We start from the raw sequence: 72089 nt of genomic DNA on the forward strand, positions 1-72089 counted from the left end.
AAAAATTTATTTATTTGGCAGAGAGAGCATGCACAAGCAGGGAGGAGTGGGGAAAGGAGAAGCAGGCTCCCCGCTGAGCAGGGAGCCTGATGCAGGGCTCAATCCCAGGACCCTGGGATTATAACCTGAGCCGAAGGCAGATGCTTCACTGACTGAGCCACCCAGGGCCCCCTTTCATGCATTCCTTTTAAAACTGGATTTTTGTTTTTGTTTTTGTTTTTGTTTTTTTAGACAGTAGTGCCCCTTTTCAAAAATCTATTGAAAAATTTGGGGAGAGTAAAATGTCAGTAATGATTAGGCCAATCTCTGCCAATTGTTAATCTTGTTCTTGTGCTCCTGACACTTTACCAGCACATATAATCAACTGTTTATTTTTAAGAACTTCATCTTATTAAAGATCAGAATTTATTCAAGCTTCAGACTTGGAAAACACAGATTTTATTAATGGAGTTGAAAATGCTAAAATTAGGGGCGCCTGGGTGGCACAGCGGTTAAGCGTCTGCCTTCGGCTCAGGGCGTGATCCTGGCGTTATGGGATCGACCCACGTCAGGCTCCTCTGCTGTGAGCTTGCTTCTTCCTCTCCCACTCCCCCTGCTTGTGTTCCCTCTCTCGCTGGCTGTCTCTATCTCTGTCAAATAAATAAATAAAATCTTTAAAAAAAAAAAAAAAAAAGAAAATGCTAAAATTAAAGAAGTATAGACATAACTTCTGTTTTATTTATATTTATTTCTGTGATTACATGTAAGTAGGATATATAAATAAGAAAAATTTTTTTGGAGCTCTTAAACAAACACACAAAACTAGCACTGACAGATGTGTAGGAGGATGACCCCAAAACTATGGCATGAATTCTGACCTCACAAGAGTTACCAGTGTAATGGAGAAAACAAAAGTGACACACATGAAGCAAGTAGTACTTCAATCTAAACTTTTATTTTAGGGTTCTTCAGTGCCAAGTGATATTAACCCAGCTCAAATTAGCATGAGAAAAATAGCAAAATCATCCTCTCACAGGGGTGGCTTCTGAAATGTAGAGGTGGAGCCAACTGTAGGAATCTCACAGAATTGTGAGATTTTAATAGCTAAAGGGCCCATTCTCTGTTTTTCAACTGTGGTCTGACGTTCAGTTTGTCTGCTGGCTTATTCTCTTAGGTTTCTCCATACACTCTAGAAGAGGATATCTGCCCATAGATATATGACCACTAGCATTGCTGAGGTCATAGCCTGTGGCTCGTGATCCACAAGGAAAGAGGAAGCTGCTCTTCCATCGCAATTCTTTTTTTTAAGATTTTATTTATTTATTTATTTTATTTTAGAGAGAGAACATGCACCTGTGCATTTGCTTGGGGGGGTACGCGGGGGACACAGAGGGGGAGGGAAAATGTGGGGGAAGGATCTCCAACACGCAGAGCCCCACACTGGTCTCGATCTCACGACCCTGGGATCATGACCTGAGCCAAAACCAAGACTCAGAAACTTAACCAACTAAGCCACCCATATACCCCATCCACCTCCATTCTTTTTTTTTTTTTTTTTTTTTTTTTTTTTTATTCTACAGAGATAGAGACAGCCAGCGAGAAAGGGAACACAAGCAGGGGGAGTGGGAGAGGAAGAAGCAGGCTCACAGCAGAAGAGCCTGATGTGGGGCTCGATCCCATAACGCTGGGATCACGCCCTGAGCCGAAGGCAGACGCTTAACCGCTGTGCCACCCAGGCGCCCCCATCCACCTCCATTCTTAAGGACTCTGATTTGCCTATTTGGGTCATATGCTCACCCCTTGGACCAATACTGGGTCTAGGGTGATGCATTACTATTTTTTTACCTCTGCACCCCATTGTGGCCATGAGAGATAGAATTGTGTAATTGGCAGAGTCACTAGCAACAAAAAGGATAAGAAGACGTACCCTATAGGAAAGAGAGGTGAGGGTGATACAACAAAACTTAGATGAAAAGATACTGAAGGAAAAAAAACAATAGATATCCACTAAATACATTTACTAACACTCTACTATTCTATACCATCAGTGGATGTAGTAGACAGAATAATGGGCCCCCCCCAAAGATGTGTTAAAAGATAAACTAAGGCCTGTTTAAAATTTTAAGAATTTATTTGAACAAAAAATCGATTCCTATCAGGCAGTACCAAACCAGAAGTGGTTAGGAACAGGCCACTGGCAGGAGCTTAGGAAGAGATTTCATAGAAAAATGGTGGAAGCAAAGTAAGGAAGATACTGATTGGCTATGGCTTAAAGCCTAGTTAGCTGTTGTGATTTTATTGTCCTGGGGTTCTGACCTTGTAAACTTGAGGAATTCACAGGCGTAGATTGTGGTTTGCTTTATAGAGGCCATCACAGCATTGGAGCCATCCCAGTCAAATGGCCTCCTTGTTTAATTAATTTAACAAATATTCACTTCCCAAACCCCAGAATTTATGAATATAGTATGTTACATAGCAAGGAAAGATTCAATTTACAGACGGAATTAAATTTGCTAATCCCAGAATATTAAAATAAGATGTTCCTGGATTACTGAGGTGCACCCAATGTAATCACAAAGGTCCTGATATGTGGAAAATTGTGACAGAGGAGTCAGAGTCAGAGAGAAAGTGTCAGTGGTAGAGGACGAGAGCCAAGGAAGACTGGCAGCTTCTAGAAGCTGGAAAAGGAACAGACATGGATTCTCTCGTACAAGAGCACAGACCCGCTAACACCTTGATTCTACCCAGTAAGACCCCTTTTGGACTTCCGACCTTCATACTATAAGATAACAAATTTCTGTTGTTTTAAGCCACAGTGTGTGGTAATTTGTTCCAGCAGCGATAGGAACCTATGACAGTGCTGCAGGCTTTAGAGTCACATAGGCCCGAATCTAAGTCTGTCCTCTACCACTCATCTGTGTGATTTCAGTAAAAGTGGCCTTCCTGAACAACAGCTTTCTATCCTGTAAAAATGAGGCTCTTCATATTTGCCTTCTTTACTAAAGGTTAAATGAGATCACATATGTATAGCCCATAGCAAAGTTCCTGAACATGGTAAGTACTCGGTAAATACTGGTTCCTATTATAACCAGCAAGATAGTCAATCCTCAAAAGAAGTCTATTAGTGGTCTTTGTCATACATTGTCTCCATTTTAAAGATGAGAAAACTAAAGTTCAAGAGGTGTCTGGGTGGCTCAGTCGGTTGAGGGTCTGACTCTTGATTTCGGTTCAGGTCATGACCTCAGGGTTGTGAGATGGAGCCCCACATTGGGCTCTGCATTCAGGGGGAGTCTGCTTGGGATTCTCCCTCTCCCTCTCCCCCTGCTCCTCTCCCCCGGCCCCTGCTCTCTCTCTCTGTCTCAAATAAATAAATAAATAAATAAATAAATAAATAAATAAATAAATAAATGTTACAAAGAAGAAAACTGAAGTTCAAGAATGTTCAGCAATATCAAACTCTGTTTTTAATTTACAGTTTGCAGTCTAATTTCAGGGAACTCCAGAGGGATTCAGAACTCCCAGAGTATGTGCTGAAATCCTTCTCAGCTGCCTTGTGCTAACTGAATGTTCTACTTGTACTCCAGGCTATTCAAGAATATGAGTGATTGTGTGTGGGTTTGTCTGTGTGTTTTGGTGCAGCGGTGGGGGCAGTAGGAGATAGCAGTAGTAATGAATGGGCAACATAAGCAAAGATGCAGAGCTGGGAATAAACCATGATCACTGATCCTAGAGTCATAGTAGGTTTTAGATCTTAAAACAGATTACACAAATTCTTAGCCTTTGGGCCAAACCTGGCCTACCCACATATTTAAAACCAAACAAAGAAATCAAAATGAACTATGTTGAAAACTGAGTCAGAATGTATTAGATAGGTTTTAGGTGTTGCAGTTTGTCACTGTCCCCAAATTCTTCTTTTCATTTCACCTGGCCAATTTGTACATATATCTAAAACCTGCAAGACACAGGTTTCAACTTTTGGCTTAAAGAGACCTTACAGAGTCCTTTATTTAAAATGAGACCTAAGTAGTTTAAGTGTCTGGCTTATAGAAACATGGCTAGATTATGGTAGTCATGACTTTTGATCAAGTGGGGAGAATTATTAAGCCATCGGACAGGCAGATGAGGCCAAATTATGTAAGGTTTGGATATGTTCTTTTCTTTTTTTAAAAAAGATATCTATTTCAGAGAGGGAGACAGAGTGAGAGAGAGAGAGCAGGGAAGGGTGCAATGGGAGAGGGAGAAGCAGATTCCCCACTGGGAGGGACCCTGGGATCATGATCTGAGCTGATGGCAGATGCCCAAGGGACTGAGCCACCCAGGCGCCCTGGATATGATCTTAAGTATTGCAAAAAACCTGTGTTTTGGGATGGTGGTTTGGCAACGCAATGCAGGCTCAAGGCAGATGATAACAGGATACATACACATATAGTAGGAAAACAGCTAGACATATTCCTATTAAGATAAATAGTTTAAGACAGTGAGCAGTCATGGTGGTGCACCACGAATGAGTTACAGGTGTATAGAGAAACTGATCCTCATAGCTCTAGGGAAAACTGGGTAGCCCTGAGCCTGGAAGATCCCCTGAGCTGATTAACACTGTGATGACAACCTTATTTGATTGTCAGGTATTCTACAAATACTGCATACCAATAACTACCATTGTTAGATTCCTATTTTTTTTTTCACATTTAACATCTCAGCAATTCCCTTGCACATTGCATCCGATGGCTTCTTACGGTGACAGGTAGCCAGGCAGAGTTGTGACTCAATTGTTTTTTCAAGTGCATGCATGAACTTGGTTATAGCTGATCAACACTTCTATTGATTTAGGGGTATTGTTTGTATACTATGTTTAACTGCCACTTAAAATGTCTTTAAAAAGATGATACTTTATTTGGCATAACAAAAAGTTACTAGGTATGGAAATAGAACAGTGGGTGTAAACTTGCATCAGTAGGGCAAATATGGGTTATTGGATTAATGACCAAAAATCCTTGTTTTCTCACAAAACAACCAAATAATCTATAGTTCCTTTAAAAAGTGGACAGCCTTGAGTAGATAAAACAAAAAGGCATCTTACTCCAGTTCAAGGTTGGATAAATTACCAAATCCCTCAGAATATAAGAAAGAAATTTACAAGGATGAGAGAGCAGGTTTTGAGACACAAGTACTTTTGTTAAGATATCAAACATCGCTCTGTCAGAAACATCCTGCTGTTTTTGAATAGAAGCTGTCGAATTTTCATCAGTGGCTGAGAAAATGAAACTATGAGTTTAGTCAAGTAGGAAATGGTGATAAACCTTGATACTCTTTGACAACCATCAAAATCAGTCTGTTGGTGTTAAAGTCAATAAAAGGGCATGGATTATATTATATTGTTTATCTGTATGTTTCACGTGGGGGAAAAGGTTGTAAAGCACAGGAATAGATAATAAATGCTACAGAAGCATTAAGAAATAATTTTAGGATGGATCAAAGGTGAAAAGATGTGAAGTTATAGCCAATAACAACTTGAAAAATGTCCAAACTCATTCATCATCAATGAAAATAAAATGAGATACCCTGACATCCACTAAGTTCTAGGATTTTTCTCTCTTATAGTCTCTCTCTCAAGCTCTTCACTTACCTCCTTTATTTTTTTTATCCCCTCCTTTTCATCCTCTCTCTCTCTCCTTCCTTTCCTGCCTTCTCGAACCCTCCTCACACTCTTCTCTCATGAAGAGAGGTGTAATAATGATTTTCTGTTGCTTGTCCTCCTGCTGACTTGGATGTCCTTGGGGCTCAGTCTCCAATCTAAGTGGTTTGTCAATGGTGAGAATTTTTTCTGAATAGACAGCTCAGAGGAATTCTCACACCTACCGTTGCAACAACACTTTTTAGCTTCCTCCAATCCCCAGCTTATCTTCTAAGTACCCTTCCCTGGCTTGTCAACATCTTCACTGCTCCTGCTTCTTTCCTGCTTAGAAAAGAATTCTAAATCTGCTGTGGGAAATCTAGGTTGAAGTCCCATTCTGCCACTTGTGCAATCTTGGGAAACAACTTACACTCTCCAAGCCATAGCTACCGTGTTTGTAATATGGCGACATCCGTATCTCACCTGCCTATTTGACTGACTGTGGTGAGGATCCAACGAACATATGAGAAATGCTAAAGTTTCTATTAAGAGTAAAGGTTGAATCAAATCTGAATATATATTACTTCTTCATTGCTAAAATAACATCTCTTAGTTAACATAAACAGTTCATTAACAAATTCAAGTTGCATTACCATATACATTTTTTAAATTTCTGGGGGTAAAACTTCACATTTTTATTTGGCTTTTAGAATTTAGGGCAAGTGTATCAATTACCTGGTTATTCCTTTTAATTTGATTATTTGAAGTTTTGGCAGGTATAGCAATGAGCTGTTGCTATGTAAAAACAAACTAATGACCCCCTCCCCAACACATACAAATTCCCAACGTCATACTACAAGCAAACATTTATTTAGCTTACAATTCTCAGGGGTTAGCAATGGTGTTGGCCAGTCTAGCCTGGGCTCAGGTGAGGTAGTTCTGCTGTGCTCCAGGTGTCTTTTACTGTGTGTCTGGGACCAGCAGGCTAGCCCAAGCACATTCTTCTCAAGGTGATGGTAGAACAAGGCAGCAAGCAGAAACACGAGCTTGTTAAGGCCTAGACTTGGAACAGGCACACCATTATTTCTGCCCTACTTTATTGACCAGAACAAGTCACATGGCTGAACTCAGTGTCAAGGAGTGGGGAAATATACAGTTGATTCTCATTATTTGTGCTAGGTATGGTCTATAAAGTCACCATGAATACTGCATTACTAAACACAGAACCATTGTTCCCAGGGGAAATACAGGTTTGGTTCCTATGAGCTTCTGATCACATTTTTGTCAACAGATCAATAGATAACCTCATGTAATGTGTTTCTGTTTGAGACCCCTCATATTATATTGTTGAATCATTAACATTAAACTTCTGGCCAAAAATACCAGTACTCATGCTTGAGGACTGTATCTGATACATGCATTTTCTGGGTAAGACACATCACAGCCTTCTTGTGTTTGGGAACACTGGAAAGAACATCTGCACAAAGCCTGGAGCATTTGTACACTGGGATCATCAACAAAAAGTGCAAAACTGCAAAAAAATGTGGCATGGAATAAATTGCAAAAAGAACACTTGTTTTCTAGTACGAGATCTGAAACAAGAAGGCAAAAAATTGCCTGCTCAACCTCAACTGGGAACTCAATCTTTTTGCCACTGTGCACGTCTGCAAATGACTGTGGAAGTGACATGAGTATTAATTTGGGGGTTACAAATAATGTTAACAAGTAGGCAAATTCAAAACGCAGAATCCATGAAAAATCGAGGATCAACAATGCTTTGCCCCTTAACGGGAAAAAACTTCAAAGTTATATGGCAAAAGAGGTAGGCAAAGGGAGGGTTAAAAAAAATTGAGGCCAATAATGCAGAATATTGAGCTCCATCTCTGACTTACTGAATCAAAATCTGCATTTCAGATTCCCCAGATGTTTGTATACACATTCAAGTTTGAAAAATACTGCCTTCAATATGATGATGGGTACATTCATGCCAGAGTGTGGAAGTTAAATCCTACAAATTAGGGGCCTACTACATAATATTTTTATGAGTCTGAAAGTTTGGGAGCATACTGGGACAGCCTCTCTAAGGTGAAGAATAACTTACTTCATCTTGCAATTCCTATTAATAGGGAAGAGGCAGAGGACTTGGGCCTTTTTGGCTTTTTGAGAGCAGCATATGCCACACTTGAAAATATAGCTGCAACACATTTATTGGGCAACATGGATGGCTGCCAGTTTGAGTGGTTCCCTGAGGAAGACAGTGCTCTACAGCAAGTCCATGCTGAAATGCAAGCTGCTTGCTGTTTGGCCCTATGTCTCAGCAGATCCAATGGTACTAGAGAAGTCCACGGTCTGTAAGGATGCTATGTGGAGTCTTAGGTAATCCTAACAAGAGAATCACAGTGCAGAACCTCAGGGTCCTGGAGCAAGGCCATTTGCTGACAGCCTGTCATTTGAAAAGCAGCCCCTGGCATGCAACTGAAAGCCTGGCCATACAGCTCAGTATTATGCAACTATGGTTGCTTATCATAAGCTGGACATTTCAGATTTACCAAGTCACTCTTGGGTAGGTATAACAGCAATCTATCAGATAGATAAGGAGAGAAAGGAGTCAAAGGATTGGAAATTCCTTGGAGGTCAAAAGAGCGACCAGTTGGAAAGTCCTCAAGAAAGGGAACTCAGCATAATGAAATTATCTTTTTCTCACTTCTAAATGCTCCTCTCCTGGAATGTCCTCTACTGGGTGCAGAGTAGCAATATGGCCTGGACCCCAGGTCAAATCTCTGGAGTTATCATTGACAATTCCTGCTCATCAAAGGGATACCTCCTTAAAACAGTTTCTCTTTAATCTGTGCCTACCTCTCCATCTCCATGGTTATTGCCTTAATTCTCTCATCCTTCCACTCTTACAAATATCCTACATTATTAACAAATTATGTTTCAGCATATCTGATGATTCTATTCACTCAAGTATTTATCGAGCATCTACTATGTATCAGACCCTGGGCTAGGCTTTAGGGAAACAATGTGAAGAGTTAAAAAAGACACTCCTGTAGGCCTCAAGGGATTTATAGTCTGGTGGAGGAGAGAGATGAACTTCTGTGTAAAATCCTTACGTGGTTCCCTGCTGTTTTCAGAACGAAGCCCAGATATCTTGATGGGCTTGTCCCTTCTAACCCCTTCAGCATCACCTCTAACCTCAGCGCTTCCATCTTTCCGGCTCCACAGCCACAATACACACTTTCCCTTCTTCAGAGCATCTTCTCTGCGTGGCTAATGTCTACTACGTTTTAAGGGTTCACTCCAGCTGTACACCTTCTGCTGGAAGCCCCTGGACACACCTCCCCCCCGCCTTTAGCTGCACATTTCTGCAGTTCTACACCTCATACTACCACTATCACATATGTATCACTTCATTAGGATTGATTTTTCATTCTTCTGTCCACCTCTTCTCTATGGTGAGTGCAAAGTCTGATTCATAATCGATGCTTGACATTTTTTTTCAGATGTAACTGAATAGGTATATAGGCACCGCCCCCCCCCAACTCTGCAACAGCAGATGAGGCCAACATATCACCTCTGCACGTGACCAATGAGCTTTTGGGACATGACTCCTGGGCATCCCTGGCCTTCAGTACTCCTGATGTGTGGGTGGCAATGCCGTCTTCCCTCTCAGGCGCCCCCTAGCGCCTCCAGATGAAGCTGCAGGAATGGGAGGACGCGGGCGAACATGCGGTCCCAGGCCCCGCATGGCGCATGCGTAGCGCGCGAGCGCCTGGCTCAGATAGGAACAGTCCAAGTGAGAGGGGAGCTGGTAGTGGATTCAGATTCTTTTTCCTTGTGCAGTAGGGAGGTGGCTTCTCTTCTCCTCTCAGATTGTATCTTAATTTGTAAGACGTGAGTGTGGCTCTGCAGAGAGCAAGAAAGGGACCAAAGTGTTGTTAAGTCCTCTTCGTTCTTCAGCTCCCCTCCCGGGGTGGGGGCGGAGGGTTAGACGGTCCCAGGTCAAGAAGCGCGGGGGCGGAAGCGGCGGCGGCTGCTGCGACGGCGGCTGCTGTCAGACCTGGAGCGGGGCCGGACGGAGCGGCAATGGAGGGTCAGCGCTGGCTGCCGCTGGAGGCCAATCCCGAGGTGAGCGCGGCTCGGATCTCGGCCTGAGGCCGCGGGCAGGGTTCGAGGGAGCGGGCTGCCGCGGCTAGTCCCGAGCAGTTTGTTTCTATAAATTGTGTTCTCTGTTTCGTTTTCAGGTCACCAACCAGGTGAGTGAGGTGTCTGTCGCTCGGGACCCCGGAGCCCTCCCTGCCCGCCTCGCCTGCATCTCTACGCTGACTAGGAACCTGGAATTAGATTCAGTGAGGGCCCCTCTTGCTCTGCCTCAGACGGGTGTTCCCCCTTTACGGCCGTATGCCTCCCACCTGGCTCCTGGAGATGCTCCCAGCTGTCTCAGCCCCTCCTCTGGTCCCATTGCCCCGTCATCACGTTTCCTGGGGTCTCCGGCTCTGAGGCTTGTGGCACGTTGACCCTGTATTCCCATACCTCTTCCGTCTTCGTTTTGCCTCCTGCTAGTGCCGATTCCATAATTTCCCAACCCTTGTACCTTCTGGGTGACTAATTTGTCTACACTACCTGACTCCAAGCTTTGTAAACTCGCCCACCCAGTCCTTGTAATTTCATCCACCGCCTGCACTATGAAATCATCTTCCAATCATCTTCTCTTGCTCCATCAAGTCACTTCTCTTCCCCACCACGCCCCCTTTCTCTTCCAGTCCCTTAAAACTGGAATTTAGTTTTGCTTTGGTACCATAGCTCAGTAATAGGGACCCACGCCATTCTTTGCCCACCTACAAACACTTTAAGGTTCCTCCGGGTGTGGAAGGTTCAAGTTTGGGGAAGGGAAAAGGGAACATCTCCCAGCCACTCTATTAAAATAAGTGCTACCAGGTATAAACTTTTGATTTGCTCAGGTGTATTTTGTCTTAACCTGTTTTTCATTCTCAACAGCTCATTGACTTTTTATTGCCCTCTTCTTTTATCATACAATATATTTCCCCCCGCCCCCCATAGTCTTCCTTTTCATCACCAAGGAATAATGATTCATCACATACTTAATTGATTTTTGGTTTTCAAAGCTTGTAGAAAATTCCTTATATACTGAAAGTAGATAGAAATGCTTTATCTTAATGTTGACAGAAAATCCTTCATCGTATGCAGTTTATTTTATGTTTTCGGAATGACTCCGAACTCTTGTCTCTTTAGTAACCTAAAAGTGTACAAAACTGAAAACCGGCATATATCTTTTACATTACTCTTTAGGTGGTATTCCCTGTCCATTATCATGTCCATTTTCTTTTGTTTTACCCCTTTGAAATTTGCTGTTCATTTTTTCCTTAAAACATTTTGACCCTTTTGTAAAAACAGAAAAAAAATCTTTGGGCTGAAAAAATTCAGTGTTTGGAACTAATGATTTAGTGCCATAGGAAAGAGGTATTTTGCTCTCAAACTTAATCCAAAAGGATTTTTACACCTTTCGTGAAAAATCAATTTACCATATATGTAGACGCTATTCTTTTCCATTCATCTATGTGTGTGTTCTTTTCCCAAAACACACTGTTTTGCTTACTGTAGTTTTGTAGTAAATCTTGAAATCGAATGGTATGGATCCTCCCACTTTGTTCATTTTGAAATTGTTTTAGGTTATTTTAGTTCCTTTGCCTTAGCATATAAATTTTAGAATCAGCTTGTCAAGTTCTACCAAAAAATCGTGATTTTGGTGGTGAATGTGTGTCTAAATATATCGATTTAATTTGGGGAAAATTAACATCTTAAACGTACTGAGTCTTGTAATCCATTAAGATGGTATATCTCATCATTTACTTGGCTCTTCTTTGATTTCATTCAACAGTGTTTTGTAGTTTTAGCATTTAGGTCTTGCACGTATTTTGCTAGATTTATACCTAAATGTTTAATGATTTTTGGTACTATTGTAAGTGATACTGTTTTAAAATTTTAATTTCTAATTGTCCATTGATATGTATAGAAATACATTTTTATATGTTGACTTGTATCCTACTACCTTGCTAAATTCACTTATTCTGGGGGCTTTTTTTGTGGATGTTTTGGGACTTTCTATATAGACCATCATATTCTCTCTACTGGTTGGGACCTTCAATACAAAGTTGAATAGAATGGAGAGAGAGGACATCTTTATCTTGTACCAGACCTTGGGTGGAAAACATTTGATTTTTCATCAATAGGTATATTAATTGTAGGGTTTCAGTAAATACTTTTTCTCAGATAAAGAAGTTTCCTCTTTTTCCTAGTTTGCTGAGAGTTTTTATCATGAATCGGTGTTCAGTTTTCTCAAATGACTTTCTACATCCCTTGAAATGATTATTTAGGGAAGAAATAATACCAATTCTATGTAAACATGGAAGAGGAGGGACACTTACCAATTCATTTTAATGGCCAGCATTACCAGACAACCCATAATATGAGTAACTGCAGACAAGTATTCCTCATGAGATCTAAAAATCTTCAACAAAATGTTAGCAAATAGAATGTAGCAATGTGTAAAAGGGATGATAGTTCGTGACTAAGAGCAGTTTATGCAGGTATCGCAAAGTTAGTTCATTCAAAAGTCAATTAGTGTAGTTAACCATATCAACAGACCAATGAACAAAACTGTTTTTAGATGATATTGTTATTTGTTATTAAGATATAAACTTATTTAACTGTGATGTGATCCAGCTGCTATTGGACTTTTCCGAGGTAATCTTAATAAACTATAAAACTCATTCACTAAAAAAACCCCCCAAAACAAAAAATGTACTTTTTCACATTAATTAAATAATACTACTTATATAACACAATATAAATAATAATACCTTTTATAATGCCAGGTATCTGAGAAGGAGCTGGTTATTCTTTGGTGACTAAAGTATTCATGGTTTTCTGCTTTTCATTTCAGTGGGAATATAGACAATAAACAAGTAAGCAAACAATTAGCAATTGTTTTAAGTGCAATGAAAAAAATAGGGTACTGTGATTGAGACTATCAGGAGAAACATAATAGGTTGGATGGTGACAGGAGGCCATTCTGAGGTGACATAAACAGGGAAAGGTTGTTATTTAGTGTATGATTGTATATTTCTGGCTCGCTTTGGCATGGTTCAATTTTAAACTTACTAAAGAAGTTACATGCTTTTAGGGGAGAATGGGCAAATATCTAAGAAGTGGTTAATTTTAACCAAAATTTTCGTGGTTGTTTCTTTATTCTCTATGTATTAGTGACAAAACTGAGGGTAGAAAATGAATAGAAATTTAATAACTGACTTAGAATTTGGAGAATTAATAAATTAAACCACAGATAAACCCCAGCAGTATCTATCCAACACTATTTCCTCGTTGTAATGGAATCTTAGGCCTTTTACTTGTTACAGTTTCATAGTTGCATATGTTATTATTGTGCTCTTAGTTTGAGCAAATACTGTTTTATGTTCTAATGATGCCTAGTTTGTAGAAGAATGATCGATCCATATTTGCTATATGGACATCATTATTAACTATCAGACATCAACTACTAACCATGTGTCTCAGTGGATGTGGTAAACAATGATTTTTCTATTGATTAATATGCTGTCAGTCCCTTCTAAGGATATTTTGTCATGTTGCAGGTAGGACTTACCTGGAATAAAATCAGTTAAGTGATAGAAAAAAATTATCCTCATTTAACTACTATTCTCCTACTTCTGCATCTAGCAATTACTACTAATATAAATTAGTGGTAATATCAAGCAAGTACTAAATAAGTATAATTTCTGTTACAATCTAAATCATTAACACGTTAGTATGGAGTCTATTGCTGCCATGAGCAGGCTATTAAAGACAAGAGAAAGTGACTTTAGAACAAATTTGAAAGGAAAGTGAATATTATTTTCTATTTTCTTAAATTTATAAAATTAGAATTTTTGTTATTTGTCACCTAAAGAAGGAGAAGGAATTCATTATAAATTAGGGGCAGAGGGTACAGTTTTTCAGGTAGAGAAATCTAGTTTGTGTACAAAAACCTGGAGGGAAGAGATGGTTATAGGCCCTTTGAGAACGCAAGGAGTTCTTTGTAGCTAAAGTTAGAGAACAAGGTACAAAAAAAGAGACTTCAGATAATGAAAAAAGGAGGCTAGAAAAGTCAATAGGGCTGAGAGCATCCTGTAGCTCTGCTTGTGGGTTCTGGCAGTGTGAGCTTGAAAAATCATGTAAACTCTCAGACTTTGTTTTCTCACTGGTAAAGGATATAATAAAAGCTACTTTGCCAGTTGCAATAAAGGTGAAATACATTAAAGCTTTTAGTGTGGTTTCTGATACATGATACTTAAAAAAAATATTTACAAATAATTTTAAATTTATTCGGTGGAAAAATTTATCATTGGACCATAGAATAAAAAAGATAAGTGGCCTAAGGATCTTTTATGGGAACGTATTCTTTTTTTTTTTTTTTTTAAGATTTCATTTATTTATTTGAGAGAGAGAGAGAGAGGACACAGGAGCAAGGGGAGGGGCAGAGTGAGAGAGACAAGCAGACTGCCCTTGAGCAGGGAGCTGGACACAGTGTTCCATCCCAGGACCCTGAGATCATGACCTGAGCTGAAGTCAGACACTTAACTGACTGAACCACCCAGGCTCCCCTAAGGACACATAATCTAGTTTACTCATTTTTCTTGACTGGCCAAAATTTTAGTGGCATTGTGAAAGTTTAGTGAGCTAATCAGTCAGAATTTTGTTACTATCCAATGTCTAGAAAAGCCAAAAGACTGGTATTAGAGATTATAAGTCCGTTTATCCTGCTTGATGCAAACTGGATGCTTCTTATTGTGCAGAGATGGCTTTGCGAATGCATTTATAGAATACTCTGTGGGTAGTCTGGAGAGATTTTTGTGGAATAGTTTTAAGATTGTTATTTTGAGTTTTCTCCCAGTTTTGTAAATTTAACTAAAAAGCATATGTGTGTCAGTTCTATAGTTTTTGTAACTTACAAACTATATATACCTATTGTAAAAATAACACATTTTTTTAAAAACTGGAAAATAAAAGTTGAGTTCACACCACCCAAGCTAACTGCAGTCAGTATTTTAGAGTATTTCCATCCAATCTTTCTCTATTTGCATAGGATAATTTTAAACACAGGTTTTGTTTTTGTTTTCATGATCAATGTAGGACAGCTTCATGATTTAAAAAACAAAGTGAGAGGTAAAAGTTGAAGGCCTTCCTCACCCTTTCTTCACTTCCCAGAGGTAGTTACTATTAATAGCTACTTTTGTTCTTTTTATTTATATGATGACTCCCTGTGTGAGTCCACAGAAATCTGATCAGAGGATGCAACTAACGTACTTGATAGATATTGAATTTTTTAAATCAATCTCATTTGATTAGCAATATGAGTAAAAAGTTAAAAAGCGTAATTCCAGTTAAAATTTAGCTATTTTATATTAATTTAGTCATTCATTCCTCAGTTTGTTATTTATCAGTCTCAGTACAGTTGCTGCCTTGGATCTTGGTACTTTTCATACGTATTAGCTTTGGCTGCTATGGAGTCAGTTTACAACAAGGGCCCTCTACGTCACAGTAACTGGTCAGTTTTGTCCAGACTGTCACTAAAATGTTGACTGTTACTTGCTGTTTGCGGCACAGATGTGAAATTACTCTGTTATGTGCATCATCTTGTTTTATAATTTTATGACAGTATGACTTTATGGGGTATATAAAATTGACAAATCTAAATCTTATCAAGGTTCATGTTACTTTTCCTTTTAGAGCTCTCCATCCTGGGCGGGTAGTATTCCCCCATCCAAGTACTCACCAGGCCCAACGCTGTTTGGCTTCTGAGATCAGACAAGATCCCGGTGCGTTCAGGGTGGTATGGTCATAGACTGGGCAGGTAGTATTCTGAGTTGATTAAATGAATGCCTGGTTTTAGATTAGGCAAATATACCTTTCCTATCTATTTAACATGACACAAATAAAAATGAATATTTTAAATATATGTCCACAGCTTAATGGACATACATCAACATATAAATGGCAAGAGTATCTGTTAAAATAAGGATGTAATCATCAGTTCAACAAGTATAACTTGAATATCTTTGGTTTAGCCAGGTACAGTGCTAGGGGATGGGGTTAAAAAAATGAATAAGACACAGTTTCTTCCCTTGACTTTGTCAATTTTAATTCTTTTTGTTTCTAGATAAAACTGAATATCGAGAAGGGCATTAACTAAGAATTTTGCAGAAAGTGGAGAATGGAGAGAGAAGTAGTTTGGAGTGAGTGGGAATAGGTGAAGAATAGGTATAATATAGAGGAGTCCATTGATTTCTGTGGCCCAGACTGTTGGAGAGCATGCAACTTGATTAACTTAATAGGTGTTGAACACATTCTGCTGAAAAAAGTTTTTAATTCAATATATTTCTTATTAAACATATCTAGGACCTTATTTTTGACCAACCATATTATCATTAATTAGTTTCTTCACCAGACAGAGAAGGAGACTAGCTGTTTAATTAGAAAGGTCTTTTTTTTTCTTTCTTTTTTTAAAAAAATTAACATATAATGTGTTATTTGTTTCAGGGGTATAGGTCTATGATTCATCAGTCTTACACGATACACAGCGCTCACCACAACATATACCCTCCCAGTGTCCATCACCCAGTCACCCCATCCCTCCCACCTCCCTCCCCTCCAGCAACCCTCAGTTTGTTTCCTGAGATTAAGAGTCTCTTACGGGGTTTGTCTCCCTCTCAGATTTCGTCTTGCTTCATTTTTTCTCCTCTTCCCCTATGATCCTCTGCCTTGTTTCTCAGATTCCACATATCAGTGAGATCATATGATAATTGTCTTTCTCAGATTGACCTATTTTGCTTAGCATAATACCTTCTAGTTCCATCCACATTGTCGCAATGGCAAGATTTCATTTTTTGTTGGCTGCATAATATTCCGTTGTGTATATATTTGTGTATACACACACACACACATCTTCTTTATCCATTCATCTGTCAGTGGACATCTGGGCTCTTTCCATAGTTTGGCTCTTGTGGACATCGCTGTTATAAACATTGGGGTGCAGGTGCCCCTTTGGATTACTACATTTGTATCTTTGGGGTAAATACCCAGTAGTGCAATTGCTGGGTCATGGTAGCTCTATTTTCAACTTTTTGAGGAACCTCCATACTGTTTTCCAGAGTGGCTGCCCCAGCTTGCATTCCCACCAACAGTGTAGGAGGGTTCCCCTTTTTCCGCATCCTTGCCAAAATCTGTTGTTTCCTGACTTGTTAATTTTAGCCATTCTGACTGGTGTGAGCTGCTATCTAATTGTGGCTTTGATTTGTTTTTCCCTGATGCTGAGTGATGTTGAGCACTTTTTCATGTGTCTGTTGGCCATTTGTTTGTCTTCTTTAGAGAAATGTCTGTTCATGTCTTCTGCCCATTTCTTGATTGGAGTATTTGTTCCTTGGGTGTTGAGTTTGATAAGTTCGTTATGGATTTTGGATACTAGCCCTTTATCTGATATGTCATTTGCAGATATCTTTTCCCATTCTGTTGGTTTTCTTTTGGTTTTGTTGACTGTTTTCATTTGTTGTGCAAAAGCTTTTTATCTTGATGAAGTCCCAATAATTCATTTTTGCCCTTGCTTTCAGACTATACTTTCAGGGATCATTTCTATAGTTTGTTACAGGAAGGTCTTTTCTTATAGAACCTGACTGTATGAGGTGAATGGCACTGTTTATGTAACATGGCATTGTTTCTATTGGTTTTAAAAGATCTCAGTTGATGGTCCAAGTACATGCGACCATTCTTCAGGGAGAAGTACCCAAGGCACTGTCTTATTTTCAAATTTTAGATAATGTTAGCTCAATGAGAACATATATTCTTTTTTTTTTTCCTTCCTTTTTTTTAGAGAAAGAGAGCAGGGGGAGGAGGGAAGAAGGGGCAGAGGGCAAGGGAGAGACTCCTAAGCAGGCTCCAGGCTCAGTGCAGAGCCTGACATGGGGCTCCATCTCACACTCCTGAGATCATGACCTGAGCGGAAGTCAAGAATTGGATACTTAGGGGCGCCTGGGTGGCACAGCGGTTAAGCGTCTGCCTTCGGCTCAGGGCGTGATCCCGGCGTTATGGGATTGAGCCCCATATTCAGGCTCTTCCGCTGTGAGCCTGCTTCTTCCTCTCCCACTCCGCCTGCTTGTGTTCCCTCTCTCGCTGGCTGTCTCTATCTCTGTCGAATAAATTAAAAAAAAAAAAAAAGAATTGGATATTTAACCAAACTGAGCCACTCAGGCACCCCGATAACTTATATTCTTGAAGTAAGATATAATGATGCATTTTTTAGAGGGGGAGGGGCAGAGGGAGAAGGAGGAAGAGAATTTTAAACAGTCTCCACACCCAGCGGGGAGCCCAACATGGGACTTGATCTCACAACCCTGAGATCGTGACCTGAGCTGAAATCAAGAGTGGGACACTTAACCGTCTGAGTCACCCAGGTGCCCCATGATGTATTTTTAATATGATTTTTTTTACCCCTCTCCTGCTTTTTTCTGTCATCTAAACCTTATTTTGTGATGTGTACTTTTATAAATCAACAGCTTCATTGAACACAAACACGTATTAAGACTTCATTGTGAAATTGACATCATTCTCAGTATTTTTTCTCTCTGCGATAGATTAGGGTCTGACATTTTATTTTCGTATGAAATCTTAAGCGTTTACAAAACCGCAAATCTTTCCTTACAGTTGTTTTGCCATGTATGAGAGACAGTGAAGTTCAGTAGGTTTCACTGTGTACTAGAGGTCAGGAAGCCTGTAGTTTACTTCTTATATCAAGCATTTTCTGGTGTTCATATAATTACTGGACTTTTTTGGCTTTATGTACTTTTTGCTCATTGATGTATTTGTGATATATGTGATATATGTCTATTTTTAAACCTCAAGTGTCATCTTTGGTAAGTAGGATAAACTGTGTTGATCATCTAATATAATTCTTTATTTGCTAGAACTTAAATGCATCTTCTTAAAAATCATGTACCGGAAATGAGTTTAACATATCAACCAAACTAAACTGTATGTGTTCAGTGAAGTCCTGGTTTATTATGTTCAATCAAAGTAATGGATTTTTAAAAAATGAATTTTAATATAAAAATTTAATGTTCCTTAGTGGGCATAAATATATTGCTGTCTCTTCCCACCCTGTCCATGGAAAACCTGCTTTACTTCATTCTTACCAAACATCAGTAATAATTGTACCTTTCATTCCCTTTTATTAGATAAGCAGTAATATATGTTCATTGTTACCCTGTTAATGCTACAATTTTTGTTTGTTTCCAACCTCTACCAGTTTCTCAAACAATTAGGTCTACATCCTAACTGGCAGTTTGTTGACGTATATGGAATGGACCCTGAACTCCTTAGCATGGTACCAAGACCAGTGTGTGCAGTGTTACTTCTCTTCCCTATTACAGAAAAGGTAATTGTTAACTAAGATAATAAAGTTTCTGGTAAATGTAATATTCTCTTTCAATGCTGAATTAAAAACATGCTCTTCTTTAAGAACAGATAACTCCCTTCTTGCATAAAATGAGGAAATCTAAAAGACATCTTAAAAACCTAGTTTTATTAAAGAGATAATATTTAGATTTTGATTTATAGATTGACAATAAATCCCTGAGTTAGACTTTTAAACTTGGCTAGTTTTCTTCTTTTATAAAATATGATTAGTTTGCCTCAACGTGTTTCGATATCACATTTAATCACATTTTGTTGTATATACTTTAGAAATGTTAAGTACTAGAATAATCTTAAATCTGTCTTAGAGAAGGTATGAATAAAGAATATTCACAATTTCAGTATATAAAATATGTAACTGTTTCCAATATATATGTGAAAAGGTCTTTAAGGAAGTAGGTGTAATTAATGGCAGGGATTACATTATTTTCAGAATAAACTCAGTATGTGTGGAAATCATTAAGTTTAAATACAGCTTAATTGGCAGATTTAGGATGTGTTGGGGATTATAATTAGCTGTTCTTAGAGTTCTGTGTTTAATTTCAGATCTCCATATTTCAGGCCTTTTTCTAGAACTTTTAAGTTCATTTTAAAACAGCTTTTGAGTCCATATCCTTCTGATTTTTATTTTTAAACTTAGAAACAACAGGATGAAGTCAGTAGTTGTGAAAAATGAGGAAGTAAATGGAAAGATGTGGGAGAAGTGAAGTATTGATGACTTGGTATGTACATGCTCAGGTCATCTTATTTTTCAGGAATAAATGGAGCCAAGTCTCACAAAAAGTAAAAACTAAGCTTTGTTCAGTTCTAGAAATTCCTGGATAATTTTCTTTATGCCATAACTAATTAGCCTCAATTCAGTATATATAAAAAATACTGAAATATTTCTCTTTTCTACTTAAGGTTGTACAAAACAAATTATTAAATTAAGGAAGGGATATATTTCTTCATATTTGCTATTTATAATATAGAAATTCAGTGTTAGAAATTCCTTATTGATTATCCGTTATTAGACTAAACTACTTTTAATGGTGGGGTTGTAATTATTCTGATATTTGAGGAGGAGTTAGGACACTTAAGTTTACTCTCTCTTAGTCCAATGTTATTTTCATCTTTTTTTTTTTGGAGGGGGGGATTACTAAAGTTAGCCAATAGATAGCCATCCCAGGACTCCAATTGTAAAGAACAATAAAAAGAAAAAAAAATCAGTTGCTTAAAGCTTAGGATTTCTTAATTGGTATGATACAAATGTGAGTGTATGGTCTGAATTGGAAATTTCCCAAAACACTCTTTTAAGTTAAAGAATACATTGGATTTGGTCTCCTTCATTTAGTTGGTCATCAGTATTTAAATAAAGCATGTTGTCCTTATCAATAGGACTCTTCTTTAGAGGATCACCAGTACTGAAAAGCTCATTGTGCCTATTGCTAGAAAGAACACAATGCTAAAGTACTAAAACGGAGAATATAATGGAATCTGCGACTTTGGGATCTCTCTTACAATTTGGTATATTCTCATTCCATTCATAAGTGATATTTTAAAGTCACTCAAAGGATATCTATTGGATATTTTAGGAATACAAAGTGTTCAGGCTTCTATGTTCTTTTTTCTCTTTATGATTTTATTTATTTGAGAGAGAGATAGTGAAAGAGAGAGCATGAGCAGAGGGGAGGGGCAGAAGGAGAGAGAAACAGACTCTCTGATGGGCAGGGAGTCTGACGCAGGACTGTATCCCAGGACCCCGAGATCATGACCTGAGCCGAAGGCAAATACTTAATTGGCTGAGCCACCCATGCGTCCCTTAAACAGCCCCTTAAACTTTATTTTTCCAGAGAAAGAGAGAGAGAGAGAGAGGGAGGGCTCATGTGCACATGAGAGGATGGGGAGGGGCAGAGGGAGAGAGGAGAATCTAACCAGGCTTCATGCCCAGTGCAGAACCTCATACGCGGTTCCGTCTCAGGAACCTTGAGACCATGAGTTGAGCCGAAATCATGAGACAGAGGCTGACTGAGCCACCCAGGCACCCCTATAAAGTAGATAATTTTAAAAACATAAATGAGAATCGTATTAATATATATTGACCTAGAACCACCCTGTAATCATGGGCAAATTTGAGTTGGAATATGTAAATCTATTTCATTCTTTTTTAAGTGCTTTATAGTATTCCATGCCATAGTATGTTAACCAGATCTCTATTGATGAATATTAGAAGTTTCCCAGTCTTATGTTTGAGTACTTTTTAATGTGTTATTTTCATATGTAACTATTGACTTTTTTTTTTAATAGTATGAAGTATTCAGAACAGAGGAGGAGGAAAAAATAAAATCTCAGGGACAAGATGTTACATCATCAGTATATTTCATGAAACAAACAATCAGCAATGCCTGTGGAACAATTGGACTGATCCATGCTATTGCCAACAATAAAGACAAGATGCACTTTGGTAAATCATTTTGTGTTACTGCCTGCCCTCTCATCCCCCCCTTAAAAGTTAACTTATTGACCAGTAGGTGGTGGTGTAGTTCTTTCTTTTAAAGTATTAAAGGCAACCTTTTCCTCTCTCATAATGGGAATGTATATTGTGTAGAAGAAATATCAGTCTTTCCCATTCTTTTATATGATAGATAAGCAGAGGTTTAACAACATAAAGCCTATCATTAATCCCAATTTTCTACATTCCCAACTTACCAGTGAAAAGGTTTTTACCTGAAAAAGTTAGCGTGCTTCTAGTACTTTCATTTATCAGTGAGATAGCAAAACTTCTCAGTTTTTTCTTAATATTTTCAGAATCTGGATCAACCTTGAAAAAATTCCTCGAGGAGTCTGTGTCAATGAGCCCTGAAGAACGAGCCAGATACCTAGAGAACTATGACGTCGGTACCTTTCTTTCTCAATCTTAGTTATAGGCAAAGTTGTGTGGGATTGTAGATTCTGTTTGGGGGTTTGTCTTGAAACTGTAGTTTTGAGCACTTGTGGATTTTGTTGTGTCTCTTAATAAAGGTCTTTGTACTTCACATAACATTACCTGAAATATCCATAAAGGTTGATAAATTGCCACTTGTTTTCTATATCCAGAGCTGGATATCTCTCTTTTTGAAAGAGAGAAAAAAATTTTGATAGACAAATTTTAAAAATATTTTATGATTGATTATTGCTTACCATTTCCTCCCTCTAATAAATATATGCCTACTAATACCCTGTGTGTCTTTCACTGGGGATTTGGAACAAGGCTGAAGACAAATGGAGAAAACAAAGGTTTAACAGTAGATGCCAGACTATACTTTAGCTCTTTTATCCTCTTAGTAATGTTTTTGCATGTGTGAAGACACAGGCCTCATAATCAAGTTTTAAACGATTGTACCGTTTCATAGAATTGTTTTAGAGTGGCATTTAAATTTCATTGGTTTTGAAATCTATTTTTCTTTTGAAGGTCTTTTTACCTTTTAGTAACACTATTAAGTAGATGGTAAGTTCTCTGAAATTAGAAGCAGTGTAGTGTACAGATTATTTGGCTAGAAAAATGCCTTACACAGAGTTTGTGCCCAGTAAATTCATTGATTTGAGTATGTTTTAGCATTCTTATATACTTCGATTATCTTAAATTGTTTTTTTTTTAAAACTGCAGATCTCATAAAACATCTTTATTTTACACAAAAGTAAAATAAACAACATAAAAGTCACCAGTTAATTCCACCAATGAGAGGTAGCCACCATTATTAATATTTTCTATAGGGAGTATATATGTATATACACAATTTTTTAAAAGAAAAATTTGATCACACTGTAATACTGTTTTATAACTTGCTTTTTTCACTTAACTTATCACAAACGTATTACATTCCAGTAAGTATATATTTGACATCATCATTTAATGGCTGCATAGCTTTCCATTGTGCAGAATTTTATTTCACCAATAAATTAATTGTTGGAAATTCAGTATTTTTCCTCTTTATTCACTATTTAAAAAAATACTACAAGGCATATTATTGTAGCTAAATCTTTGCAAATACCCTTAATTATATATACTTATGAACAGTTACATGTAAACTCCTAGAACAGAAATTGCTGGATCAAACAGTTTGCATGTTTTTAAGGCTTTGATACGTATTGCCAAATTGCCATTCATAAAGGTACTTTCACCTGAAATTTACTACTTTTGCCCATTTTCTTCATCTTTGCTAATAGTGGGTATTTTAAGGGCATTTTTTTTTTTTTTTTAGTTCAGAAAACTAAAGTCTCTAGCTTCTGATAAATGCATGCTTTTTGCTCCACATTTTTAAACTGCTGACTGAAGCTGCATGATTAAGCATAACTACAGCCAGAGCTGCAGAGGAGCATGAAACCTGAGAAACAGATGAGAGAAGCTTTTTCAGTCTCTATCTGTGAGATGCTTGTTTTATTCTCGTCCCCGTTGAATAAAGTGTTATAACGTTAGTTCTAACAAATAATTCAAATGACTCCCACTTAACATCTGGAAATTACAAATCATCAGATAGTCACTTTCCTAAGTCTTCAGGGGTTTGTGGGTTGGAAAGCAGAGCAATTCATTTGGTTACTCAGAAATCACTCTTTAATATTAAACTGTTCCTCAATTTCTTCCAATTTGTTACCTCTTAACAAAGCTTTAGATGTTAAAATTTAGCGTGGTTGTTTTCTTTTAAAAATTTGGATATAGTCCTTTTTTCCTATTAATATCTTGTGTTCTTATTTCAGGCTATTCGCGTCACTCATGAGACCAGTGCCCATGAAGGTCAGACTGAGGTATTTCACATTTTTCAAAGCTTTTCTTGCCGTGTGTAAGTTTAACCACAGTGGTGTTATATGGCATGTAGTTTTAAAAAATCACTTGGACTTTTTTTTTCCTTTGAGGGAATCTGCTTATGTAAAAGTAGTCATGAAGTAGCTCAAGAACGTGTATCGATAAGCTATTAACAGGCACTTCAATATTGGCCATCTCAGTTTGTCTGTCATTTAGACAGATTGCGGACTGTGGGCTGGTTGCATCTTCCTTATTAGATTCTTCTGACTTATCCAAGTGTTTTGAGAAAAATAACCTGCGTGATAGTACAAGTAGATGAACCTGTAGGATTTCCAGGACTCATTATCATGCCCAACTGTCTAGCAAAAAGCCCCATCGTTCTCTTTGCTCAATCAATCTGTTCTGGGCCAGTATGATGATTTCTGCAATCTTTGTTCTGTTAGTAGTTCTTCACTACTCCTCTCCTTCTTTTGCCTCTTTGTTTTGTTTTCTTGGTTACCCTCATTCTGTCTTCCATTTGTTTTCCTTCCCTCCGAGCCTCACGTTCCCACTCTTGGAGGAAGTTTGTCAAAAGGTATTTCAGTCAAAATGAATAGAGTTTAAAGTTGTTTGGTAAATTTGTAACACATTTAAGTGTTTAACACCAGAGAATTATAGATTTTCTTCTTTCTTATCCATGCATGACTTGAAACCATGTTTTTTTCACGTACAAAGATCATATTGCCTTTATGCTTTAACAATACTTGAAAAAAAATACCTGAAAAATATTTGATTTAAAAATACTGTTCTTAAATATTTTCACTATCTCCCAAAAGTTGTTTTTTGTTTTGTTTTGTTTTTTAAGGAGAAAACAGTTCAATACTATGATATAACTATAGTTTTTCATAGATTGAACTGGGTAACTGAGTGTTTATAGTAAATCCATCTAGGAATTTCAACACTAATTCCCCATATAATTATGCCGTCTAGGTTGCTCTCAAATTCTGTTTTCAGGGGTGTAGACTCTTGCTTTTTGACTAAGTTTACACACACACACACACACGTACACACACACACACACGTACACACACACACACACACACACACACACGGCATCTCTAAATGACTGTAACACCAGGTTGGAAATTAATGAAATGCTCTCTTTTTTAATTGCTTTGTATAATCCTAAGGATATTCTTAATCTTCACTATGCTTTGCTTTTTTGTTCATAAACTTATAGTATTAAAATTAGCAATGATGATGATCAGCATGAGATTATTATAAAATATGAAGATAGTTATTTGTAATAAAGTTATTAAATGCTTTAATACATGTTTACTTGAAAAACTTCTCTTTGCAATATCTTCTCTTGCCTTCTTTTTGGTGGCTTTATCCATATTATGCTTCAATGACTCTTTTTAGATGATGTTCATAGCTTTTTCCAGACCTAAATTCTGCTTTTCTTAATCTTGGATGCCTTTTAGACATCACCCAAATGACCACCAGTATTTTGAAATGCACTTGTCCTTGTTTGAACTTATTATGTTGGATTTGAAGCTTCTTCTTTCCTTTATTTTTCCTGTTTCTTGTAATAGTTGCATCATACATTTTCCCCATTATCACTAATCTAATAGAATTTATTTAACTTCTTCCTGGAAGATCAGCTTCTATGTAGATTCTCAGTCCTTAATCTTTATTCTAATAGTCATTTATTTTTACACAGTTCTCCTGGATTACCTTTCCTGAAATATAACTTGATTATTCTGGGTACTCACATTTTTCTGGTTTTTTTTAGTGTGTAGAAAGCAGTGATGTTCAAGGTGAGGTATGGGTAGAAGTTAGAATTTTCTGGACAGCTTTTTCTAAATTTACTCTCAGAAGAATTAATTGCTTTTGCTCATTTTGTATCCTATAGTTGAAGATCGCTGCTAGAGTGGCCCTATTTTTTAGGTGTACTATAGCCCCAGAGTGTATTGGGGTAAAAAAAAAAAAAAAAGCGTTTGAGAACCATTCCCCAAGCATGTACAATAAATTTCAGCCTCTTTAGCCTGGCTGTATTTAAGGTTTCCTAGCCCTTGTCCTTCTAACTTTTCAACAGTGTTTTCTCTTTAAATATTTCTCTCTTGCCATCCCTCACTTTATTGTTGCTATGCTTTACCTCTTGCAATTTACTCTTGCTAAAAATATTCCTTCGTCAATCTCTGCTCTTCCTACTTCTACCCATTCTTCAAGATTTGGCTTAAATGCTACCTTCTGCATGAAACAATCCATTCCTCCTATGGACTCTTTTATATGACTTCTGTTATTTGCATTTAGCTATTTTTATATTCTTTTTCATTTATTTAAGATGTATATTTTTTCACTTTTTTCTCTACATTTTAACAGCCCTGAAATTGGATGTATTTTTACAGTTAATGTTGTAATTTACTTGCTTAGTTGTGCATAAAATGTGACACATCTTATAACGACTGGTACCTTAGATTTGATGAAATGGGGTGTCATATCTACCTTACAGTGGCTCTTAGGCCTAGGATTGGTAGCTGGTTCCTTTGGATATGCTCCAAAATATCCAACACCATTCCTTGCACATGAGCCCCACACATATTTATTATTTAACCATAATTCCCTCAGAACTATCCTTAGTGATGTAAGAACCAAAAAACAACAACCCCCCCAAAACCCTTGTTTTTCCCATAGTCCTTTATGTAAACAAGGCATACTTATTTGCCATTGTTCTTCAGTAGGGCACTATTGACATTTTGGGAAGGATTCAGTTCTTTGTTGTGTGGGGCTGTTTTGTGCATTCCATGGTGAAATATAAATTGCTATATTTTAGTCACTATTTTAATGACTCCCATCATTGAGAGAACAAAAACCCACAGCGTACATTTTCAGTCCCTTATGAGCCAGCTTAAAACTTTTGCACCAGGTACTATTTTTGTGATCATCTCATTTCAGGTTCATCTGCCATCTATGGGCTTAAGAGTTTTAAACTTATTATTATCTCCATTGTCTCTGTATTCTAGCACACTGTTGTCAGTTCCTGGAAAACAACTAAGTCTTTCTGATTTGTAAGTGTTTGCTTGGGCTGCCATAACAAAATATCACAGACTGGACGGCCTAAACAACAGAAGTTTATTTTCTCACAGTTCTGGAGGCTAGAAGTCAATATCATGGTGCCATCAGGGTCGTTTTCTGGTGAGCCTCTCTTCTTGGCTTGTAGATGGGTACTTTCTCGCTGTGTCCTCACCTGGCCTTTCCTCTGTGTGCATGTGGAGAGAGGGGGAGAGAGATTGATGGATCAATCGATTGATCGATCAATCGATTGATTGATTAATCTCTGGTATCTCCTCTTCTTTTTGTAAAGACACCAGTCCTATCCAATTAGAGTCCCACATTATTAACCTTAATTACACCCTTGAAGACCCTAACTTCAAATACAGTTACTTTGGGGGTCAGGGCTTCAACATAAGCATTTTGGGGAACACAGTTCAATCTATAACACCATCTTTCTGCTTTCTATTGATTCACTACTCTTCTGGATACATCACTCCTGTTTGTGTAGTTGGCACCTTCTTATCCATGAGGTCACTTCTTAAAAGTTGTTTTTTCAAAGAGGCTTTTCTTTTATCACTGTTAAGTTTATGTACTTCTGCGAATTTTCTGTCATAAAATCCTATTTATTTTCTTCCTGGCACTTCTAAATTATTTATAGTAAGGTTTTTTGTTTGTTTGTTTCTTCTGTTTACTTACTAGACTGTAAGCCCCATGTGCTCATGGGCCTTGTTTGTCCCATTCACCTTGAATACCCAGGACAGTGCTTGGCATGTGTAGGCATTTATGAGAAATTACATATGAAAGGTAAGGAGCACAGGATATAGGTTTGTATGCTGACTCCACTACTTTGTAGCTTAGGCAAGATACTTTCCTCAGTATAAAGTGGGAATAGTAGCATCTACCTTAAGGGATTGTTGTGAAGATTGATGAGTTAATCATATAAGGTGCTTAGAATAGCGCCTGTCATGTAACGGACCTTCAATAAATATTAGGTGGTAATTTTATTAGGCATTCAGAAAAATGAATATGAGTGCCAGAGGAGGAGGCAGAGGAAGAGGTAATAAGGTGAAGCCAGATCAAGGAGGGGGCTTGGATTTCTAGGCGGCGGGGAGCCACCAAAGATGGCATGTTTAGTTTTCAGCATATTGAATTTAAGGCGAGTTTATGGGTCATCGGTGTAGAAGCTGGATGTGCAGCCTAGAGCTTTGGGGAGATATCTGAAATCTTTTGTATTTGGGTGGTAGTTAGAACCTTGAGAATTTTAGAGAGGGAGAATAGTGGTGGACCACAATAAATCCCTGGGGCACATTAGTGTTAGAGGGAGAGGCGCCAGTAATAACAGTGTAATTGCAATGGTAGTCGTCATTGACGTCGTTGGTACTCTGTCAGAACATGTTCAGGGGAGGCCACGGCAGCCTTTAGTGCATGTTGAGATTTGTAGACTAAATGAGAAATCAGTAAGTCAAACCACCCAGGTACAGTAGTGTTTTCAGAAGATTGGCCTTAATATGCTACTGTGGACCAGTTGTCTGCTTGTATGGTTTTCCCCACCCCACCATCCCACCATGATACTCAGACAGACTTTGGCTAATCCAGAAATTTAAACAGTAGCCCCACTTCAGTTATGTTTCATTAACCTCTACTGAAAATTACTGCTTTCATTTTTTACTTAAGATAAAAGAACAGTGAGATATGAGGAACTTAAATTATGTGTTTTTAAAATTGTGAGCAAGTATCAGTGATACAATAATGGAAGCAATCTGCAAGTCCAATGTGAAGAAAAGAAAAAAATCCCAAAAGGTATTTAATTTGCCTTTAAACTGTACTTTTATTTTGTTGGTGCTTATCTAAAAAACAATTTCTAAAGTTTGTCATTTGTCCATGTTAGTCTAGGAGCCAGTCCAGATAAAAGTAGAGATCTTCTGATAATTTATTGTTTAACTTTTTACAAAAGAATAAAATTATTTTACTGGTCAGAACCCTCCATTCAAGTTTATAATAATAATGAAAAGTAATAGAAACTGGCACTATTGTTTTATTTCCATTTTTAAATAAACATGCCAATATGGAAAGTGTAGCAAAAAATACTTTTTGATTTATATACATTACTTCCAGTATTTTCTTCAAAATTTATCTTTTTTTTTTTTTTAAAGGGAAGCAGAGAGAGAGGCTGGGGTGGGGGGAAGAGGGAGAGGGGGACAGAGAGAGAGAGAGAGAGAACTTCAGCAGGCTTCACACCCAGCATGGAGCCTGACTTTTGGCTTGATCTCACAATGCTGAGATCATGGCCTGAGCTGAAATTAAAAGTCAGATGCTTAACCAATGGAGCCACCCGGGCACCCCTTTAAAATTTATCTTTTTTTTTCTTTTAAGATTTATTTATTTGAGAGAGAGAGCATGCACACAAGTTGGGGTAGGAGCAGAGGCAGAGGGAGAATGGAAGGAAAGAATCCCAAGTAGATTCTGCGCTGAGTGCAGAGTCCATCCTGGGGCTCTAGCTCATGACCCATGAGATCATAACCTGAGCTGAAACCAAGAGTCAGATGCCTCCCAAGTACCCCTCTTTTAAGTTTATATTTAAGGCAGTTAAGGGGCGCCTGGGTGGCTCAGTCATTAAGTGTCTGCCTTCAGCTCAGGTCACAGTGCAGCCTGCTCATGGGGAGTCAGCTTCTTCCTCTCCCTCTGCAGCTCCTTCTGCTGTTCCCCCTGCTTGTGCGCTCTCTCTCTCTCTCTCTCTCTCTGGGTCAAATAAATAAAATCTTTAAAAAAATTAATAAAATAGTTGAGACCAAAGAATTTTGTGGGATTTTTTCTTTATATTTTGTCATGAGCATTTTCTTGTCTCATCAAGACCTCCTCATAAAAAATTCTTTGTGGCTGTTTACTATCATGTGAATGAACCATAATTTACTCTCCAGTTTTTTTTTTTTTAACTTTTGATGTTTGTATTGTTTTCAGTTTTTCAAGTTAAAACTATAACATCATTAAAATATCTTTCTTTATCCAAGATTCATTCTAGGTTCTTTCTTTAAGGTAGTTTCTTATAGGTAGAATTACTGAGGCAAAGGGATGAGCATTTTTTTTTTTTAAAGACTTTATTCATTTATTTGACAGAGAGAGAGACGGAAAGCACAGGTAAGGGGAGCGGCAGGCAGAGGGAGAGGGAGAAGCGGGCTCCCTGCTGGTGGGGCTCCATCCCATGACCCTGGAATCATGACCTGAGCTGAAGGCGGTCGCTTAACCGACTGAGCCACCCAGGCTCCCCAGGGATGAATATTTTTAAGGTTCTTGTTACAGAATATAAAATTGTCTTTCTTTCATTTGATCAAACAAGTAACCTGTTTGAGCACTTATAATGCCAGGCACTGTGCTAGGAGCTGTATGTACAAAGATGGATAAGACATAGTTTGTGTCTTTAAGGATCTCTCACTTCAGTGGAGGTGGCCTCAAAAATAACCCTTGCCAGTGCTGAATTCTATTTTTAAATTTTAGCGTGTGTGATAGAGGGAAATAGTAAGTTTGATTGCTAATGACAGTTAAAGATCTTTAGTAAAAGTTTACAGAATTAATTTAAATCATGAAATTAAATTGTAATTTATTTATGATGGTAATGTATTTTGGTTACTGTTGTTTGTCCTATAAGAGGAAGTTTACTTGACTGTTACGTAAGCAATGGGTAAATTGTGATTTCAAGTATGTGTTCATACACGTATACATGGTTAAAGATAAAATGTGTGTGTATTTAATTGGCTTTTTGGCTCAATCAGTGCAGACTGTCAGTGGGGAAAAACTGTCAGGTTTCATTTTCATTCGCCGTCGATGTATAGTTTGCATGGCTTCATTTTACTCTGTAGTACAGTTTTGAGTGATTTTGATTATGTTAGAATTAGGGTAAATTAAGATGTTCACATTTATTTCCCTTCTTTAAGGGTTTTTTTTTTTTTCTTTCCTGTCTTTGAAAGAAGCTAAACCAATTAGGAAGAAACTTAGTTCTTATATAATGTACGGTTTAAGTTCCTAATATTCTTGGAATAATCAGATGGAAACATAAATTGAACTCTGATGAAAAGTATGCCTTTTAAGCTGCATAATAGTCCACTTTTGTTAAGAAATCTGAAATTACACTTTCTGATCTTTTTTCTCCATTTACTTTCTGTACCTCATTTTCTTTGTTCCATTCCAACAACACTTAAGGTAAATCTTTTGGGCAACTTCATTTTATTTCATTCTTAAAATTGAGAAATTCTCTGAAACTCCTATCCTAGTTCCTTATACTTTTGCCTCCATCTCTCTTCTGTCTTTTTTTATTGTTGTTTTTCCTTCTGCATATCATTACCCAGATAGAGGCATGTTTTAAAAGTATATGTAAAGTTGAGGTGGGGAGCTGAGTTTGAGGGAGGGAGTACAAATTAGAATTAGTCAATAGTTGGGAAAATGTTATTGGAATGGTTCTTTTCATTTCTCTATTTTCTTTTTTTTTTAATTTAAATTCAATTTAGTTAACATAAGTTTCAGGGTAGAATTTAGTAATTCATCAGTTACATATAATACCCAGTTCTCATTACATCATGTGCCCTCCTTAATGTCCATCCCTCTACCCATTCCCCTCCAGCAACCCTCAGTTTGCTCCCTATAGTCAAGGGTCTCTTATGATTTGCCTCCCTCTCTGGTTTTATCTTATTTTGTTTTTCTTTCCCTTCCCCTATGTTCATCTGTTTTGTTTCTTAAATTCCACATATGAGTGAAATCATATGGTATTTTGTCCTTCTCTGACTGACTTATTTCAATTAGCATAATACCCTGTAGTTCCATCCACATTGTTGCACATGGTAAGATTTCATTCTTTTGGATGGCTGAGTAATATTCAAACACTAAAACCATGTCTCCAAGCATGTAATAGTTCTTTAATATCATTAAAAAAATAATTTATAGACAGATTAAATTAGTTGTTGAAGGGTTATTAAAAAAAATAATTTCTGAGAATTAGTTTGGCCAGTTTAACGATGAGGTTGAATTTAATGTAACATGTACAGATATAAGTCATTATATTAATAGAGATTTCTGACATGGAGAATTATAAATTAAAGTGAGAAAACACAGTTGTTAAAACCAGGAGAGGGAAAAATCTTTCAGGAATGTCTTAAAAGCTGTGGACATCTTGATTAATTAGGTAAGCAAAATGAATGAATTTGCCATCATGCAGATTTTCCGTGGGCTATGTAGTGGTATTTTGTGTTTTTTGATATCTAGCCCATGTTTCACTTTGTCTTCTTTGCCAAATAAGCATGGATACTCTGTAGGAAAGTTTGCATCTTTTGCATGAATCTGGTTTTTCTTTCCTATTTTAAATTTGGACCTTACATTTAGTTAGTCCAATGTATTGTATGGATAATTACTAAAAAAATCTATAGAAATCCATTTAGAATTAATTTATAATTTCAATTTTAAACTTTTCAAGTTAAAAACTTTTCATGTTTTATATATGTATACATGTTCTCATGCATGTGCACACATGTACTCATACATGTATGCACACACATTTGTATTTTATTTGTTTTCATAGCATTTGGCAGCCCTAGAGAAGTTCCTAATTCTTTTTCTGTCCTTGTGCCATTTTTTAGACTCTGTGGTATTTCTAACATCTGAAAGGACATATACACTCAGAAAATAACTGTTAAATTTGATTGTGATCAAGTATTTATTTTATCGACAGGTTAATAAAAAGAATCATGATTTCTAATGCATATGTAATGAGAAGCTAAAATTATTTTTAGAAGTTGAATTTCATTTTTTTAAAAATATTTTATTCCCATTTCTACCCTGTGAAGAGAAGGAGATACCCTAAAGAAAGTGCACATTGTTCTCTACTAGAGATGCACAAATATTGTCGGTTCTGAAGCCAAAAAATTCTCACTGTGAGGTGACTGGGGATTCTTGGAAACATTAGGCATCATTTTGGGTGCCACAGTGTCAATTGAGGAAGTTTTCTTTGTAACCCTTTAGTGTCATTTATGGGTGAATACAAATAGAAATTGAAGTGCTTAGTAGCTTCCAAATATTCTCATCTCCTTAACCCTCACTGCTTTTGAAAGTATGTTTGCCATCTTATTTTAATGATTAGTATAGTTATACTATACTAATCCTCTAAAACTTAAGATCTACCTATCTTACCCCGTTTTGTAGGTGGGAAAACTGAGAAGTAACTTGTTCAAGGTCACAAAGCTAGTAAGTGATCATGCTCTGAAGGCAACAGAATGTGTACATAAATCAAAATTGCTAACACGAAAAAGAAGAAAGGGAGGATTTTTAATTTTAAAGTTTTGTTTTTGTCTTAAAAGTAAAGTTAAACACAGGTAATAATGTTTTTATTTAAATTTAGTTAATTAACATATAGTGTATTCTTTGTTTCAGAGGTAGAGTTTAGTGATTCATCATCTTATATGATACCCAGTGCTCATTACATCACATGCCCTCCTTAATGTCCATCACCAAGTGACCCTGTTCCCCTACCCTCTCTCCCTCCAGCAGCCCTCAGTTTGCTTCCTATGATTAAGAGTCTCTTATGGTTTGTCTCCCTCTCTGATTTCTTCTTGTTTTACCTTTACCCCCCTCCGCCTCTGCTCCTGTTTTGTTTCTTAAATTCCACATATGAGTGAAACCATATGATAATTGTCTTTCTCTGATTGACTTATTTCTACAGCTAATAAATTAATGCAAATATGTAATGCATTATAAATGTCCATTCAGAGTTGTGCTGAATACTTTATTCTTTGTTACCCCTATATCTAAGTTAGCTCTTAGTAGATTTTTCCTTATATTAAACATAAAATCCTACCCATAAACCAACCACAGTCTTTTGATTATCATATTGTGTATATTTCAGAAAACAGTAATTATTTTAAGTGTCTACCAGTTAATGATCCCTTCACGTTCAGAAAATTACATGCTTATAATGATATTTTTCTTAATAACAGGATGCCCATTAAAATGAGAAGATGTTTTGGGTGTAAGCCAAAATATACTTAGTTTATTTTAGCATTTTAGAATAATTCAGATTTGAGCACTTAAATAACCTACCAAACACTTGATTTCTTAATAGACAGCTTCTTTTAGGCAGACCCCCTGCCCCCTTTTAAAAAATGTCTGTATCATTTCTTTTTAGCCTTTATAATATTTCTAATTCTTTGGTTAATGTTAAACAGTTTAAACAGTAATCTTCATTTTTCCTACACACAGAGACAGGTACGTTAATTGAAAGAAGGTAATTTTCCTTTTTAAATGGACACACACTCTCTACCTTTTTAGTAAAGGTTTAGATCATTTCTTTTTAGCCTTCACGATATTTCTAATTTTTTTATTGTTTTTAAACAGTTTAAGGAGTAGTTGACTCATTTTCTCGTATACAAAGTGACATGCACATTGCCTGTGAAGGAAAAGTAATTTGGCCTTGTAGGATCCAGGTATTTTGTTTTTGGGTTTTTTTTGTTTCTTTTTTCTGAACTAGTTATAAGTTTTGGAAAACAAATTCTTGAATTGTGTTTGGAGAATACAGATAAAGATAGTAATAGATTTCCCTCTGAATCAGTTAAATTAGTTGACAGTTGATGGGTGGGTGGCTTTGTATGCAATGAAAATACTGAATTTAGAGCCAGGAAGTCATGTGGTCTGCCTCTGGCTTTGACAGTCGCTAGCTGAATGCTTTGGGCAAGTCAACTAAGTCCTTGTGCTTCTGAATATTAAAAAACCCCAACATTGTCATGATAAACTCACTTTGTGTCTTTATTTTATTTTATTTTATTTTATTTTATATTTTGATATTTTTATTTTTAACTCTGAGAAGATTTAAGTCAGAATGAGAATGCTTAAAAATCTCTTAAAATGAATGTTTATACCTAATTCTTTCATGCAACAGTAACTTATTAAATTCCTAAAGTTCTTTGTAAATAGCAAAACATTTACTCTGCTTTTAAGATGCCTAGGGTTCTGAAAAGTCTATTCTAGGTTTTCTCAAACATTATGTAATAAAGAGATACATTTATATTACATGTGAAGTGTTTTATATGTAGTCACATTATACTGTTGCATTATGCACACAGCAGAGGGGGTGCAGGTTCAATGTTAAAGTCCTGGCAAATGTTGGATGTTTTTAATAATTTTAGAGAAGTACATAATTTCTGTAGCAATTTTGGATTCCTGTACCAGAACTGAAAACCGAGGAAGTGAGCTCTTTATTATGCCTCTTCTGAAAGACTCAGGAATAAACAGTAAATATTTGATTTTTTCCAATTAGTATGGAAGACAATGTGAAAAATTGGATATCTAGTCTCAAGATTCATTTTACAGTTTAAATTTTCATATTTTGAAAGCAAGGCTACCTTGGTTTCTTAAGCAATTGCATTGACAGTTCATATGAAAATTTAAAAGTTTGATGTGTGTGTCTTTAATTGTTGTAATTCTAGGAAGAAAGCCTAGGAATTTTAAGATTCCATAATAGCACACTTCATATCAAAGTCATTTCATCTCTTGAAATATTACTTGACAGCCTCTTCCTGAATTATCATATAAATTTTTACTGAAATTGAAAATATTATATGTATGCTGTTATGCCTGAATTATGAATTAAATTATCTTTAGAAATCATGTAGTTAGAGAAAATATGTATATATTGTGTTCATTTAGCATTAGGTAGAAATAAATATGACTAGAGTAAACATTTAGAATTATTGTTTCTAATGTTTAGCATCTTAATATATTCATTTATTTATTAAAAATAATGCTTAGTAAGCTGGCGCTTGGGCTATAAAATAGTGGGTAACAGCTTTCCTGCCTAAGACCTTCATAAGGTGGTTAAAAGTCAAATAGTCATAATATGGTCATAATATAGTAATGTCCCATTCTATTTTTTATGTTGTAGAACATTATCCAGGTACAAACACACACACACACAAAGTGTGGAACGCATTCAGCAGGGTGTACTTTTTTCATTCTTTCCTCTTACGTAAGTTTACGTTGGAAGACATGTTGAGTAAAAAGGGCTAAAATCACCTATAGATAATCTGATAGAGTTTGCGCAAAAATTGTATCTTCATCTTTAAATAGAAATGATCATAATTTTTACCTTATAGGGTTATTGTGAGGATCTATGGCATCTATAGTTTAGAACATCCAGTACATAATAGTAATCACACAACGTTAGCTATTACTATTATTCACTGGTGAACATATAAAGATACTTGTGTGAACATATTTACAGCATAGTTTATAAATGTAGGAAACTAGAAACAACCTAAATATACAATAATATATATATTTATGGTACATCTATTTAAGAAATAATATCTTGCCATGAAAAATGATATAGATACATACTTATTGGGGTGTATAGATGCCCTAAATATATGGATAGTGAAAAAAGCATCATGAAGTGTATGATCCCTTTTTGTAAAAAAAAAAAAAAAAATGCTAAAAAATCTTAACAAATTGCTAAGGGCCAAGTATAGGCTATGAAACTATAAAATCACTGTAAGGGACCCCAAAAGGGAAGCTCTCATTCACTCCACAGACCTCACTGGTACTTATGGGATAGACTAGGAGCAAGACTAGACAGAGCCTTAAGGCACAAACCTGAGGAAGAGAGCAGTTTCTACATTGCCTAAGCCTCCAAGTCTTGGTTCTTCTCCCCTACAGAACAAAACCTAACTATGCTAGGACAAAACACCTTCTTTGGGGAAGGGAATAGATAAAACCATCTTTTTGGGGAAGGGACAGAAAACTATGAGAGAAATTGTGGGAGGAGGAAAGCCTGATCCTTGATCCCAGGGGTAAACAGCCAACCTATAATGGTAGAAACAATGGCTAAACCAGAACAATAAAGAATATCTCCACCTTCCCACCATTAAAGACAAGCAAGCACCAATAAACAAGTGTCAAAAGTGTGAGAGTGAGTCAAGAACAAGGAGAGAGACCTCTGAGCACAGACTCTGAGAAAAAGCCTAAAGCTGTGGGTGGAACAAGAACATTGAAAAAGAAAGCACCCAACAACCTAGCTGCTACCCTAAGCACAAGGTAATACCAGATGAATTTTAAACTGGTGGGTTGCTGAAGTTAACCATAGCACAATAAAATACAAACAGTTCAACTCCTGACTAGATTGATTCAATTCCACACACTAAAGGTCTAGCAGAAGAGGTATGCCCATTCTCAGGCATAAATACCTCAGTCTGCTCTTACACAAGATGTATAGCTTTTAACCAAAAATTACAAGACAAAGAAGAAACAAGAAAAATAACAATACACTGTTATTAGACAAAGCAGTCAACAGAATCAGAGTCAGAAATGATCCAGATATTGGACCTGTCAGTTGTAGTTTGAAATAACTATAATTAATATATGTTTAAGACTCATGTGAACAAAGTGGACATGTACTAACAAAGAGGGAATATCAGCAGAAAGTTGGAAGCTCTAAGAATCAAATAGAAATGCTAGTAATGAAAAATATGGTACCAGAGATGAAGAATGCCTTTAACGGATTCACCAACCAGTAGACTTGACAAAATGGAGGGGAGAATCAGTAAATATGAAGACACATCACTAGACATTACTCCTACTGAACCACAAAAGTAGATTATATTGCTGGGGGGCTGGGTACCCAAGGCGTCTAAGAGTTGTAGGGCAATTTCAAATGACCTAATATATGAAAGGAAAATCCTAGAAGGAAAAAAGAGGTGGGGGTGGGATGGGGACATGGGACAGAAAAAATATTTCAAGTTCTAATGGCTTTTTTTCAAAAAATAATTAAAGACCTCAAACCACAGCTTCAAGAATCTCAAAGAACACTATTAGAATAAATACCCCTACCCTTCCAAAACCAAACATACATATACACTGAGATACATAATATTCAAATTGCTGTAAATGAGAGATAAGTAGAAAATGTTCAAGGCAGCCAGAAGAAAAAGACGGGTTAGATATAAAGGAACAAAGATAAGAATTACAGCAGGCTTCTCATCAGAAATTATGCAAGCCAGAATACCATGGAATAATATTTTTTAAGTGCTGAAAAAATTAAATGAAACAAAGATATTTTTCAAAACTAAAGGACACATTGAAACAAACTACTTAAAACTAAAGGACACATTGAAACAAACAAACAACAGAGAGCATTCATTAGCAGCTCACCTGCACTGCAATTTGGAACTACACAAAGACTTGGGGAGTGCTGGAAATGGAGCAAGTGAAGGTAAATATATAATAAATTCTGTTCTTTTTAAAAATTGCTTTAGAAGGTAATTTTCTAAATCAAAAATGGTAGCCATGTATTATAAATTTATAGCATACATAAAAATAAAATATATGGCATTAGCACAAAGGATGGGAGAAAGAATTTGGAATACTGCTATAAGGCTTTTAGATGACATATGATGTGGTATATTATTTAAAGGTACATCGTGACTAAAGATACATATTTTAAACCCAAGGACAATTACTGAAAACAGTAGAAATATAAACAATAAAACAATAGTATGTATAAAATGGAATCATAGAAATAATCCAAAAAAAAAAAAGGCAAAGAAGGAACAAAGAACAGATGGAGAAAGTAAAGAGCTAATAAGATGATAGGTTTTAAGTTAACCATATCAATGATTACATGAATAATGAATAAAATATAAATGTTCTGAATGTAAACACACAAATTGAAAGAAAGATTATAACATTGGTAAAAAAGCAAAACTCAATTATATGTGTCTCCAAGAAAGCCACTTTAAATATAAAGACACGGAAAGATTAAAATTAAAATAATGGGAAAAAAGGCTTCAAGTCAGTGATCTAACATTTTACCTTAAGGTAGTAAAAGAAGAGCAAATTAAACCCAAATCAAACAGGAGGAAGAAATAATAAACATAAAAAGCAGAAGTCAATGAAATTCATTGTTGTACCAAAGATCCTGGTAATAAGGCAAGAAGAAGAAAGAAGGCATATGGGTTAGAAAGGAAAAAACAGAAGTGTCTGTATTCAGCATAATTTTTTATGTAGAAAGTTGTTTATTTAAAACTGGGAGATGGAGACTGTATTTGAAATGTTAATGTCATAAAAGGCAAGGAAAGACTGTTGGAAATATTCCAGGTTAGAGGATACTAAAAAGACATGACAAGTAAATTCAGTGTACCTGTTCCTAGATTAGGTCATGAGGGAAAATGCTTTAAAAGAAATGAATAGATCAACTAACAAATTAAAATATGGGCAGACTAAACAAGATATTATAGCAATGTAAAATTATGAAGGTGATAACTACACTGCTGTTATGTAAGAGAATTCTCTTAGTCATAGGAAATACTGAAGTATTTAGGGGTAAAGGACCATGATATATGTAACTTACCCTAAACCATCAAATGGTTCAGGAAAAACATGTAGAGAGAGCACGTAAATGCAGAGGACAAAGCGAATGCGGGGGGGGGGGCTCGGTGGCAGGATGTCATGGGCAAAGATTTCAGTGTGTTCTGTGCTATTTTTGTTTTTGTAACTTTATAAGCTTGAATTTTTTTTTAAGTTCTTAAAAGGTTTTTCAAAAATGGCCAAAGAAGAGAGTCATTACACTTGAAGGGAAACTGCTTTTCTTCCAGTAAGCAACTGTGAGGGAGTAGGTAAGGTCTGCTTATAGGAAAGAGTATGTTCGCTTGCTTCTTGCTATGAAACACATTTCCCCAGACCCGATGTTCCTCTCCCGGAAGGCAGCTCACCTTGTGTGCAGCCACTGCCTAGGCCCCCTCTGTTGCGGTCCTGTGAGCGCGTGCAGACCTGTAGATGATCATGCTCCTGGCTGTGCCAGAAGTCAAGGCCTTTTCCTCTGACCCAGGAGTCTCAAGTCATCTTGCAGCATCCATGAAAAAGTAAAAGGCCAGCTCTTTTGATTGAAAGGGTGAAATCAAATACCAGACCTCATGGTCTAGTCCTGGAACGTGTCTCCCTTGTCCCTATTTTCTGTTCTTTTTCTCACACTAAATTCTCCACCAGGAATCCCTTTCCTGTTTTACCTCCCCAAACCTTACACATTCTTTCAGTGTGTACACCCTTCAGTTCTCCTTCTAGCTTAGTAATCTCTCCCTCCCAGATGCTTAGGGGATTGTTGTTTTGTTCCACTGCTCATTAGTCCTTCCCTTTCTTTCTTTACTCCATTTCTTTTCCCGCTTCATCCATTTTTCTCCTTTTCCCCATTCTTTCCTTCCCTTTCTCCTATTTTAATGTAATCAAATTAAATATTACAAACTTCTGATTAGACTCTGTGAGAGCAGACCGTTTATTGCTGTATAGTGCCAAGAGGATTTATTTATGTATTTCTGATGGACTGGTTCTATTAAGAGCCACTAAAATGTTCACAAACATGTTTTTTAAACCCTCATCACAGTGATAGCTTTACTTTAGGTTAGTGTACTACTTACATAGATTGAAAGTACTAAGTAGTATCACAGAATTTTCAGGGTTCAGAGTCCTAGAAATCATTCAGGGAAAAACCCTTCATCTTCCTAAAGAGAATAGGTCATGGTTAGTGATCATTATTACTTGCCAAGGACTCATATCACTATTCTTATTGCTGCTTCTCACTATGGTTATGAACGATTATAATTTTTTCAAACTGCCTTAAATTTTTATTTCATGTACTGGTAATATTTATTGGAGGTAGCAATCATAAAATTATCATTTGGATTACTATTAATAAGTTAATGTAAGCATGTGCATTTTGTGGAAAACTGTTGGGCCAGATTCAGCCTTTGTGGTGTAATTATGTTTGAAAGCATGATTCTCAAAATACCTAATTTTAAGAGTATTGTACTTCTCATAATTAGAATCTGGTCTATTAAATTAGTAATAAAATCTTTCTCTTGGAAAATTAGGCTGTACATCAAGATGATTCTACACAATGGATTCTAGAACCAGATGTCCTGTATCTGAATCCCATCCCTGCCACTCGCCAGTACTATGGCCCGGGTTATATTAATATATTAATTAACCTCTGTGTGTTCTGATTCCTCATTTGTAAAATGGGAATATGGTACCTATCTCATGGGTTCCTGGGAGATTAAATGAATTGGTAATGTAAAGTACTTAAAAGAGTACCCAGGACAAAATAAGTGGTACATATTTTAACAAACACTGTTGATTAGTAAAAGATGGCTAATAGGCTATAATAGTTTCCATTTAATTTGTGAGCCTAGGTAAGAGGATAGTTTATGCAGGTCATCAGCTTCAGAGGGGTTGGCTTTACTCCTCTTCATATTTTAAAGGATTTTCCCCCCTTAGAGCTTATTCCCACTAAAGAGTTCTTTTCACCAGTGCCTAAGACCATATTGTTTTCTTCTACACATTATTCTTTGTGTTTTGTATGTGTCACACGTTGTGTGTTTGTGTGTGTGTGTGTTCCTGTTTTTTAAACAATTTTATGTTCTAATTCCATTTTAGTGGCTTTTAAATGATTCCATGCATCTGTGCTACACAAATGAGAATAAATACTTTAGATGTGTACTTACAGAAGCTATGGCATATAACTTTATACCTTAGTTATATATTTCCACTTTATCCAGTTTTAACCAACATTCATATACGATCCTTTTGTAGATTATGGTTGATTAAAGTACTAGACTATATAAATACAAGTATGACCATACGTTGCTTTTAAAAATAAATGAACGCCCAGTAACGTGGTCTAAGTAAAATGTTCTCTTTTTTAATTATGTAGTCCTCCTCGCCATCCTCATCACAGCCTCATTCTAGCCACTGCAGAGCGAAGGCCTCATCACTGTGTCACCATGCATCCCTGCCCTGGGTCAAACGTAACCATGTAGGCCCTGCAAAGGCTACCAGTCCATCTCTCCGTCTTCGTCGCTGGCGACCCTTCTTACGCCTACCATCTATGGGTCTCCATTCTGTTGTAAGTGTAGTCAATCTTCCATCTCTTCTTCCAGTGACAAGGATAGTCCATTTTTTCCTTACACTTCTTCAGTCTTCAAAGTACTTTTCTCTTGGCTCACTCAACCATTAGCTTTTTCTCCCCCAATAAGATTGCAAGCATACCTCTATGCTTTGTGGTCTAGCTTGACTTTCACCAGTGCCTTGGTGAACATTCATCTTCCCACTCCATATCCCGCCAGCATAAGGATGCCTGTCTTTTGATGAGTACTGATCGACATTCATGATAATGTTTAAGTTCCTGTCTGTTGTTAAAGTGAATATGTATTCTCTTAACCTTCATCTCTCTGATTTCATTTAGTTGACCCAAGTCAACAAATGCTGTGTACCTTCTGAGTTCTTTGCCATCTCTTTATTTTTTTCATGTTTCTGAACATGACTGTAGTCTCTTGTCATGCTCTGGGGTCACTTTACTTAACTCTATCCTTAACCTAATCCTTCATGGTGTAGGGTGTTTCATCTTAGCTATTTTATTCCCTGAGGTGTCTCAGGTACTTGGTTTAATCTTGATCCAATCTTCCCTGCCTATTCAGTTTCTAAAGATCTTTTTCCAAGTAGGAGGTGAAGATTTTCTCCTTGTGAATTGCTTCCCACAAATTTTTATGATTTCTCCTTCTTAGGTTGATAATATTAGTAAACTATTAAAAAATACATTTGTTCTTATAATCTTGCTAATTATCTTAAATGTTGAGGTTGATGATGGAATTCTAATAATTCTCATGATTGAATAAACTGCAGGGTTAGGCAAATCCAACTCTTTTCTTTCCGATGTTTTGGACTGTTAATAGCAATGACTGTGGTTTGGTAGAACCTACCTAGAAATGCTGTATCTGAAAGATTTGATGTATGTTATCCATTTATAAGAAACTGGATGCTTCTGGAAATCATCATAACATTTGAAGCCAGAGGAAGTCTGATTCCTCATGCACTTAATGCTTAAAAAATTAAAAGTTGGTGTCAAACATTCTTTCCTTCCCCTTATTTACTCTTCCAGAGCTAGACTCAACTGTGAAGTAGAGTCTTGACACGTCTCCTTAAATAACTGTTTCCTCCAAATGTCAGTGTGGTCATTAAAATAGCCTTTCATTTATGCTGAATATCAGTCAATAAACTGCTCTCTATTTCATTTTCCTCTTGAATCACAACAGCATTTGCCATGTTTTTTTTTCATTTATCGATTTAACATTTGTTGCTTCCCTACTGTGCCATACACTGTTTGGCATAGTAGGAGATACAAGATGAATTACATGATCAGAGTAAAACCCTAATTTTGTAAACTCTAACTTGGGCACAATTGACTGTAAATATGACTGATTCCTTTGTACTTTTAAAATAGTCTAAATATAAGTGAACATATCATAACATTGGTGTTTCCAGTTTTATATGATTTTACATAATTTTGATCTTTGCTGTCCATATTAATTCTGTTGCTTTATAGCTTCATAAGTATTTTCATAGCACAGCGTGGATTCTAGACTTACCCCGCCTGAGTTTGAAACCAGATTCCATCACTTACTAGCTGTTGAACAGTTCAGGCACAGTTCTCTCAACAGAGAATAAATGAGTATATTACCTATCTCAGAGTTCATATGATGATTAGTTGGTCAGTACATTTAAGGCACTTAGAACAGTGCCAGTGCCTATTATATATTAAGTGCCACATAAGTATAAATTACATTTAAACTGTTATTTTCAACAATTTCAAATTTATATTTAGTATTTAATTAATTTCTCTCTAATTGATTTGTTATTTTTAATTGTCTTAGATAATAATAAGTGTTGTAAATTAGGGAACTTTGTAAAAAATAATATATAAAAATAAACGTAGGCAACATGACCCAGTCTATAACTTCCAGTTTCTGCCTTCTTGGTCATGTTTTGAAATTGAAGACTTTGCCTTTTATTTATTGTTCTTGTTTTAAGTGGAACAACTTTTAAGCAGTTGGATAATTGGAAATTTCAGACTCTCAGACTAATGAAGTTGATCAAAGGGAAAGGCTCCCAGTAGGTACTGAGGTTCTGTGTAAGGCTTAGAAGTTTTGAGCTTTACTTACCTTTTATAATAGTAGTCTGAAGGCTTTTCATGCCCTCTTTAGAGTTTTATATTTTTAGTATGTACTTTTGGATGAAAGGTATAATGACTCACCATTATGAGTCACTAGTGTTAGTGATTTTTTATATTTGTGATAATGTATTAATATTGTAATGTTACATAATGCTTTTATAGCACTTAATTTACAAAATTCTTTCATGCATTTCATTTAAATTTTAAAACAGATAAGAAACGCAGTGTACACAAGGATCAGGTATATATTCAGGTCTCAGACTCCAGTTGTACTCCTTTCCCCTCCAGCATGATTGTGTTTACTGACAAAATATGAAAAATAGAAGCTATGAGATGTATTATTCTTAAGAGATGGTGTTAAAATAGTTTATCATTTTTGAAAATGCAGTAGCGCAAAAAAAATTAAAGTACTTGATAACCTGTTGGAGAATTGTCTTCAAATGAGTAAAACAAAACTCTTTTCTAGTTGGATAAAAAATCATTCGTAGTATTTTTTTTTCAATATTTTATTTATTTATTTGACACACAGAGAGAGACAGCGAGAGAGGGAACACAAGCAGGGGGAATGTGAGAGGGAGAAGCAGAAGCAGGCTTCTCGCTGAGCGGGAAGCCCCGATGCTGGGCTCCATCCCAGGACCCTGGGATCATGACCTGAGCTAACGGCAGACACTTAATGACTAAGCCACCAAGGTGCCCCCATTTCTAGTATTTTTTGTTATAGGATTGTATTTGTAGTTTGTAGAATTGCCTAGGTGTAGCCTTGAAGAATTGTATTCTTTTTGGTCATTAGTAAAACAAGGATATTGGATTTGAGCAATCACTAATACTTTCTGATTGACCAGGAAAGTAAGGGAACTCATTATCATTATCTTTAAATATTTGAAGGAATATCATGTTCAAGAGGGATTAGACCTTTTTCTAAGATAATGGAAAATACTGAGACACATATATTAGTCTCAGTATGAAGGATAATCCCAGCAAAACTGACCAAAGACAGAATGGACTGCCTCAGAACCTACTGGCAGTCTCCTGTTCTCCTAGGGACCTCTGCAGATGGGGCTGCATGGGCGAGGAGTCTACTACCAGAGCAGGTAGATCATTTTGATTCCTACCAACGTGGAATTCTTTCATTTTAAATTGACGTTAGGAAGAGCTGGTTTGCCACATTAATGTTATGTTGAGATTCTCCCACTCATAATTGGAGGGAAATAATCTCTGAAGAATGATGTGAGATTAGATGAGTCACTCTATCTGTACATGTTTTAGAAACAGTCAATAAATCCAAAATAGTAATAATGTTTATTCTGTCACTTTCAATTGTTTTGCATCTGAAAATTTCTTAAAACTACTTTAAAAAAACTACTTAAAATTATAAAATTATCTGAAGATGAAAAAAGTATAAATTTTACCTTTAAATACTAATGTGTTACAGGATGTTAATATGAGATGTAATTTGACTTATGCCTCTTTAAAGCGTTTGCCTCTAAAATTTGTACTTGCGTTTAACAGTGATTGTATTTTATTTCAAACCATTTAAGATTTGATAAATAGCTAACACACATTAGTGTTAACTGTGCATCTTACTGTGTATCATAGACAGCACCATTTAATCATGTATTGATTTTGGGTAACTTATTTACATTTCTAGGAAATGTAGCAGATATTGCTTAATGCAAATTGAATTTGGTAAATTAAAAAAAACCCAAAAAACAAAAAAATAACTAGGCGTAATTTTAATTTCAAGTACTTCACTAAGAAAGAGGTAGGGGCGCCTGGGTGGCGTAGTTGTTAAGCCTCTGCCTTCAGCTCAGGGCGTGATCCCAGCGTTCTCGGATCGAGCCCCACATCAGGCTCTTCCACTGGGAGCCTGCTTCTTCCTCTCCCACTCCCCCTGCTTGTGTTCCCTCTCTCGCTGGCTGTCTGTGTCAAATAAATAAATAAATAAATAAATAAATAAATAAATAAATAAATAAAAAGAGGCCAAAAAAAAATCATAGGTTATAGTTAATTGTACTTTAATTTGCTTTTATCTCCCCCCCCCTTTACTCTTTTGGGCTAGTTTCTTGCATTTATTCATTTTTAAACTTTTTGAATCTATGATGAATAATGAGACTTACTTTATTCTAAGACTATATTACCTTGCTCACAAAAAGAGATTATCAAGTTCAAATCATTAAGGAAAGAATTCACTTTCTTGATGGCTTAAAATGTAGCTTGAAAAGAGTTTCTTTAACTGTTTATGTTATTTTTTTTTAAAACTTTATTTCAAATATCAAAAGTTAGACAAATGAGTTCATGCATTCATTTCATTCAGCAAGTATGCATTTTGCATCTACTAGGTGACTGGTGTTGTGCTAGGCACCAGGGCTTCCAAAGTTGAACAAAATTAAAGGTTTTTAGATAAGTTGAGATTAAGAAAGATGTGCTTTTAGCTGATGTTTTCCTGATTGATGGGTGAGGACATTGCCATAACTGTGGTCATGTTCGTTCTTTGTCTACCATATCAAAGATTAATAAACCTTGAAATATATTGGATAAATGTTCTCTCATGTCATTTCATATTTGTATGTGTTTACGTGTACTTGATTAATTTGACTACTAACACGCATAATATGTATTTTTCCCTCCTATTTCAGGCACCAAGTATAGATGAAAAAGTAGATCTTCATTTTATTGCATTAGTTCATGTAGATGGGCATCTCTATGAATTAGGTAAGAACTATTTAAATTTATTCTGGGGAGGGAAATGATAAATGGGAAAGTATTTATGATTAACAGGAGTGTTGGCATTTATTGTGTTTAATATTAATTGCCCTATAACATTGAATAGGCATAATGAAAGTTTTCCATTTAAGATTTTTTAGTAGAAAAAAATATTTTTTTGATGTTTAAGCAAGTTATAATTCAAGAAAGTGTGCATGCCACCTTTATATTTCAAGCAAAGCAGGGAAGTAAAAATCATAGGAAACTCCTATAAATCACTTAAGCATTCTTTACTAAATTATTAAATTAGTTACCATCAACATCTGGATGAATGATCTTGATCCTGAAACAACTTTTAAAATATAGTGTAATATTCATTATGACTAATTTTTGTAATCAGCAATGAGTATCACTAGTTTTTAGGTTTTTGTGCAATCTGTTTGTATTGCCTCTGATTTTTTAACTTAGCAGGAGTCTGTGTTTTCTGGCAGCAGTTCCCTAAGGCATATGTCAAAGTAGCCATAATTAATTATTTGGCATTTTGGCCTATACCTGCACTTATTTTTTAGAAATTTAACTGTAGGTGGACTATTTTGGGGAGTGTTGGAGGAGATCCTCATAATTTTAATTGATCTATTCAGACATAACAAACTTCTTACGATTCTTTAATGGCTGGTATTTAGTACTTCTTGTGAGTCTTTGTCCTTTTCCATGAGACTTTCTTTTGGGGTTAAAAAAAAAGCCAAATAAGGGGCACCTGGGTGGCTTACTTGGTTAAGCGTCTGACTCTTGGTCTCAGCTCAGGTCTTAATCTCAGGATTGTGAATTCAAGCCCTGCGTTGGGCTCCATGCTGGGTGTGAAGCCTACTTAAAAGAAAAGAAATTAATTATATTTTTAAAATTTTTAAAAAGTCAAATTAAAAAGAGAAGTCTTTTCCAATTTCTAAGTACTGTGACTTTTAGTTCTCTTTCTTCTTACTTGCTGTCTATATATTAACTTGCCACTTTCATTTTCCATAGCTTATTTAAAAGCATAAGGGTTCTGAAAGAACTCCTGTGACTGTAAATGAGGTCCATAAAATTTAGATGGATTTTATGTTTGGAATATAACAATAGAGTAATACACTTAATTAAAAAGAAATGGCTCTATTAAAGGGGACAAGGAAAGTAAAGAATATGATTTTGTAGAAACTTACAATCCTAAGGGCTGTGTACAATAGTAGAGTGATTTGAGTTGGAATCAAACTGAAATGAAAAGAACGCATCATTACAGGAGTATATGACAGAACCTGCAGGGCGGTGTGGAAGACCAGCTTTGCTAATTCAGTCTACAAAGTCTACATCTAGAGATAAGATGCAGTAGTGATTGGGGATTTCACACATCTGCCTGATTGCTGGGAGCTGAGTTTCTATGCTGAATTTTGAATAATAAAGACTAACTAGTGAAAATGGAAGTAGGGAGTTCTGAGACTTGCCAGACACATTTTGTTGACTTTAAGAAAGTACACTTAGGAAAGGCCAGAAAAATGATTAAATATGAGCCATAACCAGAAACTACGAAAGTGATGATGACCTTCCAAATGAGAGACTTATCAGTAGAACAAACAATAACATCTAAAAGATATTTAGAAAAAAGAAATCTCTGGTTATCTCAATGGGAAGGAGTTGACTAAAAAACTCAATTCGGTTAACTAGCTCTCTGAGCTCAGAGGCTAGAAAGTACAGTTAGAAGGGAAGATGTGTATCAAGGGTAAGCTACCTATGAAGATTGGTTTTCTTGTAGCATGCCAAGATCAGTACAAAAGGATTTTCAAATTGGTTTGAACACCAGAAAAGGAAGAACACCAGAAAAGAAAGAACTACTAAGGTCTTGTTGGTTAGGTATTCTTTAGCAAGAAGAATGATCATGGCTGACAGAGAATTAGAGCCTTTTGGGGATTACATTCTTTCGATGAGTTTAAAGAATTTCAGAGATTAAGAATTTCAGAGATAAAGAATTTATAAAGAACAGCAATAATCTTTTGGATGCCATAGAGAACAGGGATAAGTACAAGACAAATGAAAATGGGCAGTTGCTGATTCACTGCAAGAGAAATTGGGAGTAACCCTGATGCAGATTCTTAATAAATTCTAAAGGAATGTTGAGCAAGAAGACTATTGAGTTAGTGAATAGAAAACAGTGATTAAGAGAACAGCATAGGTTTTTAAGGAAAAAAAATCATTTTGAAGTAACCTTATTTGTTTAAAAATAAGGCTATATGATTGTAGACATGTGTGTAAATTAATTACTACAGGACAATTATTCAACAAAGGATAGTGGTTATCTTTTTTTTAATTTTAATTTTATTTTTTTAATGATTTTTTTTATTATATTATGTTAATCACCATACAGTAAGTGGTTATCTTTAATATATTTATTCCATACTAAAATGTAAGGTTAGCTGATGAAAGAAACTGAGTTACTCGTCTTTTTGTTATCACCTCTTCCTTTTCCTTAGGGCTTCATGTCATTAATGGCATATGTAGGGGAGGAGAAGTACATATTTCTAAATAGATGTAATTACTCTTTATGGATAAATGAAAATAATGGGTTTGGAAGTGAATTCAGAACTGATTGAATCATCAGATTAGAAAACTGTTAACTAACAATTTATTGTCTATCTGGAGTAACAGGAATACTCTGAAACATTTAAAAAATTTATTTTGAAATAATTATAAATTTTATAAAAATTACAGAAATTGTATACAGAGTTCTCATAAACCCTTTACTCAGATTTTCCAGATTCAGTTAATATATCTGAACTATTTGAAAATAAGTTGCAGGCACAGTACCCCATTATTCTTTAATATTTCTGTATGTATTTCTTCAAAACAGGTGGGTACTCTCTTGCATAACTGTAGTATGACTGTCAGAATCAGGGAATTAACATTGATCCGTTATTATGATTGAATTCACAGACCCTACTCAAATTGTTCTGATTTTTACAATAGCCTCCATAGGTTCAGAATCCAATCCAGGATTGTGTGTTGTATTTAGTTGTCACATTTGTCTCCTTTAATCTGGAATGGTTCCTCAGTCTTGTCTTCTCTCTCGTGTCTTTGACATTTATTTTCAAGCATACAGGGCAATTACTTTGAGATTATTTTTCAGTTTGGGTTGTCTGGTATTTCCTCATGATTTATCCATTTGGGGCACATACACCACAGAAGTGCTGTGTTCTCAGTGCATCATTTCAGGAGGCTCGAAATGTTGATTTGACCCATTACTGGTGATGATGACCTTTATCATTTGGTCTAGGTGGTATCTGCATTTCTCCTTTATGAAGTTAACAAGTTTGTTAAACTTATTAATATGTTATAGTTATTAACTAATAAGTAATGAATAAATATTTTATCAGGAGATACTTTGAGCCTATGTAAATGTACAGTTTCTCATTAAGCCTTTATCAGATTTAGCATCCATTGCTGATTTTTAATTATCACTATGATGGTTGCCAAATGGTGTTTTAAAAAAAAAAATTCCTACAACATTAGAAGCTTTCCTTTTTCCCCTCATTCATTCATTCATGTCAGAATGGACTCATGGATTCACATTTTACTCAAAAGGTTACATACAGTTCATTATCATCATTTATTTTGATGCTTACATTTTTCCAGACTCAGCCTTGAAGGGAACCCCCTCAAGCTAGCCCTTTTGTCCTTTTAATATGCTTCTGTCATTCTTCAAGTACTTTCTCTCAGGTAGAATAAGAAGTTCTGGACTCATCTTTGATTTTCTGTGCCCCAACCCTGTATTCAGTTGCTTCTCCATAGAGCCCTGGTTCCTTTTAGTGGAAAATGATATTTAGAACCAATATCTGGGTCGTAGGTGTGCTCATTGCTACTAAGAAATCATTGCTGCTAGACCCTCTCAGAAGGCAAACGTAGGAAATGTTTGTATGTATTAGAAAAATACACTCATAAACATATATGTGAATATGAGTATAGACCCACCCACAGTTATATTTATTAAAAAGCATTCACTTACATTAACACTTCTAAATCTAACAATATATAGTTTATTCTAGTGTTCTCTGTTACCCTTTGTGTATTTCTTGATTTACCCATTCCTCTTGTATATAAATAAGCTCTGAGCCACCCCAGCCTAAAACTCAGACCCAGACACAATGCTCCCCGCGCTCCGGCCGCCCAGGCCCAGACAAACAGCAACAGCTCTGCAAAGTGGGAAGCCACCTTCTTTGTGATATTTTGCAAATTCCTGAACCCTGCTGTCTTTCTCCTCAGTCTCCTCATTAAGACCGTTTGCTCTGCGTGGGTTTCCCACTCATGAACTGGCAGAAAACTATTACCGTTGAGCTCACATACAAGCCACCTATTTGCTGATGTCTAAGAACAACTGTTTCAGCTATTTCATCCAGCTTTTTGGTTGTTTCCAGTGGAAGCCTCTTCCAGTACCAGTTATTCCAACCGGGTTGGAGGTGGAAGTGGCCTCAGTATTATTTCTTCACTTCCCACAAGGAAGATCAGAATTTAGCTTTCCTGTGTCACCCTTGTTCGTTACCCACCTTCCCAGTCACAAAATAGATTCTTTCCTTTCTCCTATTCTCCCAGTTCTCTTGTAATTGTTTATATTATTATGACCACAGAAATATTATTCTCAGCTGAGCCATAATTAATGTACTTTTAAAAAAACTTTTGGGGCGCCTGGGTGGGTCAGTCAGTTGAATGTCTGTTTTCAGCTCAGGCTATGATCTCAGGGTCCTGGGATCGAGCCCCACATTGGGCTCTCTGCCCAGTGGGGAGTCTGCTTCTCCCTCTCCCTTTCCTTCTGTGATCTCTCTCATTCTCATTCTCTCTCAAATATAAATAAATAGATAGATAGATAGATAAATAAATAAATAAATAAATAAATAAATAAATTTTATTTTTCCAGTGTTAGTAATTGTCTCATTTTGCCTTTTGGTTTGTTTCGTTAATCTTCCTTCATATTTTTCTTTCACAATGGTATCTGTCAGTCCAACTCTATCACTGTGCATATGGATTCAGACATTTTTATTATATTTGGAAGCCATGGAATTATAGAAGAAGGGATTGTTTTATGGATTGAACTTGAAGTGCCACTTACAAGACATGTGAGATTTAGATCGGAAATAGAGTATCAGTTAACTTTGGGTTAGGATGAGTTTATATAATACTGGACCTTTTCCTTTTTTCATAGCAATCATAAAGTAGTAGTTTATTCAAGATGTTTATAATTGTGTTTAATTAACATTGGTGGTCAGTGAAATAACCCTAGGTTATTTATTTATTTATTTCCATAATAATATTTTTATTATATTATGTTAGTCACCATACAGTACATCCCTGGTTTTTGCTGTAAAGTTTGATGATTCATTAGTTGCGTATAACACCCAGTGCACCATGCAATACGTGCCCTCCTTAGGTTATTTAGATTGTTGATCTATACTATTTACTGCCTTGGTACACAGTTTTTAGTAGTAATATATACATCTTGTGGTGGCTCCCTTTCATTGGTTATAAGCATGTCAGTCTTAGGAACTTCTGATTTGAAATAAATTTTTCATATTACTGAGGGTAGAAACTAGGGTTGTAGCTTTTTAAAAACCAACTTATTAATTTTGCATTTTTTAAGGAAATTAAAGTCAATGTTTATTTCTTATAAATTCTGTTTATGAAGGTAATTTAGGCTTTCAAACATGGAAGCAAGGTTCTAATAATATTTAATATAAAAAATATTTATAGGTAACACATTTAAAATATTTGTTTTAGGATATATTATTTTCAGTATCTTTTAACTTCTGCCTTACTGTGGGAAGAGGAAAATGGAAGTTGGAAGTACATTCTCCTATATAAGCAGCTAAACGTTACAAATGTTTGTTCATTTTCCACAGATGGGCGGAAACCATTTCCAATTAACCACGGGGAAACTAGTGATGAAACTTTATTAGAGGTAACAACAAAACTTGTTGGCCTACATTAAGTGTTATTAATGTTCTTGTTATCTTTAAAATATCTCTGAAGATCACTTGAATAACATTTTCTCTGAATTCGGATGCTTTCATGTCCTTGCCCTCTTGAGAAAATCCAAAAAGAAAACTCTGAGTTAGTGAATCTACAGCAAATGAAGAAATTTTCAGAGCTCTTTGTGTGAACAAGAATCAAATTTGAAAAAGATAGGAATAGTATTGAAATTGTTGCACATCATATCCCATATTTCGCTGAATCCAAGATACCATCGTTTGTATCTTGATCCTGATTTTTAGAGGTTTTTAGATTTATGAACAAATTGTGTGGCTAAGAAATAATAATTTTCAAGTTAAAAGTTTCTTTAAAGTATTTTAAGAAGGAATATTTACTGTATCTTATAGTTTTGTACTAAGCAAATTAGGCTACCCACCATTCACTCTTCTGGTCTGTGCTTTAAATTATTTGCATTTGGAAAAAATCTGCAATATAAAATTAATATGAATTAGGAAAATATGAAACAGTTATCATTTGAAAGGAAGACACATGTTTATAAACTGAAAAATTACACATTTTTCCCCCATAGGATGCCATAGAAGTTTGCAAGAAGTTTATGGAACGTGACCCTGATGAACTGAGATTCAATGCAATTGCCCTATCTGCAGCATAGCTTGTCAGTGATGGAAACACCAAATACTGTATTATTTGCAACAAAAATTAAATTTCTGCTGCCAACACTAACTCAAAAATTTTGATATTTTCATTAACTTGACTGATTAAACTTTATGTGAATTAAACTTTGACTTAATCTGTGTTTTATTTTTGCCCCACATTAAAGCTGTAATTCTTTTCTCCCCTTTCTTTCTTGTGAAAGACTTACCTTGTCTGAGGACGAGTAATAGCTTTCTTATTCTCTTTTAAATTTCATGGGAGATTTTGTATTGGGCACAGGTAGTTTCCATCTGCATGGTATAAGTATATGTGATATCACATATTTTGACAGTCCCTTAACAAGCAATTGTGGAGCATCAACTTGTCGTGAGCTGGACACTGTTCTAGATGCAGGACTTACAGCACCGAATACTTTTAACAAGTCCCATAGTCATGGAGCATATGTTCTTATGAGAAGATGTGAAGGACACTATAGGAAGATAGACACCAATGACAGATGCTAGGCAAAGTCAGATTCGAGTTAGAGAGTGACTGAGTGGATGCTTTAGATTTTGTAGTCAGGGAAGGCTCTTAAGAGGAAGTAGCTGTGAAATTGAGATCTGAATAGCAAAAAACAGCCAGTCAGAGAAAAGTGGTAGGGAAGAGAAAAGAATAATTAAGGCAGAGTCCCTCAAGTAGGAAAATCTCCCTGCATTGTAGGGTCAGAAAGAAGGCTTACAGGACCAGAGCATAGAAAGTTATGGGAAAGGTGGTGAGAGATGAGATCAGAGGAGGAGGGCAGAAAAAGGCATTTGGATTTATTGCAAGTGTGATGGTAAGCCATGGAAGGTTTTAAGCAGGAGAGTGACTTGATTTGATTTATAATCTTAGAAGGTCACCAACTCCTCTGTGGATAATATATTGGGGAGGGGGGTAAGAGTGGAGATAGATTTGTGAGAAGGTCAATGAGAAATGGTGATGGCTCAATCTTAAAAGAGGTGGTAATTCAGACAGAGCTATGTGTGTGAATTTGATCTGTGTTTTGAAGAAGGAAGGGCTTCAGGTGCATCTTAAAGGATAGGTGGAAGGCAGAGGAAAGGTGGAAGAGTATTTATAGAGCTGGGTCAAAACACAGGGTTGGTGTGATGGCAATGCCCTATATTTTTGGGGGGAGAGTATTGGTGTATGCAATTATCAAAAGTCATTGAATTGTTCATTTAAAATCTGTACCTCACTGTATATACATTTTACCTCAAAAAAAAAAAAAATACTGAGTTGGGTTGGAATGAGTGCAGCAGTTAGGAGAAGACCAAATTGGTCTGGAATGAGGTTCTGGACCAATCATTGAGTGTCCGAGTGTATACCTGATTCACTGAGTTAACCTAGATTTCTGAGGCAGTGACATGAGGTAAGTGGTATTTTAGGAAGAGTAATGGGGCAGTGGCTTACAGATTGGATTGTATCTATGTTATTAAAAATGTGGTTACATCAGCATTACCTGAGAACTTGCTAAAAAAAAGAATTTCAGACCCCACCCTAGACCTACCAAATCAGAACTTGCATTTTCGACAGGATCCCTGGGTAATAAATATGCATATTAAGTTTGGGAAGCACTGGGTTAGAAAAAAGAGACTATAATGAGGAGGGTCACTTTGGAAGACCTTTAAACGCTATGGTGAAGAGGGACCGAGTGAAGTGATGGCAATAGGGATGAAGAAATCATCGGAAACAACCGATACTGTATGAGGATGGTGCTTCTGTCCTGCCAGTAACAACCAAGTGTTCTCATTTGTTCCATCATTTATTTGCATTTTGTACTCATCTCTATCTTGTATATTATCTTAAAATTTTAGTATTCCTAAACAGTTTCCTGCCTGTTACGTTGCTGACTTTCTCCTAGTATCTAATTTATTACCAAAAATTTACATCATTTCTCCAAGTTTGCTGTGATGAATACTAATTTTTCAGACTTAATGGGCAAGAAGGGTTTGAAGTCAATTATCTGTTGAAAACATTGGGTTAAAGTTAATTTTTAAAAAAATACAGTTATATTGGGTGGGGGCAATTGCAGAACTCAGAGCTTTTTAAAAAATAATCTGTATTATGAATGCCATTTTCTAGACATTTTATGGAGCAACATTTAGGACTGGCATTCTTTTGCACACGCATTAGGATGCTAATCCCTTGTGAAACTCAAAATTTGAAAATTTCTTCTTAGGTTTATGTCTAGGATTTTAGTTCTGTATTAAATATAATACTTTGTTTAGTCACTTTCTTAAAATTTAGCACTTGTAGAAAAAATTCATGGTTAATTTTGTATAGAAACTTGTAGAGAGACAGACACTAAGGGTGGTCAAGTCATGGGTCATTTCTGGAACTTGTTAATGACTAATATATTTGGGGGACATGAAACTAAATAGAAGTGAAACTTCAAATGTTTTTACTTGGACTTTTGGGCATTGACTAAACATCACCTTTTAGTGGGTGTAATGGTTTGTTTTAAAGTATTGAAATAGAATTTATGATATCTATATTTAACCTCTTATATTTTCCATGTTCATTCGTGACTAAAACAGGTTAACTTTATTCTATGGCGAATATTTTAATGTCTTAAGTGAAAACCATCTTTCATACTGTATAAAAATTAAACATACTTAGTTTCATTCCATCTTAGATTTGTGTACAGTGCTTATTAGGTAAGCTTTGTAAGTGGGTTGTGTATAACATATAACCTGCTTATGTCATTTTGAAAATAATATAGTTTAAGAGAGATTTTCAGCTATTGTCTACTCTAATATCTTTCAAAGTAGTATGTATAGGCTTATGATTCTTATATTGGTGCTTGTGAGAAAATGGCAAAAAGTAATATTTTCTTCACTTTGAAAACATTTTTCTATTTGTAGAAATTTATTTCTTTTAGAGAAAGCTTACATATATGTATATGTGTGTATATATACACATATGTGTATATACACACATATATTTGTACATATGTATATATTTTTGTATATATATCTGGGAACTAACAAATATGTATATGCATATATATATGTGCACACACATGCACACATGTTGACACATTCATACCTTGAATAGACAAATAATTTTCGTCTAAATTCTCTAGATTATATCCTCAGCTGAAATTAAAACCACTTTGAAAGTTATGTAATCATTGCAGAAGGTTTTTAGAGCTAACTTAGAAGGATTTGTACACACATGTATAAAGTTTAGTAGTTAATGTCTTAATTAAGATTCTCTGGTAAGATCTTAAAATGAGATTCCTTGTACTCTCAACAAAATTACTACTAAAAACCAAGTGTGGAAAATACTGAGTTTTCAGATCGCTAAAAGTAAGGTTTGTCCTCTCTTTTGCTTCTTTTGATTTCAGAGTATGACCTGCATAAACTTGTGAGGTAGAGGATTCAGTGTAATGAAGAACACTTATTGTCTTGGTGCCAGTGGTACCAGTGGATCAGACCAATACCCCCTTAGTTTCCTGTATAGTTTTACTTGTTTTGCTTTAGAATAAAAGTTATTCTAAGTTTTTCTCTGGACTTTTTTGTTTAGGATAGTGGTTCTGAACCTGACTGTTGCTTCCACCTTCATGTCCAGGTGAGAGTCCCCAGTATGATATCTCCATAGTCCAAACCTAGATAATATATGGGAAGTTATGTAGCTAATAAAGGCTATACAGTATGAGCATTACCTTATTGTCTAATTGTTGGGCTGATTGGGAATCCCCGGTGTAGAGGCATTAAATATACATAACCTATACTAAGAGCTATTTTGCAAAATCAGTTATTTAAAAGGCTTAGGGGGCCCGGGTGGTTCAGTTGGTTAAGTGTCCGTCTTGATTTCAGCTCATGTCATGATCTCAGGGTCGTGAGATTGAGCCCCACGTTGGACTCCCTATTCAGCAGCCTGCTCCAGGTTCTCTTTCTCCCTTTCCCCCTGCCCCCCCCCAAAATAAATAAAGTCTTTAAAAGGCTTAGAAATATATAATGAAGCCTTTCTAATCCATAAGACAGCTATGAGTATAAATTGAATTATTTAGAATAAAAATCCATGTGGTCAAGAATAAATCCCAAATAATGTGAATGACTCACTTTAGTTGATTCAAAATGTACCCTTTATCAACATGTAAACATGGTTGGTATTTAAGTTATGTTCAATAGTGTATCCTTTTAGAGCGAAAGATAAAGTCTCTGTCCTGCACATGTCCTGTGAGGACAAGATGGAAAATTGCTTGAGACTTTATTTGTATCTTAAACATGAAAGACTTGTAACACATGCAAAGGTTGTAAATTAGACCATTTAAAAATGTCCTAAAGCCTGTCTGCTGAAAATCAGACTGCCTACTGAGAGTTTAACTACCTGTAGTAGAAAATGACAAGGGGTTACATTTGCATTTTCCTTTAGGGCTAAGCAGTAGAAAGTTATTTTTCTTTATTCTGCCTCCAATGTGAAGTATTTGGAACCAGAAGTTCCTCCTGTCCTTCATCACTACTAAACAGCTACACCCATTTGATAATAGTGTACAGTTAATGGGAATGCTATAGTGTTCATATTTTTATGGTGGAGACCAAAGCATACTTCATGGTTTGGGTATAATTTAAAAGACGCATTCTTCTGAGAAATTGATTTCTTTTTTAAACAAAATGCAAATGCCTTAAATATTTTTTCATTTTAATGTGATAAATAGAATTGCTTTTAAAGCCATAGTCTGGTATGGCTCGATAATCAGGTACACATGAAGTATTCAAGGTAAGAGCATAATGGTACTGATTTTAAGAACTTAAGAAAATATTGCTTGTGGGCAAAATAAAGACAGAAAGAATTTTTAAAGCTAACTGTTCACCTTACTGTTTTAATTTTTACCTTGTAGTTTTCCATTTTCAGGAGACAAGAGCATGTATCTCAAATATTAAAAATAGTCCTGTGAAGGCTTTTGGTTTTTCGAGGGATAGTATTCAATTATTGTTTCCTTACTGTGCATGAAATGCCTAGAGAAAGTGATGTCTTTAGCTAAATTAATAAAACATAGGATAGAAAATGCTTAGGCCAATTTATTCATACCCCTCTGAGATTAACTGTATAGTTGATAGCTATGTAGATTTTAGCAATTTGTTAAGTAACTAACCTGGTTTCAAAATAGGGCCTAGTTATTCTCAAACTTTCCAGTCTCAGAAGCCCCTTCATATTCTTAAAGGGGCCCAGAGAGAGAACTTTTATAGGGCTGATATCTATTGACCTACAAATATTAGAGATTAAAACATTTTCAGAATATTAATTCATTTTTAAATACAAATAAACCCATCATATGTTAACATAAAGAACAATATTATAAAAACTATTTAAAAAGAAGAGTAGCAGTATTTTATATTTTTGCAGAATCTCTTTAATCTCTGATTTACGGAAGACAGATGAATCCTATCTGATAATGAATGAAAAGTGGAATTGGTAATTTAGAGACTCGGTTATCTGTGTCAAAACCATTTCAGAGATGGTCATTTGAAGACAAGGACCATATCTCTTGCACACAGTTTATCCTCAGTCTGGCCCAGTGTTTGGCATATAGTAGAGGGCCAGATGATATTTGGTGTGTAATTAAACTATACTGCAGTGGGCTGAGACACAAACGGGAGGCAGAGATACAGATGCAGGGAGTACAGACACATCTTCCAAAGAACATGGTTGAGAAAAGAAACATGAGGTCTTAGGTCCATGGAGGCAGGATCAGCAGAGGACTTTTATTTATTTATTTATTTTTTAAAAAATTTTTTTAAAAAAGATTTTATTTACTTGAGAGAGAGCACACGTGCAGGGGGAGGGGCAGAAGGAGAGAGAGAAACAGGCTCCCCACTGAGCAGGAACCTCCCCCTTCCCCCCCACATAGAACTCCATCCTAGGACCCTGGGTTCACCACCTGAGCTGAAGGCAGATGCCCAACAGACTGAGCCACCCAGGCGCCCAGCAAAGGACTTTTAAAAGAGTATTTCTATGTGAGGGTAAACAATACTATACAAAAAACAGAAGTTGAGAACACAAGTAAGAAATGGGATGATTGAGGGATCTAACTGGGGGTGGGGATAAGATATGTGTCATCTAGCAGAGCATTTCAAACTTGAATGAGCATAGGAGATGCCAGATCTTGTCAAAATGCATATTCTAGGGGCGCCTGGGTGGCACAGCGGTTAAGCGTCTGCCTTCGGCTCAGGGCGTGATCCCGGCGTTATGGGATCGAGCCCCACATCAGGCTCTTCCTCTATGAGCCTGCTTCTTCCTTTCCCACTCCCTCTGCTTGTGTCCCCTCTCTCGCTGGCTGTCTCTATCTCTGTCAAATAAAGAAATTAAAAAAATCTTTAAAAAAAAAAAAAAAAAAAATGCATATTCTAATTCAGCCATTAAAAATAGGGCCTGAGATTATGCATTTCTAACAAGCACCCAAGCTGCTGGTCTGAGGACTCCACTTTGAGTGATTCTAGAACCCAGCTGAAGAGGTAAACCATATGCAGGAGAATTAAACACCTATGGAATTTGGAGATCCCGGCTGATGGAACTTTTTAAGAGAAAAATGTTTCCCCCTAGTATCCAGTTAGGACCCTTTCCAACTAAATGGCTTTTTTATGAGAATTGCTTCACCAGAAAATTTCTGGCCTTGGTAATTTAGAATCTTGGTGTTCTTGGGGCAACTGGGTGGCTCGGTTGGTTAAGTGTTTGAGTCTTGATTTCAGTTCAGGTCATGTTTTTGGGGTCGTAAGATCAAGCCCTGCATTGGGCACTGTGATGGGTGTGGAGCCTGCTTGAGATTCTCTTTGTCTCCTGCTGCCCCTCCCCCCTCCCTCTCTAAAATAAAACAAAGAATCTCAGTGTTTTCACAATGCTTGATTGACAGCATGATACTGAAGTGTATGGCTAAAATATAGTGGTTCTACCAAAAAAATTATCTAAACGTCATTGATTCAGGAACAGAGCTCAGGCTTTGGTGTTAGACATCGTTTGAGTCTTGATTTTGTCTCTGTGTGGTTGGTCTTAGGCAAACTATTAAGCCGTTAGATAAAAGTACTCTTATGTGGGTTTTTTGTGAGAATTATAAATGTAGTACATAAAAGCCAGTACTCAAAAATGATAGTGATTATTATCACAATCACCCCAGTGAGTGCAATAAGCTGTATTGAACATAGTTTTAAAGTTTGTGTCACAAATCATCAGACTCACCTAATTTTATAAAGTCTTTGAATAAGAAGATGGAATGAATAGATCACATTTCATTTCCATGCACAAGGGAACTGTGCATACTTCTTCTGTAACTCAGAAATGGTTTAACTTTAAAAAATCTCAAAATAGCTGAAGTTAGCAGACATGCAATTTAGCAAGGATGATTGGAATTTTGGTCTTTCCTGTAATAATACTATACCGAAGCATACTGCTCATTAAGAAAACATTTTTATCTGAATCTTTTACTCTTGAGGGCCAAGAATGCTGTTTTTCTTTTTGATAGCTATGTTTACAGAATCTAAATCAGCCTGGATAATTATTTCAACATTTCAAGTCATAACTGCTCATGCTTCGTTTACAAGCTATTTCAATTTTGATGAATTCCAAAATGGTGCTAGGGTGACAAAATGAGGTCAGATAAGTTCAATATATGGTTGTGATATAAACCTATTTTAATTTTTTTTTTTTAGATTTTTTTTTTTTTTTATTTGACAGAGATAGAGACAGCCAGCGAGAGAGGGAACACAAGCAGGGAGTGGGAGAGGAAGCAGCAGGCTCATAGCAGAGGAGCCTGATGTGGGGGCTCGATCCCATAACGCTGGGATCACGCCCTGAGCCGAAGGCAAACGCTTAACCGCTATGCCACCCAGGCGCCCCAAACCTATTTTAATTTTTATTACAACTGCTGTAAAGAAAATTTGGATATTCAATATTTCTACTTTTTACAGTTGTACTTCCTGTGCTGAGAACAGACCTCTGAGCGCTGGAATTTGGAGGCAACTGATCAGTGCCTGTGTCTGGGTAGGTGTGGACTGGCTGTAATCCACAGAGGGAGTGGCAGCAGAGAAGGTAATGATAGTTCTTTGACTACTTCTCTATTGTTGCTTTGAAAGCTCTAAGGCATAATGCCTCCACTTGGCTTTCTTCTGGAACACATGCAGATGGCATAGAGGAAGTCAGAAGGAGGTTAGTTGGGAAGTAAATACTACAGCTGAGATAAAGTCAATCTTGCAGACTATCCCTAGGCATATTCAATCTGAACTTTTATTGCCAGTAGCCACAATATTGCAAATATTTAGCTCCCTCCTAGCAATTTTATAATCATTATTGATCTCTTGTACTGGTAGGATATGTCTGGGTGATGGAGGACATTAAAGTAGCATAAGGCATGTTGTAGTTCGTAAGGTGCTATCCCATGCAAGGTAATAAGGGCATGCAGAAATGTCAACCAAGCTACTCAAAGCCAGTTTTAGCTTAGATTTGTGAGCCCAGTGTTATTAAGATCCTTTTGGACTTAGCTTTGAAAAGTTCTTCTCATTCTTTTTCTAAATCTTGTAATTGTCTGTAAATACTACCTTCATAATTGATGCTCCCACTGTAGCCATGCTTTTAAGAGTTTTAAGAATTATAAGCCTGGGACTCCTTTCGAAAGGACCAAACTAGAAGTGGATACTTACAGTGGGTGACATGTTGATTTATGACCACTATCCAAACCTGACATTAGATCTATTCAACAGATAGGGCAATAAACATAATACTAATGTCTGATTTTGAAAAATCTAGTTATGCATGAGAAGAGCTTATTTTCTCTCGTGGTATTGGCTGCATATGTCAGGATACCAATTAAAAATAGATCTAAAAATAATTTTTGCTCTTCTTTTTCCAAAGATTTTGCACTTTTTTAAAGATTTTATTTATTTATTTGACAGAGAGAGACAGTGAGAGAGGGAACACAAGCAAGGGGAGTGTGAGAGGGAGAAGCAGCCTTCCTGAGGAGCAGGGAACATGATGTGGGGCTCGAACCCAGGACCTTGGGATCATGACCTGAGCCGAAGGCAGACGCTTAATGGTTGAGCCACCCAGGTGCCCCAACTCTTACTCTTTTGACTTAGCATCCAATAAGCTCTTCTCTGGCCATGATGATTTAATGAATAAAGCAACTCTTTGGCAAATAATTTTTCTGGCATGAAATATTACCATAAAATTATTTTGTTGTACAAATTAAAACAAAAGGTTAATTTTGCATTGGCAATATATCTTGCAAAGAATTTTCCCTGTCTAGAATAAATAACCCTTTACATTTTACAGAGCATGGTGTTAGGCCTTTTACCCCATATCCTTCAGCTTATCTAGACCATGCCCAGAGGCCTATCTCTGCAAAAATAAAAAATACTTCACTTCCTGAAGTAACAAAGCCATGTTGCCCTAATCACTACCCTTAATTATGCAGAGATCCAGGGTAAGAAGATACGTGTGCATGCAATTTGTGGAGGAGTGTGTGTGTGTGTGTAGCCTTGATTCATAGCAAAGTGTAATTAACTTCTTAATAAACAGAAATGGAGCAGATGGGTGTCTTCTCTGTCCGTCCTCAGAAAGCCCCAATGTCATGTTTTTGTTTTTGAATTCAGTTATATAGGATTGAAATGGTTTGGCCTGACTGGTCTATTTCTGTCCTCAGGGACCAAAGAAGTTTATAGTAAGGTCATGGATGGAGCCTTCTTCCTACAAGAACTGCCGGGGGCTTTGGTGATTTACCTCACAGACCATCTGGTTTCATTCATGATCCTTGGGAGCATTCTCAAGTGAACCCACATCAAGGAAACCCCTTTATCTCCTTTCATACAGAAGCTTCTGGATGAGCTGGGTCCGAGGCAGCCCTCTTCTCTGATCATCTCCAATCCCTGAGGGAGCACCAGCCCTGTCTTGGCGTGATTCATGGCCATCCTGGAACTCTGAAGAACAGCCAAGGTCTTCTTTTCATAGCTCGTCACACTGCATGAAAGTAAGAATGAACTTTGTTAGAAATCTGTCATCTGGGGCACCTGGGTGGCTCAGTCGGTTAGGTGGCTGCCCTTGGCTCAGGCACCTCAGGGCCGTGGTCTCAGGGTCCTGGGATCAAGCCCCTAGTCAGGCTCCCTGCTCAGAGGGGAGCCTGCATTTCCCTCTGCTGCTCCCCCTCAACTTGCATGCACTCTCTCTCAAATAAATAAAATCTTTAAAAAAAAAAAATCTGTCATCTTACAACTGAGGCCCGACTAGTACTAGTAGTAAACCCAGGAGTACAATGGGTCTCTTGTTTCTCAGGCCAATCCATTTTGTAGTTTTTGAATCCTTTTTTTTTTTTTTTTTAAGATTTTATTTATTTATTTGACAGAGAGAGAGAGAGACAGCCAGCAAGAGAGAGAACACAAGCAGGGGAGTGGGAGAGGAAGAAGCAGGCTCCCAGCGGAGCAGGGAGCCCGATGCGGGTCACGATCCCAGGACCCTGGGATCATGACCTGAGCCCAAGGAAGACGCTTAAGGACTGAGCCACCCAGGTGCCCCTGAATCCTTTCTTTTTTGAAGGTAATATATTATCAATACATAGCCCATTCTCACATAATAAGGAGAATGAAAGGGTTATTAAAAGAACTGTTTCCTATAATTATATAAAATTAAGTTTCCTATAATGGATGAGCTGTTTCCTCTGTGGGTCCATTTCAAAATGTAAACAACAATGGTTATTACAATTCTAAAGTATTAATAATACAGTAAACCTTGTGCTTATTTGTTTTCCTGCCTTTTTAGCAGAACAATTTGAACAGATAGTATGGTTGTTGCTCTTTTTTAGTAAACTTAATGAGAAGTCAGGTAGAACTTCTCTACCAAACCATAAAAACACAAAGAAAAAATAAATATGCTTTAGAGAAATCCGCACTTGACTATTTTTGTCTGTGATTATAATTACTAAAGATACTCTTTTAGGGAAAATACAGAGTTTATTTTACTCATTTCGTTAGGCTTCAGGAAGAGAAGTTTATTAAACACACATTCTCTCCTTCTTTCCCAGAAGCCCCAATAGTTTATTTTAAAGCTAATTCTAGGGTAAGTCCTTTTGATCTCACTGCTATCACTTAGAGAATTATAGTGTGGTTTTGCAATTCTGGCTAGAATGCAGATGCAGGATCTTAATGGCAACAGCAACACACAAGTCCTAGATTTTATGTTAAATAATTTGAGGTCAATGATAGGAAACTGTTCTACATGTTAAAAAAAAAAAAAAGCCCAACTCTAAACTCTTAAGATCTTTACAGCAGGAAGAAAATAACTAACTGTTTTTCTTATTATGGGGTTGGTCCCATGTTTTGAAAGTTAAAATCTCAGTTGATCTCTTAATGAGATGTCTGTGAACACAGGGGGAAGGTTGATAAGAAACAAGGGCTTCTCATCTATTCCTTCTCAGTTAACCATCCAGCAGGTTCAGAAGACAAATTGAGGACCCTTGCCTTCATCCACTCGGCAAAGCACTCATTACCATTCTAGGGCTGTACTAAAAACCTCCTCACTGTTTGTCTACATTCTGGGGGAGTGATAAAATATGGATTCACCTAGATTTTTCCCCTTCTATATCCCTCCCTCTTATCTTCATTTCTTAATCATTATCTGTAACGTTAGCTTCTTTTTTCTCTCTGGCTTCCATTGTATTGAATCTACTTGCCTGAATGTCTTTATGTAAGTACTGGCAATATCATAATCCTCTAATTACTAACGCTAATAGATATATTTTTGTGGGGGGTAAAGATGGGATAATTACGACTTTATCATGATGTATATAGATTTTTGCTTACATGTATTTTTTTCCCAGCTTTATTGAGATATGATTGCCATACATTATGTAAGTTTAAAGTGTACAACGTGATGATTTCATACACGCAGTTATGAGATAATTACCACAATAAGATTAGTTAAGACCTCCATCACCTCACATAATTACCATTTTTTCTTTTTATTGTGGTGATAATACTTAAGATTTACTCTCAGTATCTTTCAAGTGCATAATACAGTATTGTTAACTAGAGTCACGATACTGTACATTAAAACCCTAGAACTTACTCATCTTATACCCCGAAGCTTGCACCCTTTGACTAACATCTGCTAATTCTATGCCTCACCTCCCACCCCCCAGCCCTTGGCAACCACCATTCTATTCTCCAAGTTTGGCTTTTTTAGATTCCACATACGGTAAGAATATACAGTATATTTGTCTTTCTCTGTCTGACTTATTTCACTTAGCTTAAAATCCTCAAGGTCCATCCATGTTGTCCCAAAAGGAAGGATTTCCTTTTTTTCTTACGGCTGAATGTTGCATTTTGTAGGTGCATGTGTGTGTGCTTGCACGTGTATGTGTATGTATACTTTCTTCACCTATCAGTGGATACTTAGGTTGCTTCCATGTCTTGGTTACTGTGAATAATGCTGCAGTGAACATGGGGTTGCAGATATCTCTGAGACAGTGATTTTGTTTCCCATGGATATACACCCAGAAGTGGAATTGCTACATCATACGATAGTTTTATTTTTAATTTTCTGAGGAAACTCCATACTAATTTTCACAGTGGCTACAACAACTTACCTTCCCACCCCAGTGCATAAGTGCTCCCCTTTCCCCACATCCTTGCAAACACTTGTTACTTTTTGTCTTTTTTATAGCAGCCATTGTGGCAGGTATGAGGTGATTTTATTGTGGTTTTGATTTGCATTTCCCTGTTGATTAACAAAGAGCATCTTTTCATGTACTTGTTGGCCATTTGCATGTCTTCTTTGGAAAAATGTCTTTTCAGGTCCTATGCTCATTTTCAAATCAGATTTTTTTTTCATTTTTCTTCTCTCTTTTTTTTTTTTTTTGCTATTGAGTTATATGGATTCATTATATATATATATCTGATATTAGATATATATATATATATATATTAGATATTAACCCTGTATCAGATAGATGGTTGCAAATATTTTCTCCCACTAGGTAGTTTGCTTTCTCATTTTGTTGATTGTTTCTTTTGTAGTACAGAGCCTTTTAATTTGATGTAGTTCCACTTCTTTATTTTTGCTTTTGTTGCTTGTGCTTTCCGTGTCATATCCAAAAATTATTGCCAAGACTAATGTCAAGGAGTTTTTCCCCTATGTTTTCCTTTAGTAGTTTTATAGTTCAGGCATTATAATTAATCCATTTCAGCTTAACTTTTGTAAATGATGAAAAATGGGGGTCGAATTTCATTCGTGTCTGACTATCCAGTTTTTCTAACACCAGTTATTGAAGAGAATATCCTTTCCCAATGCATAGTCTCCACAGGGACTACACTGAACCCATAGATGGCTTTGGGTAATGTGGACATTTTAACAATATTAATTCTTCCAATCCATGAACATGAATATCTTTTCACTTACTTGTGTCTTTGATTTCTGTCATCAAAGTCTTATAATTTTTAGTGCACAGATCTTTCACCTTCTTGGTTAAATTTAAGTATTTTATTTTTTTGAAGATATTGTAAATAGTATTGTACAGATCTTTCACCTTCTTGGTTAAATTTAAGTACTTTATTTTTTTGAAGATATTGTAAATAGTATTGTTCTTTATTTCTTTTTCAGAGAGTTGTTCGTGTACAGAAATACAACTAATTTTTGTATATTGATTTTGTATTTGGTGGCAATTTTACTGAACTCAATTATTAGTTTTAAGCTTTTGGTGGAGTCTTTAGAATTTTCTCTATATAAGATCATATCACCTGAAAACCAACAATTTTCATAATATTTAATATATATATTTTTATCTACCTTCTAGGAGTGAATCGTCCTGTTAATAAAGGTATTATATAAGCATGAGAAATATATATACAATCCAGATGCTGGCTGTCTTTGAACTCATAAGGGCTGGTACTTTTTGAACCATAACTAACCAGTATCAATTCAGTTCTTTTATTAGAAGAATTTCCACTGTGCCTGTCTCTTCTTGCAGACCTCCCCAGTCACTAGATCCCTTTCCTCTTATAATCTTTGCCCAGACACCATTCAGTCCAGTTCTCCCTTGCCCCTTTCTCTATTAAACCCAGAATAGCCTTCTTCCTCTAATTCACCCTAACGCTTCTCTACCCTACCCACTTGTTGCAAGAAACTTGGGCTTGAGTTACACTTCTAGGGTGCCAAAGCATTAACTAACAAAGCCAGTCTCTTCCTGTAGAGCAATGGGTCTCAACTTGGATGATTTGCCCCCCCCCCCAACCAGGAGACATTTGGCAATACCTGGAGACATTTTTGGTTACTGAATTTTCAGGGGTGCTGCTAGTACCTAGTGGTTAGAGACTGGGGATATGCTGCTACACATCCCACAATGCACAAGACAATTCCCCTAAAAAAGAATTCTCTAGCCTAGGTTATTAACTGTACATCTATTTAGAAACCCTGCTATAAAGAAATTCTCGTATTAGTTTCAGTAATCAACAGTATTTTCTACTCTGCTACTATTGATGTTTTATTACTTCTGTACATTAAGAGTTAATATATTAAATACATGAAATATATTTATGCCCACATACACTCCCATCAATAAACAGTTGTTGAATACTGGATATGTCACACACTCCTAAATTGCTCATAGTTCAATGAGAAAAATAGACAATATAATACCTCATGAAAGGGGCTATGGTTACATAAAGAAGAGATACCTAACCTAGCCCAGGATGATCTGCAAAGATGTTTTGAAGGATACTGAAAAGCAAGAGACCTGAATTGAGCCTGGAAGAATAAGTAGGAGAAAGCCAGGCAAGGAGAGAGGAAAGCACATTTCTCACAAAGGGAGAAATATGGGTCAAAACATGTGGTGAGAGGTGTAGGCAGGAGCAAATCCTGAACGATACTTCTTAATGTTCTGGAAACCATCAAATGACACATAAAGGCAACTGATGGGTGCCTGGGTGACACAGTTGGTTGAGCATCTGACTCTTGGTTTCAGCTCAGGTCGTGATCTTAGGGACCTAAGATTAAGCCCCATGTTGGGCTCTGCACTCAGGGCTCCTCCTCCCTCTGCCCCTCCCCATCCCAAATCAATCAATCAATCAATCTTTAAATAAATAAAAAGGCAACTGGGAGTCACTGAAGGGATAATGGGAGGTGGGATGTTTTGTAGCATGACAAGATTTACAGTTTATAAAGGTCATATGATTTCTGAAATTTAGCTGAGAACTAATGAAGGCCTGACCTAAGATAGTAGAAATGGGGATGGAGAAGAGGGGCCAGTTGGAGAGAGAACTACAGAAATAGATGGACAGGATTGGGAATGGGGTAGACATGGGGGTGAAAGACAAGACCAAATTTTAAGCGTGGTACCATTTGCCAAGTCAGGGAAGAAGGCAGGTGGAGGTTGAAGCTTGTGATAAGAGAGCTAAAAAAGATATTTGGACATAGCTTTGTGTCATCCATATTTTCCCATTTATAAAAGTAATACATATGTTGTTTGCAAAAAAACTTGTAAAAGAAAAGCATAATATCTCCATTTGGAAATAGCTGGCATTAAAAGTTGGGTGATTTTTTCTAATTTGTTCTATGTGGCAAAATATGCATTTTAAAAATGCAATCACAAGTTAGGGTGCTTTACACATTGCTTTTTTATCCACTTCACTATATATTTTTAAACATCTCCCTGGGTCACTAATTGCCTTTTACATTTTTAATGACTGAGTGATAACACACTCTATGGAAGAAATGTAATTTACTCCACTGTCCCTGTTGTTGTTAGTTTAGATTGCTTTGGGATTTTTTTTCTTTTTTCTTTTTTTTTAAAGATTGTATTTATTAGGGTGCCTGAGTGGCTCAGTCGGTTAAACGTCTGCCTTTGGCTCAGGTCATGATCCCAGAGTCCTGGGATTGAGCCCCCATCGGGCTCCCTGCTCAGCTCTCTCCCTCTGCCTGCCCCCCAGCTTGGGCTGTCTGTCTCTCTGTCGCTCTGTCAAATAAATAAATAAATACAATCTTTAAAAAAAATTGTATTTATTTATTTGAGAGAAAGAGCACGCACACGCAGGGGAGACTAAGAGAGAGAGAAAGAACAAAGGGAAAGGGAGAAGCAGGCTCCCTGCTGAGTGGGGAGCCCAACTCAGGGCTTGATCCCAGGACCCCAGGACCATGACCTGAGCCAAAGGCAGATGCTTAACTGACTGAGCCACTCAGGAGTGCCAGGATTTTCATTCTTAACAAATGCTTCATGTCATCACAGGTTTAGTCATCCAGAAGCTGAAAGAAACGGAGTTTGAAGAGCAAAATATTTACTAGGGATTGACCCCTGTGCAACGAAAACAGAAGAAGCAGGAAAGAGCAAGGGAGAAGTTGAACTGTTACCCAGGCCTCATGTTAATGGAAACGGCCCATGAGAGGTACTCTGTTTTGGGTGGAAATGACTGGACTTTTCTAGAGTACGCTCAGTCATCCAGCTGAGAGCAGCTCTGGAAGGACGAGGAGCTCAGAGGAGGCTGCGGTCTGCAGCTGACGCAGACCTCAAAAGGGCTGGCAGCTGGAGGCTGTCTGTTGACCACACTCCTCCTCCAAAGGAAGGTTTGGCTAGTGAATCTGTGTCCACCACAGCTGCTCATTTTGTGCACAGATCTGTCTTCATATCTTTAGGATAAATGCCCAGAGCGAAATTGCTGCAACAGAGTATGAGTAAATTTTTAAAAAATATTTGTCAAATTACCAAGAAAGATTGTACCACTTTCTCCCACCAACAGTTCATCTACTAATGCATAAACACGTGACAATTGTACTGTTTTTAATTATTGGAAGGTACCTCAAATTCTTGGGGAAAATGAATACTATTGATGACTTAACTGTTGTGAAGTTAATCTGTAACTCCTGTGGTAGGTTACCTTTCTCTATGAAGCTGTATAAACCTTTCCAGGAGGATAAAACACTCTAATGACTGATAGTAGAAGGCAAAGATTTGGATTGGGGACTTCTGAATTGCAAATTGCATCATTAAAGAGACAGAAATGGCTGGTGCCTGAGCAGACATGAAGCAGAGTTCACAATACCCTACAGCTCTTTCCATGTGAGTATTTGAGCAAATAAATGAAATTCCCATTTGTAAGGAAAAATTCATATTTGACACACTGCTGTTAGAGACTAATGGGAAATAACCATCATTTATTAAGTGCCTACTCTCTGCCAAGCAATGCCCTAGGCTTTTACATATACCATCCTACTTAATTCTCACGACTTCCCTTTGAAGTAGTTATTATCAGCATATTTTTTCAGATGAGGAAATTGAAGGTCAGTGTGTCTGGTAACTTGGTAACCTTAGTCATTCGGATTCCCGTCTATGTGCTTGTTACCATCCTGGGCTGTTACCCCCAAAGCTTTAAGTCAAGTTACATAGCAGCGGCTTTAAACAGTATAGTATATGTACATAGTAACTGCAGTAACAGTAACTCTCATGAAGCTTGGAGAATGTCTGTCCTTCTGGACTGGAAGTACATGGGAGTCAGTGTTTAACAACACAATGCTATTCTAAAAAAAAAAGCAGGAATTTAAGAAACAAACAAGTACAGAGAAAAAAATGAGAGAGACAAATCAAGAACCAGACTCTTAGCTATAGAGAACTGATGGTTATGAGAGGGGTGGGGGGCGGGAAATTGGGTGAAATAGGTGATAGGGATTAAGGAGTGCACTTGTCCTGATGAGCACAGGGTGATATACGGAAGTGTTGAATTCACTACATTGTACACGTGAAACTAATATAACATTGTATGTTAACTCTACTGAAATTAAAATAAAAACTTAAATGTTTTAGTAATAAAAAATAAAATAAAAAAGCCGTGTGTGGGGAGGGAGGTCGAAGGAGGCGGCTCTTCTAGGCTAAAAAAAGATCTAACCAAATGCAATTGTGTGGTCATTGTTTGGATTCTGGTCTGAGACAGCTGTAAAAGACATTTTGGGATCAGTGGAGGAATTTGAGTCTGGATGGAGTATAAATTGATACTAGCTAATTACTGTTAGCTTTAGGTGTGAAAACGGAAATATGATTTTGTAGAAAAGTGTCCTTTAAAAACCGAGATGTATATTGTAATATTTGGGGTGAAATATAATATCTATCTTTCATCAGGAAATGAAGCTGATGAAGTAAATAAGGCAAAATGCAAACGATTGTTAAATATAGATGCTAGGTTTTAGCTATTCATTAAACTAGTCTCCTGCTCTATGCTTGTTTACTCCGTACGATGAAAAACGACGTCAATCAACCGGAAAAAAGAAAATAAGGGTTTGTTTTCTTTACGGGAGTAAGAACCGATCTTTATCTTCCTCCAAAGGTGACGCCATCAACATGTGGCCAGAATAGGGCTTCGGGAGCATCACGCGATGTCCCGAGGAGACTAGACCAACGAACACGATCCTTCCCGAAAATTTGATTTTTGTGTGACAATAACTCACATAAGCCAAACCAGGGGCCTCCGACCCTCCGGCCGTGCGCACCTACCCAGGACCGCAGGGGACACTGAATAACCTGTCACCTTACCGTCCGACGCTCAGGGTGAGGGCGAGAGAAATGCAAGGTTCCCCTCCGCTCCCGCCCTTCGCGGAGAGACGGGGCTGGAGTGGCACGTACCTTCCATCTCCCCCACCTGGGAGCTGGGCGGAGCGGGGCCCGCCTCGAGTGGGGGGAAATGGGCGGCACACCCTCAGGCCACTTCCCCCACCTGCCGCGGGGAGGGCTCGGGCGGCTGCCGGGGGCGGAGAACTTGGGGTGGGGAAGGCCGCGCACCTGGCGGCGGGGCCGC

General features: G+C 36.7%; 2 protein-coding genes and 1 pseudogene across 7 annotated transcripts in view; all 3 read left to right on the forward strand.

Annotated features, from left to right (window-relative positions):
- The first annotated feature begins 9403 nt into the window (after window positions 1–9403).
- Window positions 9404–53444, forward strand: UCHL3 (ubiquitin C-terminal hydrolase L3). Of its 5 annotated transcripts, XM_034665315.1 has the most exons (11): window positions 9409–9721; window positions 9838–9849; window positions 15398–15486; window positions 18966–19094; window positions 21419–21575; window positions 21920–22005; window positions 23846–23893; window positions 41659–41850; window positions 46590–46665; window positions 52569–52627; window positions 53228–53444. In XM_034665315.1, exons 4-11 carry the CDS (start codon window positions 19020–19022, stop codon window positions 53309–53311), a joined length of 777 nt encoding a protein of 258 aa, XP_034521206.1. In that variant the 5' UTR covers window positions 9409–9721; window positions 9838–9849; window positions 15398–15486; window positions 18966–19019; the 3' UTR covers window positions 53312–53444. The 5 variants fall into 5 exon arrangements, with proteins under 5 accessions (XP_034521203.1, XP_034521206.1, XP_011232634.1 ...); XM_034665312.1 differs by lacking the exon at window positions 15398–15486 and having other exon boundaries at window positions 9404–9721; window positions 9838–9942; XM_011234332.3 differs by lacking the exon at window positions 15398–15486 and having other exon boundaries at window positions 9414–9721.
- LOC117803226 lies at window positions 17272–17348 on the forward strand (annotated as a pseudogene).
- Window positions 53445–71686: 18242 nt separating the features above from the next.
- LMO7 (LIM domain 7) overlaps window positions 71687–72089 on the forward strand; it is a 195199-nt gene continuing 194796 nt past the window's right edge. Inside the window, exon 1 of one of the 2 annotated variants that reach the window (XM_034665301.1) lies at window positions 71687–71842. The gene's annotated coding sequence lies outside the window, so the exon portion shown is untranslated. Of the gene's footprint in view, window positions 71843–72054 lie in introns of those variants that run through there. The other variant, XM_034665302.1, reaches the window with a different exon arrangement.

Source organism: Ailuropoda melanoleuca, chromosome 7 (assembly GCF_002007445.2).
Source record: "Ailuropoda melanoleuca isolate Jingjing chromosome 7, ASM200744v2, whole genome shotgun sequence".
NCBI classification, from domain to species: Eukaryota; Metazoa; Chordata; class Mammalia; order Carnivora; family Ursidae; genus Ailuropoda; species Ailuropoda melanoleuca.

Excerpts from the sequence above, each read along its gene's own strand:
- UCHL3 (XM_034665312.1), top strand. The coding sequence starts at position 9,680 with ATGGAGGGTCAGCGCTGGCTGCCGCTGGAGGCCAATCCCGAG. Across the intron at positions 21,576-21,919 it reads TAAAGACAAGATGCACTTTG|AATCTGGATCAACCTTGAAA; the intron begins GTAAATCATTTT and ends TAATATTTTCAG. Across the intron at positions 23,894-41,658 it reads CCCATGAAGGTCAGACTGAG|TCCTCCTCGCCATCCTCATC; the intron begins GTATTTCACATT and ends TTAATTATGTAG.